This window comes from Ascaphus truei, chromosome 3 (genome assembly GCF_040206685.1).
Source record: "Ascaphus truei isolate aAscTru1 chromosome 3, aAscTru1.hap1, whole genome shotgun sequence".
Lineage (NCBI taxonomy): Eukaryota > Metazoa > Chordata > Amphibia > Anura > Ascaphidae > Ascaphus > Ascaphus truei.
Window position 1 is genome coordinate 221,620,699 of NC_134485.1, and position 55,575 is coordinate 221,676,273.

General features: G+C 42.8%; 2 protein-coding genes across 3 annotated transcripts; one reads left to right on the forward strand and one right to left on the reverse strand.

Moving 5' to 3' along the window:
• Positions 1-5,534: 5,534 nt before the first annotated feature.
• RPP21 (ribonuclease P subunit p21) lies at positions 5,535-32,278 on the reverse strand. 2 transcript variants are annotated; one of them, XM_075590117.1, is made up of 6 exons: positions 31,831-32,278; positions 25,327-25,403; positions 22,805-22,905; positions 18,697-18,779; positions 7,232-7,363; positions 5,535-6,658 (listed from the first exon to the last, which is right to left on the reverse strand). In XM_075590117.1, exons 2-6 carry the CDS (start codon positions 25,381-25,383, stop codon positions 6,579-6,581), a joined length of 453 nt encoding a protein of 150 aa, XP_075446232.1. In that variant the 5' UTR covers positions 25,384-25,403; positions 31,831-32,278; the 3' UTR covers positions 5,535-6,578. The 2 variants fall into 2 exon arrangements, with proteins under 2 accessions (XP_075446232.1, XP_075446231.1); XM_075590116.1 differs by having other exon boundaries at positions 31,696-32,277.
• Positions 31,862-55,212, forward strand: ZBTB11 (zinc finger and BTB domain containing 11). The gene is made up of 11 exons (XM_075590110.1): positions 31,862-32,395; positions 36,762-36,991; positions 38,265-38,496; positions 40,699-41,834; positions 44,158-44,331; positions 45,286-45,510; positions 45,983-46,127; positions 46,479-46,596; positions 47,034-47,192; positions 51,245-51,420; positions 52,959-55,212. Exons 1-11 carry the CDS (start codon positions 32,086-32,088, stop codon positions 53,471-53,473), a joined length of 3,420 nt encoding a protein of 1,139 aa, XP_075446225.1. The 5' UTR covers positions 31,862-32,085; the 3' UTR covers positions 53,474-55,212.
• The last annotated feature ends 363 nt before the right edge of the window (positions 55,213-55,575 follow it).

Sequence of the window (55,575 nt, forward strand, 5' to 3'; positions counted from 1 at the left end):
ACTGAGGGACGGCCCCTAGGTTAGGGACCCTGCCCTTAGGTGTGAGTGTGCAGTCTTGTCAGTGTCACGGCTGGCAGTGCTGTGAGCGCTGACAAGTAGGCACAGTGTGTGTGTGCAGTGCGGTTGCTGCAGGTACCAGGTTGGTTGCAGTGGGTTGCTGCAGGTACCGGTTGAGTGCAGTGCGGTTGCTGCAGGTTTAGGTTGAGTAGTCAGAGGGGATCTGGGAGGTGAAGGGAGAGGTAGTGTGGGTGCAGGGGGTCAGTGACCCACCTGCATAGGACAGGCTACCCCGTAGGCCCCTAGGAGTGTTCCCTGAAGACACCAAAGGTTCCTGTGCTGCAGGGACGGCCTGTAGTAGTAGCGAGCATCACCCTTACTGAGTACCAGCTAGGGACATTGAGACCCAGGAGGCAGACCGCTGATTCATCTGACCCTTTGCGAAGAAGTACCGGTCACCGCCGTGACCGGAAAGTACTATAACATCAAGTGCACCAACACCGGTCAACAGGCGCTGATCCCGCCTTAGGCTAAACTCTTTAGGAACACTGAGCGAGTGGTTAAAGAACTGAGCCTATACCATCACTTTAATATATATGGACACTGTGTGTGGGGCACGTGGTGAGGGGACGGAGACGTTGCTCCTGATGAGAGTGGCCAAGCCACTAAGGTTACACGTTAAGGTTATATTGCTATAATATAGAGTGATAAGGTTCCGTGCATTATCATATAGTAAAACTGGTTGCATATATATATGTGTGTTGTTGTATTTCTTGCCCAGGGGAATCTCACATCACGGGGATCCTGGGTAAGTGGAGGCGCTGCGCTAAGTAAGTGTATAAGTGTTACCCCAGGCTCCCAGCTAGCAGAGGCTCAGATCTCCTGGAGCCGCAGGTGGTGTACAGTGACCAGTAGTTCCTTTGGGAGGTTTCAGAAAAAGGGCTACACACCTACCAGAATTTTTTTTAAAAAGATTATGGGGCTTATTCTATACTCTCCGAAATGGCCAATCTGGCTGTTTTCGCCTTGAAATATCCCATCGACTTCAATGGGGAATTTTAGCCGAAAAATGTCCCTTTCGGCAATTATATAGTAAGCCCCTAAAGCTGACTTATTTAGTTTCTATAGCAATCTTCGAAGATTTATTTATTTTTAATCTAGTTTTAATAAGGATGTCAGCATTGCCAATGATTAAACAGATCTCCCAAATGTAGGAAAGATGAGAGCACTAGGGGACTTGGCGGAAAAATATTAAAATTAGATTTATTGGAACATAATCAACGTTTCAGTCAACAATTTAGACATTTGACAAGATGCTAAAAACATTGATTGTATGTAACTAAAATATCCTTGTGTAGGCGTGTTCACGTAAAACGAGAGTTACCTAAAACTTAACTTTTATAATATATACACAACTTAAAACAAGAGCAGCACAAAAATAGACGAACATAGGTACTCCAGGACCCATCCTGATAGTCATCAGATAAATTATACAAATGCCTATAAATTGTATCAGTGAATAGTTACAAAATCAAGTGAGTTAAAAAGTTGACATTTTATTAGCCAAGCAAAGTCCGGTAAGGTTACTGATCGGTTAATCAGAATTGGTAGTAGAATGATCTTGACTTGTTTAGAAGATTCTTAAAGCTGCAGTTTTTTTTTCCATTCAATATGTGCATCAATACAATCTGCACACTGACAAGTGATTAGCTAAGTTGCTGATCGATCCGTTCTCCTGTAATTGATTGCAGAATCGTAGGTTATTTCAGGGGAGCGCAAACTTTTTCAGCTGCGCCCCCTGCCTGCTCCCCCTTGCTCTCACGTCCCCCTCACCTTGCTTGGCGGCGGGAGATGGACGTGTGACATCACTCTGCATGGCACCGCATCCCTGCAGCTCTTCAGAATCCCGGTAAGTTCGTTGCAGAGGCCTCACGCGATCCCCCGGGATTTAAATGCCTGGGGGAAGAGCGTGGGACCTCTGTAACAGCCTGCGCCCCCCGCTCCCCAGTCATATCTCCCCCTCCCTGTGGGGCGCGCACCCCCAAGTTTGCGCACCGCTGGGTTATTTAATTCACCGTTTGGGCTGCACAAGACTACCCAGGATGCAAAGTTCCGTGTGGAAGATCATGTGACCAGGCAGTCACTATATACAATTGGTGCACTTCTAGAGAGAGGGCAGGGCTCAAAAAGGGTGTGCCAGTGCCTGTTTCAGAAGAGGAAGGGGTTGTGACTTTGTAAATGGTTTCTATAGAAACAAAAATGCTTTCTACATTAGAATACATTAAAAATGTTTTTTTTTTTTTTTTTTTTTAAATGCTACAAGTATTTTCTCATAGCACAAAACTGATTTATTAAAATAAACACACATGTAGGATATTGCTTGAACTGCAGCTATAAATAATAATTCTACTAGAAAATGCACTTAGTGGTACAATTAACTAGTTCCATTCTCTAAGAGTTTTGAGCAGATGGTGGTCATTGACCTGCCCCAGTATATATTAAAACAGGAGAATGCCAGCTCCTGTGACCATGAGGCAGAGGTATAACCCGATTTAGAGGTAGAAAATGACCCTTTCGTCCCTCCGTTGTTGAGAAGGATACCCCTACCAGATCATTCACGGGTGAGTTGGACTTCGTCGATCCTTTTGAATTGTGGCTACTCAGATAGGAGACATGCTTGGCTGCTGGATGAAATCATCGCTGGCAGCACTATAAAAAACAGCCTGGCTTAGCCAACATGAACAGTGAGTGCCCGCTGAGCTATTGCGAGTAATATTGGAACTACTAGCCAAGTTAGTCAGAATGATATATTTCACATATAAGCAGTTAATAATCATGGCAATGCTCTTTCATGGTTGCCATGACTACTAATAAACAAGGATATCGTCATGACGCTAAGGAGTCTGACATCATACATGGCAATGGCGGCCGCCAGCACGTGCAATACATCAGGAGAGGGGTAAAGCACCTGTATACGGTACACATTATCACTGGCTAGTTAGACTCTTGACCAAGGGCCATAGCCCGAAACTTTGAGTCTCTGCGGACAAGTGTGTCAGCTATGTAAGTTTTTTCTATTTTTTTCCAGTATTTTCATGTAATTAATTGCAATTGTCACTTTATGTGTATACGTACGCTGAAATACAAATACGTATTTGTTTGAGACTGGTGTCCTCCCTTTCTTAATAACATTAAGATTGAGTTTTGAAGTGAAATTTCTTTAGTGGCACCTATTCTGATTGGGTAAAACGGGAGAGTTGGGGGCGAATGTGAAACAGCAGTGACGTCACGGCTCCCCCCCCGCGTCTACTGTGACATGCGGCACCGCTCCTAACAGCCGCCGCTCCCCCCCACACACCCGCTGTGACATGCCGCCGCCGCCGCTCCTACCGGCCACCGTTACCCCCACACGTCCGCTGCCATGGGTATAGCAAGATGGGTGCCACAGAGCTTCCGGTGCTTGAGTGAAAGGTGTAGCAAGAAGGCAGGCGCAGGGATTGTAAATCAGTCTCGGGTGTGGGCCGAGTGGACTCAGTGAGCCGCTGCTCAGCCTCTCTCCTCCCTCGTCTCTACCTCCACTTCCCTGTGTCCCGCTGACTGAGCGCCGCCGGAGGAGGAGGAGAGGAGCCCAGGGATCATGGAGGGTAACCGGGAGGAAGCAGAGCGGTGTGTGCGGATCGGGCGGGCGGCGCCGGAGATTGGGAGAGAGAGCCCGGCGCTTCCTGAGCAAAGCGGATAAACTGTCACCGAGCAGAGCAGGAGGAGGCCGGCGTTCTGCTCTGCTGCCGTGATCTGAGGGGCAGGGGTGAGGGGAGGTGATGTTAGGTGAGGAGGTGCATGGGGGTGATGTGCAAGGGGGGTGATGTGCAGGGGGATATGTAGGGTGCAAGGGAGGTGATTTGCGGGGGATATGTAGTGTGCAAGGGGGGTATGTGATGTGCAGGGGGGTATGTGATGTGCAGGGGGGGGGTGATGTGCAGGGGGGTGATGTGCAGGGGGGGGTGATGTGCAGGGGGGGGGGTGATGTGCAGGGGGATATGTAAGGTGAAGGGGGGTGATGTGCAGGGGGATATGTAAGGTGAAGGGGGTGGATGTGCAGGGGGATATGTAAGGTGAAGGGGGTGATGTGCAGGGAGATATGCAGGGGGCGTGATGTGCAGGGGGGGTGATGTGCAGGGGGATATGTAAGGTGAAGGAGGGTGATGTGCAGGGGGGGTGATGTGCAGGGGGATATGTAAGGTGAAGGAGGGTGATGTGCAGGGTGGGTGATGTGCGGGGGATATGTAAGGTGCAGGGGGGGGTGATGTGCAGGGAGATATGTAAGGTGAAGGGGGTGATGTGCAAGGGGATATGTAAGGTGAAGGGGGCTGATGTGCAAGGGGATATGTAAGGTGAAGGGGGCTGATGTGCAGGGGGGCTGATGTGCAAGGGGATATGTAAGGTCACACTCAGTCACACGCACACTCGAGGAATTCACACTTAGTGCAAATAGCTAATACAGGGGATGTGTGCCGAGCACGCGCATTCCAAGTCAAATTTATTTACGTTTTGTCAATGAAATTTTATTTTGATTTTTAATTAAAACATCACCAACACAAATACAATTTCTGTGACAAAGTCAAAGAAGTGTCACTTACTATGCGCGTGCACAGCACACACAGCTTTTTTTCACCCTGCATCTTTATATATAGCTAGTCAGAATGAATGATAAATCAATTACAAACCTGTACTGGTGAAACACTTTCCGGATACTAGGGGGAGAATGCATCCTGCAGTTACTCTATGGCTTTGTCACCTGGTAATCGCGGACCCTGTAATTGTTTCAACGGTGACATCTTGACAAAACTGCTACCCTATGTATGGTTTCACCGTAATAACGGCTTATGGTTGTTCCAATAAATCTATTTTGAATATTTTTCCACCAAGTCTTCTAGAGTGCGGTCTTCCCTGCATTCGGAAGATCTGTTTATTGCTGGGCACGCTTGGTTATGACGAACGCACACTTGAGGCGGATCTTTAAGTCGTGAGTGCAGCTTTTCTTCTGTTTAGCATTGCTAAGGATTACATATATGATACCATTAGTCAAACGCAAAGTGACGTCACTAATTGAAATCTGATAGCACGTTTTTTTCTGAAATCTAATGTATATGTAATATAAATGAAATTATTGAGGTATTGTACAAAAGAGTAGAAAATTAAACTGTAATGGGAATCAACGGACACAATCTCTTTTGCTAAAACCTCCTCCCTTCCTGTTAATGTCTGTGTTACAGGGGACTGGTCCTGGGATCTGACAGACAGACAGACAGACAGACAGACACACACACACTCTCTCCAGGGGCCCCATGATGCTTTTGGTTTGTTTTCTAGGAGCGATTGCGTTCAGCACTTCCGTGGAGTCTCCTCCTCTTCCATTCGTGATGCCCTGATCATGTGATCGCCCCAAAGAGCGATTACATGATTGCCTTTTGCCTTTGAAATCCAAGTGGCCAGCTAGTCATGGTCAATCAATTGGCTGCTGAAGGATTAACATTGGAAAATCTAGATATTATGCTTTTATTTGTAGGGTGTTTGTTGTATGTTAACCCCTTTGGTGACTGAAGGCATTGCTTTACAATAAAATAAAAAAACCTGGCATAACTTAATTTTTTATTTTTTTAGGTTGTGCAATAAAAAGTTTTACAAAAGGACAAAAGGCTAAGAAACCAATTTCAAATAGAGCAGTATTTACTAAGCTCCCTGACTGCCAGAAGATCATTCAAATAAGTATAAGCCCCTTACTAAAAAAGTGGTTCAGAAATCATACAAGTTACAGATGGGGAATATTATAATGCATTTATCTTTTTGAACATCAGAATATACTGGTGAATAACAAAGTAGCTGCAATAACAGTACAATTACCATCACCAGATTTATCAAGGGAAACATTATTATTGGAAGCTATGAGATTTTTCCTCTCTGATTAAATAATGTGCTTTTTTAAAACTTTTCTTTTTGCTGCCAGAAGGCCTTTTATAGAGATTTCTCTTTTTGTTGCCCAAAAATTCTCTTACTGGTGTTCTTTTAAAATAAAATAAAATGTAGTTTTCAAAATTCTCTGGGTTTAGTATTTAAACTATTTCTAATGTACTCCAGGCAGTCAAGCATTAAAAAACCCACAAATATTAAGGTGTTGAAACAATTGCAAAATTGGACAATGTTGAAAGTGGCGTCGCCTCTTGGGGGGATTTTTTCTATTTATTTTTTACTAGGTTTGAAGCAGTTAAATTCAGCTCTGAGGACCCCCTGCTTCCTGAGATACATCCCTCTAAAGGCACTGTCAGTAGCAGCACCAACTGGCTAAGGAAAACATCTGCTTAAAAGGTCCCGATGAGGCCATTAGGAAGATGCAACGTCATCTCTTGCGGCTTCCTATCGGCATGCGTGATGCAGGACCTTAAAGCACATATGCAATACCGGCAGCCCATTTAGATGTATGTGTCTGAAGCAGGGAGTTTCCCATAGATGAAAGTAACGCGGTTCAGCTCCAGAGACCCCTTGCTTCCCATCTAAACTATATCTCCTTTAAGGATGCTTATTACTTATGAAGTAATCTTCTCTTCAGTTTTCTTTTCAGTCACTTTTTCTTTAGGTAGGTTCTGTTGAGATCCAGGATTTTTATCTGGTTAATACAAAACACAACTATTATTACATTTCTGTATATCTAATAAAATAAAAACAAGTGAACAATTATACAGAAGGGAGCTTTATATTTTCTAAAGATTTTTCAAATGTTTACATACTTTTTAATTTATAACATATGTATGGGGAAATGTTTGACTGTAATTGCGTGCCTATATGTTTCCTATTTGGGTTATACAATAATGTTATTGATTTTGCTAATTAACAATATTCCTAATTTGGCCTTCTTTTTTTACTATTGACTCCAAAGAGCACCATTCCACTGCTGCATTCAGGTATGTTTTAGCCCAGTTACAAAAGTGATGGTGCATTACATTTTAAAACATAATTTCTGCAAGAATGAATGAAACAAACTACCTTTATTTACAGTAGTGTCTTCCTCTTTTCACATTGTTCAGTCACTATTAGTTACAGAAGACTAGGGCTATTGAAACCGCAAACCCTGCTAAACACATTTAGCAGACAGCAACCCCCCCCCACCCCCACCCCACCAAACAAAAAGATCTGATAGATACAGAATGGAAGCATAAAGTACAGAAAGCTATTTACTTACCAGTTTTGGGTTGATTTTCTAACAGAGCCTCTGGCTGTTCACACCAGAGTTTATAATTTGGGTTACTGAGGAAACGTTTAGTTAGGCCACAACTCAGACATCTCACAACTGTTTGACGCTGTCCATAATGTTCTGAGGAGAATAGTATGTACTTTATGAGATTTCTGACTGCGATTTTGTTATGCCTCCTTTGGCTACGGATAGTGCTTTGTAATTGGAAAGTATTTAGCATTTTTTGTCTCTACCTTGGTGGTTTTCTATATTACTTGTTTGTCTCTCCTGGCACCAGTTACAACAGAACTTTACATTCTCACACTTTATCAAATACAAGCCAATATTTGGAGTCAGGAAAGAATAAATTTTTTCCCTTATGAGATATCATTAGATGATATTTCACTAGGGTTTTTGTGTGCCTTCCTTTGGATTAAAAATACTGTACATACAAATATAGGATAAGTATCTGTCGTCTAAATTTAGCATAGGTTGAACTTGATGGACGTATGTCTTTTTTTCAACCTCATCTACTATGTAAAAAGTGATAATTATGCCTTGCTCCCTTTGATCAGGGGGTGCGCAAGATTTTCTAGGGGGAGCGCGGCGGTTACAGAGGCCCCGCGCTCTTCCCCAAGGCATTTAAATTAAATGCCGGGGGAGGCGTTAAAGCTGCAGTTCAGTCTTTTTTTTTTTTTACATTTTTTTTTTACTGCAATAGTTTTATGTGTGCAATCTCTAATTAGCTAAAGAGCAGTATAGCTGCAGGTCAATTCGTTCTCCATGTATTGATAGGTCGAAATTTGGTGACATATTAAAAGCTGGCATTTGTTTATAATCTGCTTGTCTGTCAGTGGAAGCTCATGAATATTCATGAGCAATCCTGCACTGACACGTGCTAGAGGGAGGGCAGGGCTGACAAAGGGGTGTGACAGAGCTTGTGACAGGACATGAAGGGGCAGTGCTTAGCAAATGGCTGTTAAAATAGAATACAAGAAAATTGGTCTTTCAAAGTTGTTTTTTTAAAAACAGAAAATGCTAAAAGTATTTTTTCTTACTACAGAACTGATTTATTAAAAAAAACACACATGCAGGATATTGACTGAACTGCAGCTTTAAGCCCCTGTAACTTCTCTAACGTGTCACCATGGCAATGCGGCATAATTTGGGTCATGTGACGTGTCGCCAAGACGAGAGTCAAATGACGCTGCGGGGTGACGTGACATCACATGACCTGCGGCATCATTTGACGCCGGGTCCTAGGAAAAGGGGGGGCGCGAGCGCTGGGGCTGCTAGGCACCCCTTGTGACGGTGAAGGGGTACCCAGGCCAGTAAATAAAAGGTATTATGCCCGGCTGGGGGCCCCTGACCCATATTGGGGAATTGTGATCGTCAGCTCTTCAACCCAGTAATGGCAGTAACACTGTGCTTTTAATAAAAATGTCTGTGTGTCTCCCACCAGGTATAAGGTGGCGAGAATCATGTTATTTCTACTGTGAAAGGTATTTCAATAGCAGTGTTTTCCTGTAACCGCGCAAAGGAAAAATGGTTTTAAAACCTAGAAGCCCGCAGCACAGCGCATAGCGTTTAGCTAACGTCTGCTAGGAAGGTCCTAGCGCGCTGAGATTTGCTAAGAGAGTAAAATCATAAAAAAAAAAAAAAAAAAAAGATAATGCTATTTTTATACAGTTTCATAAAAATTGATGCATGACGGTCCCCCTATTTTAATGGTTCCAAAATAGGCATGGGGGGATTTTTCTTCAGAGGGCCGGAACAGAGGCAAACACAAGTTGTTATTGCGGTACTTTAGAAATGTTTGGCAGGAAATTCCTGAGAGGTGAGCCATGCATATGTAACTAGGACTTCTAAGCCACCCCGCTGGTTTGGTTCCCCAATGTCTGGAAAAGTCCATAGTTGAAAGCATTAGCCGACTAAAAGTGTGAAGTGGGGAGGGGTAATTCAAGTATCACCCATTTTAGCAAATTGCCCAGATGTCTGGCCAGCTCAGACAAAATGTCGCCAGCTTAATCTGGTATGCTAAGCGGCAAAGGTGTGAGGTTCGCACATGCCCTTAGCAAACTATGAAGCCCTCTGCCAGGTTATGCCAAGTAGGGGCAACCCTGGGATATGTAGGAATATTATTCCCACGAACGAGATTGGCTGCAGAGGTTACAGATAGGGATTTTTACTGCATAAAAATCCCTGCAGCCGATCAAGAGTCAGATTCATCTAAGATGGATTTTAAACTTTGCAACACCGCAAACCAAGTCAAGAGTTCGTAAGAACTAAGGAATCCAGAACCAATTCTACGGCAGCTGCGGAGGAGAATCAGGTTGCGAGAGGCACCCCTATCCAAATACTGTATTCGGCTTTATTTGCGCACATATCCCGCTCCTGGGAAATTGTGCCTAAAAAGACTCTGTTTCTAAATATTTCGTTTTGCCCTGTCCCAGTAAGTGTATTTCACGTGTTTTTTGCAAATGTAAGTAATGTACTTTGTAACCATGTAAATAGTTTTGGCGACGGCGACCGAAAACAAAAGCATTGCCGCCACGTGTGCGAAGTCACCGTCGCGAAAACTGGTAGCCGGCAAAATTAGATTTTTCAAGGGCGGTCGTGTCACGTGACGCCCCTTGAATCAATCAAATTGCCGGAATTATGCGCCTGCGCCGCCGGGCGAAATTTAACTTTCGCCGGTAGCAACGGGTGACGTCACCCGTCGTGTCGCATTCGACGGCACTATAGGCATGGCCTTAGGCTGCGTCCATAGTTTTGCAGTCAACGGTCCTCCGCGCTCACGCTGAGGCTCGTCTGCGCAATCAGGAGCGATTGCATGAACTAGCAGATGAGCCAGTGTGCGCGATCGGGAGGCGGGCCACCGACGTCACTGGGCCAATAGCCAGCGAAGCGCCAACGTCACGGCGCCATGACGTTAACGCTGCTTCGCTCTGATTGGAGGTTTTCAGCAGGCAGCGCGCTCAGAAACAAGTTCTGCTGTTGGTTGAAAATCCCTGCGCCTCAGCACACCTGCGGACGCTCGCGGGAGCCCCCTCTCAAGACATCCTCATTGAGGATGGCTGGGCTCATCGCAGAACGTCCGCACGGCTCAGCGCTGACTGTCCTTCTATGGACGCAGCCTTAGATAATGCTGACACTATATGCAGTACTGCATGTACTGTATACTCTTTCAGACACAATGAATCCCCATCCACAATCTAATTTTGTTTAGACAAGCAGATTAAAGCTGCAGTTCAGTCAATATCCTGCATGTGTGTTTTTTTTAATAAATCAGTTCTGTAGTAAGAAAAAATACTTTTAGCATTTTCTGTTTTAAAAAACAACAACTTTGAAAGACCAATTTTCTTGTATTCTATTCTAACAGCCATTTGCTAAGGCACTGCCGCTTCATGTCCTGTCACAAGCTCTGGCACACCCCTTTGTCAGCCCTGCCCTCCCTCTAGCACATGTGAGTGCAGGAGTGCTCATGAATATTCATGAGCTTCCACTGACAGACAAGCAGAATATAAACAGATCCCTTCACTAATTATGTCACCAAATTTCGACCTATCAATACATGGAGAACGAATTGACCTGCAGCTATACAGTTCTTTAGGTAATTGAGATTGCACACATGAAACTATTGAAGTAAAAAAATAAATTAAAAAAAAAAAAAAAAAGACTGAACTGCAGCTTTAAGTCACTTGTACAAGATCATATGTATTTGGCACTGAATTAGATTCTCCCATGTCATTTATACATCTAGACCAGTGGTTACCAACATTTTGTACATTGTGCACCCCCTACTAGAAGATATATTTTCCCTGCGAAGAATAAATCTTCTTGCCTACTCAGACTAGCACTTTCACGAGCAGGGTTTCTCCTAAGAAGCCGCACGAAGGCAATACCGACCCGCCAGCGCCTCCCTGCTGTAAAAAAAAAAAAGAATCGGCACTATAGACTCCAGGCAAGCCGAGCATAAGGGGTGTGTTGCAGAGCATATGCAACCACACGCGGGGTTTCTTGATAAGGCTTTTTTATTGAGCCTTATAGCAGTAATCTACTTCAGCGTTTCAGTCCTATCTCTTGACCAGCCAGCCCCCCATGTGTGTGCAGCCTGGGGGTTTTAAAACACCTTGATTATGCAGCTGGGATCACACTAATTGTCAGGAGCTTCCCAGCTGAAAGTTAACCCCGTCACTGCTGCACTGCATACCTACACATACGTCTGCCAGGCATAGAGCTGGTGACGTTCATTCACCCTGTCACATTCCTCCCCTGTTAGTGTGTGGCTGGGGCAACGCACGGCTGAAGCCCGACCATCCACCCCTTCTCTAGAAAAGAAATCAGCATTGACATTTTCTTTTCCAGGCCTGTGCTGAATCTCAAACAAGAAGGGTTGGAGGGCCATATACCACCTGGTCAACCTAGCATTGGAGTCTTTCATAGTATTTAACCATTTTAATGGAGCATGGTCTGTTACCAATGTAAAATGGACTCCTGCCAGGTACTGCCTCAAGGCCTCGATTGCCCACTTTACTGCGAGACACTCCTTCTCAATTACTGAGTTGTTTTTTTCCCTTGGGAACAATTTCCTACTCAGAAAAAGGATCGGATGTTCCACTCCCTCAAACTGTTGCAAGAGCACTGCCCCTAGCCCTATCTCAGAGGCATCAGTTTGTACAATAAAAGGCTTATCGAAGTCTGGGCTTTTAAGGACGGGACCCTCTGATAGATACCTTTTTACCTCCTCAAAGGCTCTCTGGCAATCCCTTGACCATACCACTTGTGTAGGGGCACACTTTTTTTGTGAGGTCTGTTAGTGGGGCTGCAACTTCCGAGTAGTTGGGGATGAACCTCCGATAGTACTCTGCTAAACGCAAGAGGGAGCGTACCTGCGTTTTTGATCGGGGAGTCAGAACTTCTTTCAGGGCAGCTACCTCATCGGCTAGTGGCCTTACTTTTCCACCACCGACTGCATACCCCAGGTACTTGGTTTCCGCCTTACCTAATGCACATTTTTTGGGGTTGGCTGTGAGTCCTGCCTCTCTTAGCGACTTGAGGACCACTTTCAGCTTATTTAGATGGGCCCGCCAATATTTACTATAAATGACGATGTCATCTAGGTAGGCCACGGCATAAGCCCTATGAGGTCTAAGTACTGTATCCATGAGCCTCTGAAATGTGGCTGGGGCTCCATGCAGTCCAAATGGCATTGTCACAAACTGGTATAAAGCCATTGGAGTGGCAAAGGCTGTTTTGCACTTGGACTTTTCCTCTAAAGGTATTTGCCAGTATCCTTTTGTTAAGTTCAGCGTGGATATATATTCCGTGTTACCAAGGGCGTCAATTAACTTGTCCACCCTTGGCATCGGATATGTGTCAAACTTGGATACCGCGTTGACCTTTCGGAGGTCCACACAAAATCTTACCTTCCCATCGGGTTTAGGGACCATAATTAGTGGACTACACCACTCACTGCATGATTCCTCAATCACGCCTAAATGTAACATTTATTGTACCTCCTTCTCTACCAGGGCCTTACGGCTTTCAGGCAACCTGTAAGGACGAGAACGTACTTTTACCCCAGGTGCTGTCTCTATCACATGGGAAACTAAATTAGTTTGCCCTGGTAAATCAGAAAAAACATCATTGAATTGTGTAATTATTTCTAACAAGTCCCCTTTTTGTTCAGAGGACAACTGTCTACCCATTGGAATTTTATCGTCACCCAAGATGTTCTCCCGTGGGGGCTGAGGACCCAGGTCCGTTTCCTCCTCCACCGGGTGGATGAATTGAGACCGCTGCACCTTCCAGGTTTTTAGCAAGTTCACATGGTAAATTTGTTTACCCTTCCTGGACCCTGGTTGAGCGATTTCGTAATCCACATCACCTGTGCGGCGGAGTACTTCAAATGGGCCCTGCCATTTGGCTAGGAATTTACTCTCACAACTGGGTAATAATAACATCACCTGGTCTCCCAGGTGAAACACTCTCATGCGAGCATTCTGATTGTAATGTCTCTCTTGACTGTCCTGGGCTGATCTAAGATTCTCCCTAGCAAAATGAACGACCACATCTAGGCGGGGATATTGCAGGGTATTCTTAGAAGGGGACCGCTGTTCCTCCCAGGACTCCTTTAGGAGGTCTAGGATTCCCCGGGGTTGGCGGCCATAGAATAATAAAAAGGGAGAGAACCCCGTGGAGGCCTGGGGAACTTCACGCACTGCGAACAGCAGAAAAGGGAGAAGTTCATCCCAGGCTCTTTTCTCTGAATCTACAAATTTTCTCAGCATCCCTTTTAGAGTTCGGTTAAATCTTTCCACCAATCCGTCAGTCTGTGGATGGTAGACCGATGTCCGAACAGACTTGACCTCTAGTAATTTTAAGACATCCTGCATCAGTTTAGCCATAAAATTTGTACCTTGGTCTGTCAACATAACCTGGGGAAGTCCAACCCGTGAGAACAGCTCCAACAATTTGTTGGCTACTTGCTTTGCCGTTGCTGTCCTCAGGGGGAACACCTCAGGATATCTTGTTGCATAGTCGACTATTACGAGAATAAACCTGTGTCCTTTCGCAGAAGGCTCCAGAGGTCCTACTAAGTCTACACCAAACCTCTCAAAGGGAACGGACACCAGGGGTACAGGAACCAAGGGGGATGGTTTTTGTCCCTTCGGACTACTTAGCTGGCACTCAGGGCATGCCGCACATAACTTAGCAATGTCACTATGCATCCCTGGCCAATAGAAGCAGAACAAAATACGGTCCAAGGTTTTATCTCTACCCAGGTGACCACCCCAAGGGACAGTATGGGCTAAGGTGAAGACAGTTTTAACAAACGCCTTGGGAATCAATATTTGTCTGGTGACCTCCCCTGTTTGTGTCTGCTTGTTCACCCTATACAGGATATCATTCGACAATTCAAAATGAGGGAACACCATTACCCCTTGTGCATTCAATATCTGGTCATCAATCTTTACAACTTTATCATATTGTTTGGCCAGGAATGGGTCTTCCCTCTGCCTCTGGCGAAAATCAGGGAGACATAGCTCTGGTAAATCCCCAGGGCCTATCTCTCCCTATTTCTGGCCATCCCCAGTCATGACTTGTGACATGCCTATTAGTACGGCCACCTTGAGTCCCAGATTTCTGCAACCAGTCCTGTTTGTCACAGCGTCTTTGCCTCTGAGTCTTTGGAACCCGGTGTCTACTGGGGAACAGGTCTGCCGAAAAGGGGAACAGTTTACCAGGTTTCTCCTGAGTCAGAGAATGAGGCTCCTCCTGAAAGACTGGAGCCATTAGTTTTGAAAAGAAAGGCCAGCCACGGCCGAGCAAAACGGGGGCAGGGAGCTAAGGAGCGACTCCTACTTCGATCCTGGCCTCCTGACCTTTCACCTGTAGCAGGATTTTGGCCGTCAGATACCATTTTACATCGCAGTGTATACACTCTATACTCCAGGGGGAGTCAAAGGAAAGCACGTCAGGCAGTAACAGTTCCCGGAAGACCAGCGTTTTTCCAGAGCCTGACAGTTTTACCACCAATCTGGACTGGAAGTAGCCAGGGCTTGCCACTTTCTCTGGGGAAGGCCGAGGCGACTGTCCTGCTGAAGGAGCAATCCATCTGTGCACAGTACACATGACGGTGGCCTTGTTCTCTGCAGGCCGAACATGGGCAGGGTTGCCTTGCCGGAGGGTGACGTGGATAACGCTCAGCGGGACTGGATACTGGAGACCAGGCCTCCGATGGGTCCTGTGTGCGACGTCCTCTGAAGTTCCTCTCATTTGGCGACGAGCCGACATCAGGAAGTAGATGAGGGTCTCGGCGGGGACCAGCATTTGAACCCCTCCCTTGCTGGAACGACTGCTCCTTCCGTGGGACTTGGCGGTTGCGTATGGATGGACCGTATGGTCCTCTTTGGTCTGACCTCCCTCTTTGGTCGTCCGCAAGTGCCGGTGGAGTCGGGTCCGTCGGGTCCAGGACACTCGTCTGCTCCTCGGCCCCAAGGAAGTTCTCAACGAGTCGGACCGCCAAAGCTAGGGTTTCAGCAGCATGGCGTTTTACCCAAGAGCGTGCGGAAGGGGGTATGACCTGTAGGAATTGTTCCAAAACAACTTACTCAAGAATCGCCTCCTTAGTGCGCTCCTCTGGTTGTATCCAGCGAGTACACAAGTCCAATAACCACTGAGCTAGGACCCAGGGTCTCATCTTAGCGGTGTACTTCAGGCTCCGGAACTGCTGCCGGTAGGTCTCTGGGGTCAGACCTAAGCGATCCAGTATGGCGGATTTTATTTGTTTGTAATCCATTGCCTGGTCCGCTGGGAGGCCCTGATATAAGGCCTGGGCTTCTCCTATGAGGAGCGGGGCCAAAGCGGTTGCCCAGCAATCTGCAGACCAGCCCTTGGCTTCGGCAACTCTTTCAAACGTCAGTAGAAAAGCCCCTGGATCCTCGTTCAGAGCCATTTTCCTCAGGAGGACCGGGGGGTTTGTTCGCAAGTTCTGGACTGGCAGACCCCTGGGATTGAGTCAGCAACCTGGCCATACGCACATCCTGTGCTTCCTGCTGCTGGATTAGGAGCTGGGTTTGCTGCTGCAATAGTCTTTCATCTCTCTCTGCCTGTAGTCGGGCCTGCTCGCACAGAAACGCTTTTAAAAGTTCTTCCATTTTTAATTTTTTATTTTTTTTGTGTGTGTGGCCCTTCAACTGCAGGGGCCTCTCAAAATCCCGGCACTTCTGACACCATATGTTGCAGGGTACATGCAACCACACGCGGGGTTTCTTGATAAGGCTTTTTTATTGAGCCTTATAGCAGTAATCTACTTCAGCGTTTCAGTCCTATCTCTTGACAAAACCAGCCCCCATGTGTGTGCAGCCTGGGGGTTTTAAAACACCTTGATTATGCAGCTGGGATCAGACTAATTGTCATGAGCTTCCCAGTTGAAAGTTAACCTCGTCACTGCTGCACTGCAGACCTACACATGCGTCTGCCCGGCATAGAGCTGGTGACGTTCATTCACCCTGTCACAGGGTGTTTTTTAAAACACCTGCATTACTGAGTAACTCTTGCTGTATACTTGCAATATCATTAATACATGACTACAATGTTGCAAATATCTGTATACTTATATCTATGGATACTTTGAAGAGGCTCTCAATAATGTTACTAACTATGATAGAATCATTACCACATGCAGCGATCTACCTACACTAAAGTGACATGTATAGTGTAGTAACTTGGCGCGGAGGGAAAATTTGCTTAATAAGGCCCCAAAATGCACCTCGGTGTGTACAGACAGCATGGGTGGTATAGCTCAGTTACTGCGAGAGCTTCCACAATGCCTTTCCGCTGTGGATTTCCGCTGTGGATTGAAAGCATTGTGGGGAACTTTGGAAGCTGCTGTTGTAATTAACAGCCATGATAAGGTGCAGTTTGAGGCCTTACAAAGTGTGTAATCTACACACAGGCTCAGGAACCCACTAAACTGCCTGGGAACCGCCAGTATATATTTTTTGGGGAGAACCCCATGGAGACAACTCACGAAGGGTACCTGAACCCCCTGTTGGGAATCACTGACCTGGACAACTAGGATTAGTTTAAAAAAACATAATCAGTGCATTCATTGTACACACAACACATCGAGGTTTGAATAATGTGTTTGAATGTCCATCAAGTTCAACCTATGCTAAATTTAGACGACAGATACTTATCCTATATTTGTACTTACAATATTTTGATCCAGGTGAAGGCAAACAAAAACCCCACTAAAATATCATCTAATGATATCTCATAAGGGAAAATGTAATTCCTTCCAGGCTCCAAATATTAGCATTTTGATTACTCATTGGATCATCTCTGTGTGCTTGAAAAAACTGGAGTGTAGAAAAGCCAAGAAGTTTATTATTTTTAGGAGTTAATAATTAAGACTCTGTAAAAAGATGATGAAATTACACGTAATTAGAGGTACAAACTACTTCTCCTTATTGTAGAAGGACTTAAATGTCTAAGTAATATTGATGTCGAGAAAAAAAGTCTACATAAAATCTTCCACATGCCACTAACCTGCTGCTCCGTTTTATCAAAACCCCAATTTCCTTTGATTTTGTTCAGAGTGGTCTTTCCAGCATTTCAGATATTTATATATGTATAGTTGTAGTTGCTCATTATGAAGCAGTCTCATAAATCATGCACTCATTTTTAAACTGCAGCTAATACAAAAACAACTATGTGATTCTCTTTGCTAAAATATATCTATGTTGTGTTGTAACCACTGCTTGGGCAAGTCATTTATCTCACAGACCATTAGGGGCTAATTCAATAAAGACCAAAGCAGCCATTTGGACCATTTTTGGACACTTTGGTCTTTATTGAATTGGCCCCCTAGTTTGTAGCTTGTACATTCAGTTATTAGATAAACAAGCAAGGTTGTATGGTGCTCTGGAACAAAAAAACAGCTTGAGAAAATAGCCAAAGTCTTAGGTGGAGTACCCCTCCAAACTGAACCATGAATAAGGCTAGGATATAACACTCCCACAAGCACTGATAGATGTGTAGCTAGAAGTAGAGTCCCACAAGCACCGAAGGACAATACACACCTGCCGGTGTCCAGCATCAAAACAGCATCATGGCAATAAAATGGGGTATATAAACAGTGATCCTTGTAGCCTTTTGGGGAAAAGGACAGTGGAGTGAACTAACATTGAATATAAAAACTCACATGGTTAAGGAGCCTCAGTATCCACTTGTCCAGGGGTATATCATGCCTCCGTTGATGTAGATTAACAAGGAGAAGGAGAGAAAAAACGAAGCACTGATTCCACTGCTAGCTTGAAAAAACAGAGGTGCGTTCCCATAATGAACACGTTTATTGGATCAAAATAAAACAAACAGAACACCTACGCGTTTCGGGCTTGTGGCCCTTTATCAAGGTGAATATATCAATATCAATATTCACCTTGATAAAGGGCCACAAGCCCGAAACGCGTAGGTATTCTGTTTGTTTTATTTTGATCCAATAAACTTGTTCATTATGGGAACGCACCTCTGTGTTTTTTCAAGCTAGCAGTGGAATCGGTGCTTCGTTTTTTCTCTCCTTCTCCTTGTACATTCAGTTAGGCTGGGGCCATGGTACAGCAGACTGCGCGGACGCGTCCACACGCTGAGCGAACAGACTGCCTTAAGGCACTGTTCGTGTCCATGCGGCGTGCGGGCACGTGCGGAAGCGGAAGGGGGCGCGCGTTGGGCAATAATTCAGTTCAAACTGATTTCTTGGCATGACAGGCCGGTCACGTGAGCGGTTCGCCCAATGAGGATGAACCAGCTCTGTGACGCCCCAGGCACGCCCCCCATGGCCCGTCCACCGTGGCCAGGTAAGCGTCCGCTCACTGACCAGCCTCCGCACGAGCAAAGGCACCATGGCCCCAGCCTAAGGTATTACTGAAAAGGAAACATTATCAGATAACATTACTTCGGCTTACTTTTTTGTCGTACAGTGGACGTGATTCCAGGAACAAGAAGGGAGCTGCATCTTTTACAAATGGTTCTTTTCACTGAAGGGTCCCTTGAGAAACAAAGAAAATGTAAACGCATTACACACATTTTATGTTTGTTAAGTACTTTCTGTCTAGGTTTTGTACAATTCTGTAAACATTGATGAATTTACTATGCAGCGTCGTACAATGTTTTTGTATTGTTCAGCACCATTCGTCATGTCACTCACCCTATGAAGGGTCCTGCGTTACCAGAAACTATACTATACTGCACCGTTCTCCTAAAAAATTACACAAATTGGTATACAGCCTGATACGTCTTGAAACGTAATGGGCAGTGGTTGACAAATCACCAAAAAATCTACTCGCCACCTAGTACCAAACGTGTGCTGCTTGGGCCAATATTTACTCGCCCGGGGGTTAAATCCACTCGCCCGGGGCGAGCAAATGTATAGGTTTGTCGAACACTGGTACTAATGGGAGTTAATGTTATTAACCCATGCACATCAGGGACGATCTGAACATGAATAATACATGTATCTGAATAACCACTGTAGTAGTTGATTATTGCTCACTGAGATTCAAAGTAGAAAAAAAAAAACACCTCTATAGTGCTATATTGACAGCCATTGTTTGAACTACATTAACCCTATAGATCAGTGAATTGTTACTTTCAGATAAATTCCGTGTAAATGTGCAATGCTCAGCTAAGCCAAACCATTGGATTTAGCTGTTGGCTTCCCCCCCATTTTTATCTTACATATAGTTATTGTGCTTATCTTACTATAAAACGGATTAAAAGTTATATTTTAAAGTCATAACTACTACGTTACATTAAGCCACTTTTATACCCTTAGGCCATGTCCATACTCCCTGCGACGGTGCGTGCAGTGTGAACAAAAACCATGTACTATTTGTCATTTTAACACTATGCCCAGGACATACCTGAAAACGAGAGGTAACTCAATGTATTACAGCAGGGGCCCCGGGTATACGGCGGTTTCCGTTCCAGAGGCCCGCCGTATAGTGAAAATCGCCGGAAAACGAATCCAGCGATTTTCAGTTCTGACGGAGAAACTTCTTTCATATTGCGTCTAATTAGCAGGGTTCCAAAGTTACTGGAGACCCCAAAAATGTACCCAGGATTCAGGTTAGATTCCCGGCTACATTGAAGCGCAGTGCTCCGGTCAAAACCCTACCATGAAAAGCGTTCTTTCGACTCACCAGTAGGCGGTCCTGCTTCAGCACCAACCAGAAAAGGTAAAAGGAGGACAGGGGGAAAAAGGGTAACTGAAACAGTCAAGGGGTCCCCCAGTTCCTACCCAGGTCACCCTAACTCAGATATAAGGAGTTAAGGGTTTACTCAAGCCCAAAAATAAAAAACCGAGAAGGTTTTGTTAAGATGAGGCTGAGCAGGTTTTTATTAAAATAAGATGTTTATTTATTGAATGTCGGAGATATGGCTAGTGGGAAAAAAAACACAGTTAGAGTGAAAACTGTATCTCCCACACCAAATAGACTTAGCACATTTTAATAAAGAAGAGTATAAAAGTATATTTTATTAAGCAGCAGCGTTTTAAAATATGTTTAAACTTGATACATTAAATCAGACAGGGCTTTTGTCCTGCAAGACTCAGAGGGGGGCTTATGGCTAATAAAGTGTGGAACCATCCAGTCTACACCTAGGTCCCTAGATCAAAAGGATACCAGATGCTAGGGGTGTGAAAGCCGTTTAAATAAGATGGGTGTTAAGTGCCATTGGCCTGATGAACTACAGGCCATCCTGGCCAGTTGTCACTTTTCCCCAGACTTAGGCTGCGGTCCCAGTAATGACTGTGACACGCGCCCCCGGCAGGGGGGGGGGGGACCCGTGCACAGCGCTAACCCCGATCTGCGGTCTGAGGGGAGACAGGGAGCTTGCGACGGGAGGGGACGTGGTCGGGGATTTGCGGGGGCGTGGCCATCACGTCACGCGACTGATTCGCCCTCATTGGGTGAACCGCCGGTGGGGGCGTGGCCACGCCTTTCTCGCTAGGAGTAAACTCAATTACCCCTGCCTCCCTGAAAAGCTGTCGTGCAGAGCAGGAGGAAATTGCGTGTCAGGGTAGCAACTGGGACCGGAGGTACTGGGGGGCGGAGTTTAATCGCACAGCGCACGCCGAGACGTGCGCTGTAGTAATTACTGGGACCGCAGCCTTAGGCTTTGCCTATAGTGCCGCCAACGGCGACACGATGGGTGACGTCACCCGTCCCATCGCCACCGGCGAAAGTTATGTTTCGCCGGTCGGCGGCATCACGGGATTCCTGCAATTTGATTTGTTAAAGGGCCGTCACCTTGAAAAATCAAAATTTTGCCGGCGGTGGGTTTTCGCTTGTCGCCGTCGCGTGCACTATAAGCGCACGCGGCGGCGGCAGCGGCAATGTTTTTGTGCGAATTTGCGTTGCCGTCACTATAAGCACGGCCTTAGAGGCACTGAGCCTGCAGGGGGCTTTGAATAGTAAATGAGCAAGATGGCGTTTTGTGCACCTTCTCTCACTGTTCTGAAGCCATAGGTGCCAGCTTTCACAAACCTGGCAAAGTGTGTGAGTGGTTAGAGATGAAATTCCCACGCCATGGGTTGGAGGACAAGCTGTGGGACTGCCTGTGCCAAAGTGTATAATAAGACAGCTAGTCGCCATCCCAAAACTCTCTCTGCTGCTGTTCTCTCTTTTGTGTTCTATGTGGTTCTGTGTGTTCCCAAGTGATTCCAGAAGTACAATTTGCCATAAGGGCAAGAACGGGTCGGAACGGGTCGGACCGGGCCCAGAGACGCCTTGCGGAGATTGCAAGGAAAAAAGTCCGCAGGAATTTTTAAACTGGAATATTTTCTAAGTCCCCATTTCAGCACTGGACTGTTTGAAAGACTTTATTTCAACTAGGAAAGTCAGTAAGTGTACCTTCTTCTGCGTATTGTAATTCAATGTATGTTTGCCTTTCTTTGGAATAAATTACAATTTATTTTACTTATTGGCTTTGCTCAGTGATATGATCCCGGTTTTAAATGTGTAAGTACCTGGTCTCCCGTGACATTATGTATCAAAGCCTTCGGGCTGCATTACTGGAGAAAAGTGCTCAATATTTATCAATGTAAACAACCCAAACACTTTGCATTCAATGGGACCTTATTCTTAGATTATTCTAGTACAATTTCCTTGCTCCAATTTTGCAGTTGGACGACTGACACATACCTTCCTTATGTGTGTTATATATTGGGAGTTCATTGGCCTTTTCTTTACAGCTTAGGGTGCACGGGGCCAACTTACTTTTAGGACAGACATATTTTGACCCATCACAAGTTTGTTTTTGTATTTATTAAGTCCAATGCCGCTCATGTAAAATGCAGTTTGTATAATGATTGTAACTTCACACCATAACCCATCTTAGAGAACAGTCTAATTTTCATCAACACAAATCTTAAATTCATCTGTTAAGTTCTTTACATGTGAATATAATGCAGTCACTAAAATAAAAAAAATAAGATACGTTTGTGAAATGTTGGAAGCGTATTGACAGTTTATGGTATGCAGATATTGTGTGTGGATATTCCAGTCAATACAGTTTTAATTGGCAACCAAAGTATATTTTGTATACTTCAATTGATCAAGAGGATTTGTTTTTTTGTGTGAAGCTCATGTGCACCATATACGGCTAATTTTATTTTGGTTGAGGAAAAGATATTATGGTGTCAATGAGTCATCCTAGAGCCAAATAATTCAATATGGTGATAAGCAGAGTAATGCATAGTTAATAATGAGGTCAATTGCTGCATTGTTAACTGTATGCTACTACGCTTCTTACCATACAAAATGGGGAAAGGATTATTCCTACAACAAGTGAGTCTTTAGCAAGATTTTCAGACTGGACACGAGCAGCTTGAATGTTGGAAAGGAAATTTTTATAGTGCTTAAAGATGTGTGGGTAAATGTGGGTGTGGCAGTGATGTCTTAACACAGGCATATAGGAGGAAGTGTAAATATTGGGATTGAAGCCGACATGAAAGGTAAATATGTAGCCAAGTACCAACATAATTATTAAGAGAGGGAAAACCAAACTCACTGTCTCAGCACCAATCGCTTGCCAATCATTCTTTGTGTGTGACAATAAAATCGAGACAGGGCCACGTTCTCAGGATTTTGAGCCAGAACACAATGTGCAGCCTTGGGAGGGAAAAAAGAGAAACCAGAAATACATTTTTTTCAAATAACACTTAGGACTATATCCACAAAGGGGTGCTACACTTTAGAACGTCTTTATCCCCATCCATACGAATGAGAGTAAAGGTGCGCTAACGCTTGGCACCCTTTTGTGGATGTGGCCCTTAGTTTTGTTTGCACAAAATACAAAAGAAACATTTTTAAGTGTGTGAAAGTTTGAAAATGAGGACCCATATCTACTAAGCAGTGCTCTACCATAAGACACCATCCATCTTATTGGCTTTGAGGTGTCTTCCAGCGCCGGATGGTGTCTTGTGGCAAAAGACAGCTTTTAGAAAGGAAATGTATACTGGGATATACCAAACAAGTAACATTGGAAGGATGTTGATACAGGGAGAAATCTGATTGCCATTATTTGGAGTCAGGAAGGAAATTATATTTTCCCTTATGAGACATTGAATAATGTTTCACTGTTTTTTTTTATTTGCCTTCCACTAGATCAAAATACAGTAAATACAAATATAGGATAAATTTATGTCATCTAAATTTAACATAGGTTGAACTTGATGGACATATGTCTTTTACAACCTCATCTACTATGTACCTACTGTATGTAAATACAGATCTTTATTATTGGAGAATAATTTTGTATCATGCCAACCAAAAGAAATACAATTTACAAAGAAAAAAAAAAAAGAAGCGCCCATGAAATTATATGTATTTGTATGAAGAAGTGATCTTGGTGTTCATGAGAACCTTTCCTCTTTAGGTGCACTCACCTATTCAGGTAACTATATTCATTATTCTGACACACTTGTCAGTCAGCAAAGAAGAACGCTGATAGCATGACACAGAGATAAGTGCAGGAAACTAAGGCTTGTCCTATAGTAGGTGCGGGCGCGCGCCCTGTGCAAACGAGCGTGCACGTGACGCACGCTTTTTGTGTGTATGCTGTGAGCGAAGGTACTGTGTGTGTATTGATTGTGAGTTAATGTATTAAATAATATTTTTAAAATAAAAAAAAACATGTTGCACAATAAAAATAATTTTTATTTATTCAACTTTGACACATACACACATTCATTTCAGAGGCGCAAAATCTTTCTTTTCCCCGTCTTCCCCCCTGTCGGCGGGCTCCACGCCGGAGCGCGCGCGCCCACTATATAACAGCCCTAAGAGATTGTGCAGATTGATTTCATAACAAAAGCTGCAGCCAACAACAGAGCTTACATTTTAAGATAAAATTATACATAATTATGTCACAATGCAAAAAATATTTGGACATTACTAACAATAGCAATTTTTCTCAGATGTGTCTTAAGGGTGAATTTCCCAAACATTTAGAAACATACAGGATTACAAATGTGTTAAGAAAGGATGCACTATCTTGACCTCTCCGTTTTCGGTAGGTCATCTGCCTCTGGCAACAGGTTTTGCCATCTTTCCCCTCCAAAAAATACAAAAATGTTTCTGTATTAGGCTATGTATATTGTCCCCTGTATGTACATTTTATATCTGCCTAATAAAAAAAGATTGAAAAAAAAAAAAAAAAAAAAAAAAAAAAAAGAAAGGATGCACTATTCAAAGATTAGACAATTAAAGTACTTTCTTTACCCAAACATATGTTTTTGCCTCTTGGCCATGTACTGTATGTGTTAAAGCAGCAGTTCAAGCTGCCATTTTTTTATTTTTTGTTTCTCTTTAATATGTACATCAAGACAATCCACACAATAAGTAATTAGCTAAGTTGCCGACCGATCCGTTCTCCTGTGATCGACTGGCAAAGATTTGGCTTGGGGGGGTCACTAAATGGCGGTCAGTGAAGCAGAAGAGGACCAAAGATGCAAAGTTATGTGTGGAAGATCATGTGACCAGACAGTCACCAGATAAAATTGGTGCACTGCTTGAGAGAGGGCAGGGCTCAAAAAGGGGTGTGCCAGAGCCTGTTTTAGAAGAGGAAGGGGATGTGACTTTGCAAATGGTTGCTATAGAAACAAAAAATGCTTGTTACATTATAATACATTAAAAATGTCTTTCAGAGTGTTTAAAAAAATGCTACAAGTGTTTTCTCATAATTCAGAACTGAGATATATATATATATATATATATATATATAGTACATACATACACACACACAAAACACGTACGATATTACTTGGTCTGCAGCTTTAAACCCTATCAAACGTTATCTTATCAACACATGCAACCCATGTATGGCGGGCCTTGCTGGGAGCCAAACCTCAGAATTCTGTTAGACATGCAGATGTAAAAGGCAGGAGGCTCGGAGGACGGAAAAAAAATCTTTAGGTTTTCAGAGTTCATTGAAAACTATATAAAAACTAAACATGAATAAATGTGTCTTCTGAGGGGGAAGTGTAGATATAAGTTACAATAAAACCCACATTCATAAGCAATTACCATTACCTGGTACAAAAAGTTGAGTCTCTGAAAAGCTTCTTTATCCTTAATTTGAGCAGACATCTTTTTGCAGCGGTATCAAACTACAAAAAAATAAAAATATTGGTTAATTTTGCAGAAACGTTTCCTATTCTGTAATTGAATGGTGTGGATTTAACAAAGTAGTGTAGAGGCATTGTGTCTCGTATACAGTGGAAATATTTGAGCTTCAAGTGGCATTACCTCATTTTAAATAGGTGTGAAGCCCGAGGTCTCCGGAGCTGTACCACATTAATGTCGCCCCTGTTTGCCAAGATACTTGCCTATTAAGGGGCTGCCGGCAGCAGCCCCGACTGCGCATGGAAAATGTTTGTCTAAAAAGGTCCAAGATATAGGGTGAAAAAACTGAGCGCTATCCAATGCATGACATCACAAGGTGACCCCAGCATAAAAAGATTTATTAGAGTCTAATGGACATGAACAAAAAAAAATGCGCATCTATACTAATCTGGATGTTTGTTGCATAACCTAGAGCATTGGTGTAGGAGATGGTCCTCCGTTTTTGTTCATATTAAGTGTAAAGATCCAGAACACCTCTCTTTGGTTGAGGATGCCCTGTCTATTACCTTTCCTAATCTTTATGATGTTGAATTGTGAAATCTATATCTGAAAAACAGGTGTTTATATTACCGTATGTGATCAATATATTGTTTGAGGCACCACTTAAGACGTGCTCTTTTGTATATCTTTATACTCGTATATATTTCACTCTTTTAGTTTGAAAATATATACTGTTTTCTGATGGTGTAGGGATACAATTCCTCTCTATTCATCAAACCACCATGTTCAGATGATCAAAAAAAATCAATTTTCATTTAGGTAATATACATATAATATACTTGGGTTTTAATCAATGTTGAACCCATAAATTACCTAAATGATTAATATTTATAATATATTACCTATTGTCAAGTTTTGTTTGAATAACAAAGTACTTATCTAACAGGAATATGTATTTATTTTTAATATGTCTTTTGATTAAATTGTTTTTAATAAATACATATTTTCTTTAGACATCAGGTAATCTAGTAGATTAAATTTTTAAAACACTTGTTGTTTCATATAAATAACTTTTGGCTTTACCCGATAGCCTATAGGAAATGTTTATGTTTTTGTTATTCTTTTGTTATGGGAGAATTCTCATCTCTATATTGATTGCATTCATGTGTATTTTAGTGGTGCCTAGACATCATTGGCTGACCACCACCGGGGAAGCTGCCACTCAAATCACCATGCCTCACCATTGGTATTTATACTACGGGGGAGGAATTTTGGGGTGTACGGGGGGCGGGCCTTCCGATTGACGGCTCCTACAAATGTCAGCATTTTGAGGAGAACATTACTCTTTGACAAAGTGCACGGATTGCACGAAACGCGTCAGAGGTTCTTCTCATGACTCGCCAATATGTTGCTATTTATTCATTACATAGCTATTAAACAGCCATCCAGCATCCATCTTCATTTCCTCCACTTGGTTTTTGTTCACAATCCAGCCATGTTGTAGAAAGGAAAGTATTACCTCTCTGTCTTCTAACAGTCGTTCTCTGTTCTGCCATTTCACCAGTAGATAGTATAGATAAGGGTAGATTTATATGCCCATCTTCCTTAATTCTGCCATTAGAGGTGCTAGCATCTTTGTTAATGTTCTTGGCGAAGATGCTAAACCAAAATAGAAGAAACGTGTACTGGTAATGCTTGTGATTTACTGAGAACCTGAAAAACTTCTGATGTTTTCTTGCTATTGAAATGTGCAAGTAGGCGTCCTTGAGGTCTGGTGATAACATCCAGTCGCAGGGTTTTACTTCTTGGATCATTGTGTGAGACCATTTTGAACTTTCTTGCTTGCAGGTAGGTATTTAGTTCCCTTAGGTCTAGAACTGCTCCGAGCACCTCTGATGCTTTTCTTATCAGAAATATCTCAGAATAAATTCCTGTTTTCATTTTTTCTTGAGGTACTCTTCTTATCACCTTTTCCAACAGTAGGTCTCTTAATATGATACTCATTTCCTTGGTTTCTTCTATTGTGAGGATGTGTTTATATTATACATATGTCCTTTCTTGGGAACCTTTTGAATTCCAGGCAAAATTATTTGAATGATGCACGTCTTCGATGGATTTAGTCCAAGCAGCCTTGAATTGTATTAATCTTCCTCCAACTGGAGACCACTGGACTCCTTGATCTTAATGCAAATTTCTCTCTGGCAAATGCAGCTGCCCTATACAAAAAAACACTAGATGGCGCTCATACACTCTAAAAAACACACAACTTAAACCATGCAGTGATATATAGTGACTAGTGATATCAAAAATAAATCAAAAATAAAGTGCATGAAGTGATAAATAGATACTCAAACCCTTAAGGACTGTTTCACGGTCCGCAAAGTAACAGGAAAAGGAATCAGGGGAGCGTCAGTGCCTAAGGAAAAAATGTGATACTCGCATAGTGCAATATGTTAACAATACACATACACAGGCAGAGCTCTCATAAGAGCACAGTGAGGCTAGATATTAATGATCACTAAGTATCAGAAATATTAGCTGTGTATGGGCATCTCTAATGACCCATACACACAGGAACATAAATAGGAGGTAGGAATCCAAAAGAGAGACACCAATCCAATACTTAAAAAATGTAGATATTTATCCAGCATTGATAAAAATTGGAGGCTTACAGGATTCCGGAAAGGTAACAGCAAGTTTGTACACATGAAGGTTCACTCGAGTCGCGTTCTCGGGATCTCTGCACGATGCTGCTTCCTCATCCGGTCTCCGACCTGCGCTGCTTCAGGGGGCCGATACGTCACTTCCGGGTTCTTCAACTCGTATTGCGGACGCCACCGGAACTCCACAGCAGGCTCTCTCCCTCTGGATCTCACACGAGGGGTTACGCTCTACTAGTTTCGCCGTACGTATTCATCAGGAGTGATGTTACCCCATAAAGAGATGCTATTTGTACCCTTTACTTAATGCTGACCTTTCCTCCTATTGGACAGCAAGTAAATTGGTGATTGACTACATATGTCCTCCCAATCTTCACAACACTGTTATACAATTAACCTTTAAAATACACAACAATGTTTATACACTTCAAAGTAAAATACATCTTTATTAATAAAAAACCCATTCTAAAAATTCACGAAGTGGCCTAATATACAACTGTGCTATTTTTGGAATTGTATATAAATATATAAAAGACATAAAATCTAAATTTATATACAATTCCAAAAATAGCACAGTTGTATATTAGGCCACTTCGTGAATTTTTAGAATGGGTTTTTACTTAATAAAGATGTATTTTACTTTGAAGTGTATAAACATTGTTGTGTATTTTAAAGGTTAATTGTATAACAGTGTTGTGAAGATTGGGAGGACATATGTAGTCAATCACCAATTTACTTGCTGTCCAATAGGAGGAAAGGTCAGCATTAAGTAAAGGGTACAAATAGCATCTCTTTATGGGGTAACATCACTCCTGATGAATACGTACGGCGAAACTAGTAGAGCGTAACCCCTCGTGTGAGATCCAGAGGGAGAGAGCCTGCTGTGGAGTTCCGGTGGCATCCGCAATACGAGTTGAAGAACCCGGAAGTGACGTATCGGCCCCCTGAAGCAGCGCAGGTCGGAGACCGGATGAGGAAGCAGCATCGTGCAGAGATCCCGAGAACGCGACTCGAGTGAACCTTCATGTGTACAAACTTGCTGTTACCTTTCCGGAATCCTGTAAGCCTCCAATTTTTATCAATGCTGGATAAATATCTACATTTTTTAAGTATTGGATTGGTGTCTCTCTTTTGGATTCCTACCTCCTATTTATGTTCCTGTGTGTATGGGTCATTAGAGATGCCCATACACAGCTAATATTTCTGATACTTAGTGATCATTAATATCTAGCCTCACTGTGCTCTTATGAGAGCTCTGCCTGTGTATGTGTATTGTTAACATATTGCACTATGCGAGTATCACATTTTTTCCTTAGGCACTGGCAAATGCAGCTGCCCTGCTAGGGCCGCAAAAGTGACTGCTTTGTCCGCCTCTCTGACCACGTGAGATACCAGTAGAGGCAATATCCATGTTTCAGCTCTGTTGCTGCTTGCTTCTGAGACGCATCTTCAGCCTGTCCGATTGTACAGGCCTGCGACAGCTGCCAGCCAGAGTTGAACGTTGGAGCTGCAGGCGAGAATTTGAGAACCCCCTGGATTAACTGCAATGGTTGCAGTCTGGCGAGTCCTCTAACAAAATAACAAACTCTACTTCTAGCTGTAGGACGGGAAAAAGACTACTTGCAGGTAGTAGAGGGGGCCTTTTATGGTACAACCTGCAGAATTAAATTTCCTGTCCTACTGAAGCCAAGGATAGATTTAACCCTACAGTGCCCACTGCCATGGGGAACAGGAAAATAGCTTTTGTAGCCTAGGAGAGAGTAGAGCGGAAACAAGATAGGAGGAATGTGTAATGGAGGAAGTCAGCACGAGTATGAGATTTCCAGAAACATTCCTAGAAACGAAAGCAGGGGCGGAGAAGGCGTTTTAGCAAAAGTCTGATGTTAGAGCACCGACTAGAAGAGGGGCATGTAGATCAAGAGAAGAGGCGAGGGCATCGTTGTTTTTTTACAAGGTTGTCTGGGTCAGTAGAGAAGAGAGAACACAAAGAGGAGTGCAAGGTGAAGTCTAGAGCCGGTGGGTTAATGGAACGCAGGTCTCTGCTGACGTGAGGGGTAGATGGACGCAAAGAAAGTGAGAGGTGAGAGAAAATGAGATGGGGCGATGGTCAGAGAGAAGAAAGGGGGACATACAGAAAATAAGTCAGAGAACAGTTTTTAGTGAAAACCAGGTCCAGATAATGGCCTATGTTGGAAGACCAAAGGAAGAGGTCAGGCAGGGAACGTGTTAGCATTCCAGTAAAGAGAGGGGTCATCAACACGGCCATCGAAGTCCCTGCGAAGGGGGGAGAAAGGAAATAAGCCAGGATTCAAAGTCAGTGAGAAAAGCAAAAGGGGGATAAGTAGAGGTAGGTGTCCAATAGAGGGCAGCCACCTGGAGCGAAACTAGATATGAGCGGGACAGTATGCGCCTCAGAAGGAAGGAGAGAGGGGCACAGGAAGAGGCCAGAAGTATTCTGAAATGTCCCAACAACTTTTATCAGCTCTTTGTGGTTCTTGCTGGGACGAGTATCTACGGCACAAGGAGATCCATTTTAAAGCGATGTACGGAGTGCTTATTAATTGGCATGTACCTGATGAGGAACCCACCAAGGTAATAAAAGTTTTAACAGATCAACTATTTGTTGGTCCAAAAAAGGTATCACACTACCTACTCCTTCTGCCTCCTTTGTTATTTTACCAGATGGAAGAAAGGAAAACACTGCTAGCCCATCTTTGACTGCAGTGGAAGCATGATATGCTGTATGATTACATGATATGCTGTATGATTACATGATATGCTGTATGATTACATGATATGCTGCATGATTACATGATATGCTGCATGATTACATGATATGTTGCATGATATGCTGCATGATTACATGATATGCTGCATGATTACATGATATGCAGCATGATATGCTGCATGATTACATGATATGCTGCATGATTACATGATATGCTGCATGATATGCTGCATGATTACATGATATGCTACATGATTACATGATATGCTGCATGATTACATGATATGCTGCATGATATGCTGCATGATTACATGATATGCTGCATGATATGCTGCATGATTACATGATATGCGGTACGATTACATGATATGCGGTATGATTACATTATATGCTGCATGATATGCTGCATGATTACATGATATGCTGCATGATTACATGATATGCTGCATGATTACATGATATGCTGCATGATTACATGATATGCTGCATGATTACATGATATGCTGCATGATTACATGATATGCTGCATGATTACATGATATGCTGCATGATTACATGATATGCTGCATGATTACATGATATGCTGCATGATTACATGATATGCGGTACGATTACATGATATGCGGTATGATTACATTATATGCTGTATGATTATATGATAATGCGGCATGATTACAGGGTCAGGCAGGTTTGGGGACTTGAGACGTGTGAATGTCAGAAGTGTTTATTATCGTTGTGCTTGTACCACATTACACGCCAATGCGGCAATATGTAACAAAATGCACGTTGTGTGCAGTGGGTTGCAAGTCTAAGAAGTACGTTTGGAGCTGGAATAACGTGGTGGCATTTAGTTTTGAAGAGTGTTGAACTTTAAACGGATACCTGAGACCGGATACTCTATTATAATAACCCACACGTGTATATACCAAGAGCCAAACTTATCCTTACCTGCTCCTACAACATCAACCGGCTCCTGTGCGCCCCCTGCACGTTGCAGCTCCGCTCACACTTCACACATCCCGCCCCGGCCACTTTCACTGACAGAAATCATTCAAACCCAGCTGCGCCATCACAAGCCCCCACCTCTGGCTATGCGCGTGGCGTCACTTCCGCTGGTGCAGCAGCCATTTTGTCTTTCCGTGAGGGACTTCGCCACCACCTCCCGTTCCGACACCTGCAGTTCCTCGCGCCGCTGTCACCCTCACACACGCGGACAGGGGACGTACACAAACAGACGGGGACTCGGGGCGGGTGTCCCCGCCGCGCGGTAGCAGCGGGTGACGTCGGCAGGGCACGCGCGGCCGTTGGCGGGTGACCGTTACTCGCGGTCAGCCGGTGATGTCGAGCGAGGAGAGTTACGTGGCCATCCTGCGCTACCTGACCAACGAGCGCGAGCCGTACGCACCGGGCACCGAGGGTAACGCCAAGCGCAAGATCCGCAAGGCGGCCGCGTGCTACGTGGTGAGGGCGGGCACCCTGTATTACCAGCGGCGGCAGCGGGACAGGGAGCGCTTCTCCGAGCTGGAGGTGGTGCTGCAGCCCGAGCGCAGGAAGGGGCTGATACAGGCGGCGCACATCGCAGCGGGAGGGGAGCACCTGCCCCGGCAACAGACATGGCAGCTCCTGTCACACAGCTACTGGTGGAGAGGTGAGGCACCAGTGTCACGATATATACACACTGCTCGTGTCTCGATATATACACACTGCTCTGGGGGGACACTAGTGTCACGATATATACACTGCACACTGGGGGACACTAGTGTCACGATATATACACACTGCTCTGGGGGGACACCAGTGTCACGATATATACACACTGCTCGTGTCTCGATATATACACACTGCTTGTGTCTCGATATATACACACTGCTCTGGGGGGACACTAGTGTCACGATATATACACTGCACACTGGGGGACACTAGTGTCACGATATATACACACTGCTCTGGGGGGACACCAGTGTCACGATATATACACACTGCTCGTGTCTCGATATATACACACTGCTCGTGTCTCGATATATACACACTGCTCTGGGGGGACACCAGTGTCACGATATATACACTGCACACTGGGGGACACTAGTGTCACGATATATACACACTGCTCGTGTCTCGATATATACACACTGCTCTGGGGGGACACCAGTGTCACGATATATACACTGCACACTGGGGGACACTAGTGTCACGATATATACACACTGCTCGTGTCTCGATATATACACACTGCTCTGGGGGGACACCAGTGTCACGATATATACACTGCACACTGGGGGACACTAGTGTCATGATATATACACACTGCTCTGGGGGGACACCAGTGTCACGATATATACACACTGCTCTGGGGGGGCATTAGTGTCACGATATATACACACTGCTCTGGGGGGACACCAGTGTCACGATATATACACACTGCTCTGGGGGGGCATTAGTGTCACGATATATACACACTGCTCTGGGGGGGCATTAGTGTCACGATATATACACACTGCTCTGGGGGGGCATTAGTGTCACGATATATACACACTGCTCTGGGGGGACACCAGTGTCACGATATATACACACTGCTCTTGGGGGGCATTAGTGTCACGATATATACACACTGCTCTGGGGGGGCATTAGTGTCACGATATATACACACTGCTCTGGGGGGACACTAGTGTCACGATATATACACACTGCACTGGGGGGGACACTAGTGTCACGGTATATACACACTGCACTGGGGGGGACACTAGTGTCACAGTATATACACACTGCTCTGGGGGGACACTAGTGTCACGATATATACACACTGCTCTGGGGGGAAATTAGTGTCACAATATATACACACTTCTCTGGGGGGACACTAGTGTCACGATATATACACACTGCTCTGGGGGGACACTAGTGTCACGATATATGCACACTGCTCTGGAGGTACACCAGTGTCACGATATATACAGTACACACTGTGCTGGGGGACATTAGTGTCACGATATACACACTGCACTGGGGAACGCTAGAATATATACACTGCGCGGGGGTGGACATTAGTGTCACAATATATATACACTGCACGGGGATGGACATTAGTGTCACGATATATACACACTGCTCTGGGGGGACACTAGTTTCATGATATATACACACTGCACTGGGGGTGACACTAGTGTCACGGTATATACACACTGCTCTGGGGGGACACCAGTGTCATGATATATACACACTGCTCTGTGGGGACATTAGTGTCACGATATATACACACTGCTCTGGGGGGACACTAGTGTCACGATATATGCACATTGCTCTGGAGGTACACCAGTGTCACGATATATACAGTACACACTGTGCTGGGGGACATTAGTGTCACGATATACACACTGCACTGGGGAACGCTAGAATATATACACTGCGCGGGGGTGGACATTAGTGTCACAATATATATATACACTGCACGGGGGTGGACATTAGTGTCACGATATATATACACTCTGCTCTGGGGGACGCCAGTGTCACGATATATACACACTACTCGGGTACAATAGTGGCTTAACACTGTAGAGTGTACACCACTTCACTGCAGTAATACACGTGACATAATAATATAACACATAACGGGAATAAGTGCTTCAGACATAATATTAACAATAGGGGGAAAAGTCCCTAACCTGAAGGGCTTACAATCTAAGTGGTAAGTATGAAGAACTTTGAGACAGTAGGGGGGTGGTCTGGTAATTGCGTCCGCAAGGAGTTACGGTCGGTGCATCTGAGATGTAAATTATCAGCCAACGGAGCTACCCATATACTTCATTAAGAGGATTTTTTGTTAGTAAGGTCCTAAAGGTGGCAAGAGAGAGAGTTTGTCAGCGCAATCTGATTGGTTTAGAGACAGTCACATGTGACGACTGTCTCTAAAAAATCAAATTTACCCGGCTTCGAAATTTTTGGTTGCTCGCCACTCCGCCACTGTCGCGCTTACTATAAGCGCTTGCGACGGAGTCAATGTATTTTTTTTTCGGAGCGACATCGCCGTCGCAAGGCACTATAAGCGCAGCCTTACGAGGAAAGAACAGCAGCTTTTCTAAACATTGTGAGAGGAGAATGAGACACCTATGCAGCGTGCTTGTGATACTGGGTGTATGATAGTGCTGCCACCAGTAATGTAGAAGGGGGCAATAAGGCCAGGCTTGGGAGGAAGTATGAGGCGCACCGTCTTTGACGTTCAGTTTGGGTTGGCGGGCATTTGTCATCAGCACAACAGTGATATTTGAACCCAAGAGATGTGATAAGGTCACATAGAGAGACTGTGTAAAGAGAGATGAAGAGTTCCCAGGACAGACCTCTAGGGTAAACCCACAAAGAGATCGCCAGAGGAGGGAGTGTTGGCAAACGGGACACACAGTACAATGGGAGAGGTAAGAGGAAATCCAGGATAAAGCTCTGTTACGCGTATCAAGAGGGTGGTCTAAAGAATGAAAAGCTGCAGAGAGGTCAAGTAATATAAGCAGGGTGTAATGACCTTGGTCTGTGGCAGCATGGAGGACATTAGTTATTTTGGTGATGTCTGTTTCGGTGGAGTGCGGAAACCAGATTGTAGTGGGTCAAGGGGAGAATAGGAGGTCAGAAAATTGAGCGAGCAAGTGAGCGCATACAAGGCGTTCAAGGAGACCGGACAATAGTCAAGCTTGCTGTTTTTGAGCAAAGTTAGAATTGTTGTCTTTTTTTAGAAGGTGGGAAAGGTAACAGCTGAGGGAGGAGCTTAAAATGTGTTGGTGTAGGGATTAGAGTGGGAGCGAGACGCTTGAGGGAATGGGGGGAATGGGGGAAAGTGATAGAGAGAGAACAGCAGCAACACTTCCTCATCTGTGACAAAAGAAAGGTAGGCTTGTGACCTACAAGGAAGGTAGGAGGAGATGGCGGATACAGAGAGGATGTCTTGACGAATGGAATTCACCTTTACTTGCTTGTAAAATGTCTAGACATTTCTCCATAAGATAATATGAAGGAAACGTGAATAGATCAAACTTCCTTTTGGCAATAGTTTTATCACAATTGTGGCCTCTGATATGCTAGATTCCAGATCAGGTGCAAATGATGCAACACATAATGCAAATTAGTTTCTAATTTAATACTCTTCTGCTTGTGGTGGCCCTATTGCGTAGGAACCGCGCTCCACATAACTTTCAGACTTGCACCTGTGCAATCTCTATTGGGAACGTATTTTTGGTTATGCTTCTAAATATGTTGGCACGTTTTTCTTTTCGTAAATTCATTTGCATTTCTCAGAGGACGATGCTTGTAATACAGTGACAATCACTTGACTACAATAGGCAAAGGTTACTTTAAAAAAATCTCAATACATTTAAAATGTAAATTGCTGCTTTATGGATTTTGCAAAATTTGTAACGAAGCTCATCCAACCCTTCAGAAACTGAAGAAGAGAAATATGCTTATTGTAAAACCAATGGAGTTACTGACAGAAAATAATAAGATCTGTTACACTATTCAGCATCTTGAATCATCAAAAAGTTGTACAACTTGTAGATGGATGAATGCTGGACTCTGCTATTATTAATGTGTCCATGTGTCGATTGTCTATAACGCAATAAAATATATGTTCTGTTTCTAGTAATTGAATTCAATAAAAATAAAGTCAAAAAGAAAAACTATTACTAGCCCATTAAAATACAGACACTAAGGGAAAAGTTATAGAAGCAACAAAGTTATATTAAATAGCCTTAAATATTTGAAGTTTACCTAAACAACTTCTTTACAGATAATTACTGTTATAAGCTTTGATTGTGAAGACAAATTTCTACCAAAGTTGACATACAGTTGTTGGGTTAAAAGTTGAATGTGGTCCCATAAGTTTGAATTACAAGACATGCACAGGGAGGGAAGCTGTAACCTGAAAAATAAAATGTCATTGGGTGCCTGGCTGTTTTGGGTAATGTCTCAGTATTTCTTCTACTCAAATGAGGCAACGAGCTGAATATTATTTATTTTATTTTTTTCACTTTTATCAGGTGTCTTAAAGCAAGTAAAAGATTACATCAAGGAGTGCAGCAAATGCCGGGAGAGGCTGGACCGTTCTCGTTCTGTGACCGATCCCACGGAAATGCTAGAGGAACTTGGGATAGAAATCCAGTCAGACGGCAACGAGACAGATGATGAATCCAGCAATTTAGCACCCAGAGCCAAACCAGCGCCAAAATCTGTTAAAAAGAAACCTGTGGCAAAACACGAGCTGGTGTTTGTACGTTTTCTTATTCTTGTTACGTTGAGGCTACCCTACTTACATTGGTGTAACTCCTGTCTCCTAACTAAGCCTCTGATTTAGAGTTTGTTAGCTAAAATTTTAACACCACAGTTTTCTATGGGTTTTTTTTATTTTATTTTTTATAAAGATGCATCACCACTTATTCTTTACATTTTAGAAATTCTAAAGATGGATGTATATACCTATAAATCGAATACATTTACACGCACACAAGTACTTTTTCATTTTAAGACTTAGCAATGTACATAATATCTTGTCTTTTACTACTTTTAGGCTTAAAGTAGCAAAACGTGAAATCTTATGGGTTTTTTTTTTTTTAATAACTCAGTTCTCTAGTATTAGATGAGTGAGTTTTTGAATTCAACTCTGAATGTAATTTTTAATGAGTTTTAATATACTTTGCATCCTTTGATTTTTAAAGCAGGTTTTAGCTCACATCCCCAGCAGTTCAAGATCTTTGTAACACTTTCCTGTTTGTGATAATTTGTTGCTAATATTCCCAGCAGTTTGAGCGGTAAACTGTAACAATGGTCAATGTTACCTTTATAACTCAGCAGCTAGAATATATCCTGATATTACTCTGACTGAAGGATTGATTGAAACTGAAAGGCAGCCATTATTATGCACACAATCAGGATTTTTACAGATTTATAACAATTAGGTAAGAATGTAGAATAATACATTGTCACATTCTTTACATTTAAAAAATAAGAGGGAACCATAGTATTGCAGCTTTAAATTTGTAAGGGTATAGGTATGTCTTTTTTAATTGTAAAACAAACCATAAATGTGGGAGTGTGTTACATGAGAGTGATTGCAACCTGTTGCAACTGTAGTATATTTTATCAAGATGATTTGCACCTAATCTCGTCTGGCAATATTGGTACTGAGTAGTGCTATATATTTTTTGAGCTAATTTAAGAATCGCTTATGTTTTGTGAACAGTGTTTGTGTGCACATAATTTAAAAGCAGTTTTTGTCACAACATTTAGAAGACATGTTTTTGACCTTCTGCTCTTCCACTCAGTCTTTGACAGTAGGAGCAGGACATTTTCATGAAGGGTCGGGTGAGCAAGTAGTCCTCTCTTGACTGTTGTAATGGAAACATTGGTGGCTCAGGATCTCTATAAAATAAGCGGAAGTAAAGCATAGCTTTTACTTCTGTGCTGGGTGGGTTTGCATTTGGAACCTGTTGGGCACAAAAATAGAGATGTCTAATATTGTGTAACAAGCTCTTTAATTCTTCCAGGTTGATAGCAACGGCATTGTAAAGCAGTCCTCCTCTAAACATGGCCAGGCAGTCTTGGTCCAGCTGAATCAACAGCGGCTCTGTAATCAGTTCTGTGATGTTACCCTCATCATCGAAGGAGAGGAATATAAAGCCCACAAGTCCGTCCTCGCTGCCAACAGCGAGTATTTCAGGGAACTGTTCATTGAAAAGGGAGCTGTTTCAAGCCATGAAGCTGTTGTGGATCTTTCAGGTATGTACTAACTTTAAAGGCAAAAAAGGAGTGCGCTCAGGACCGTGACAAAGTGATAGGTTATACATATAACACTAAGGTGAAGTCCATACTGTGATATAACTGAAAACAATAAATTAAAGTGCTGTGTTTAACCAAAATATTTAAAACCTGTTGCTAGGTTAAGGATGGAGGTATGCTGCTGTAATTCGTGGACTGTCTCCACAAACCACACGTGCTAGATAGAAACAAAAGAAAAGACAGCGTAAAACCTCATGGTGTTGTATTAAAAATATTATATATAATGTTTGACAGCAGGTGAGTATCTCATGTACATCAATTCAGATTTTAGAAAGCATGGCATGTTATGGACATGTTACCAGTCTGCTACCGCAACAGCACACGACAATCCGATCGATCGAGGGAGTGGATCCTTCTCTCTCACACAATATCGTCTCAGCCAGTGTGTAGGTCGCAGGTTGCAGGTAAGGTGTTGGCTTCAATCTCGAAGCGTTCTCTTCCTCGTTGGATGTGTGTATCCGGTATGCAGCAGACTACTGATGACGTCACCAGAGTTCCGTCGCATGTATAACCGGGAGGGACTGGATAGAAAAAGTCAGTGAGGAATCTAGCCCCTAGACATAGACTTCAATGTCCATAGAGATTACAATCAAAGTAACACTGGAACGCGCCTTCCAACGCACTTCGTCAGGGAATCTTCGAGATTGAAGCCAACACCTTACCTGCAACCTGCGAGCTACACACTGGCTGAGACGATATCGTGTGAGAGAGAAGGATCCACTCGATCGATCGGATTGTCGTGTGCTGTTGCTGTAGCAGACTGGTAACATGTCCATAACATGCCATGCTTTCTGAAATCTGAATTGATGTATGTGAGATACTCACCTGCTGTCAAACATTATATATAATATTTTTAATACTACACCATGAAGTACTAACTTTGCCTGAGAAATTTCTCAATAATTGGTGTTGCTGGAGTCCTCAGCTGGTTCTGACAATATGTGTTTGAACTGGGAGATCCTTTGCATTACCAAGTGAGGCTTGTGTTTTTTTTTTTTTTACATGGTTCAAATGTTTTTGTGAAGTGTAACCTTGTACATAGTGCAAGCATTTATTTATTTTGTACATTTTTATTGAATGTTGAGATATGAGAACAGCAAAAGGAGTAATGGGGTGAGGGATACAGAGAAAGGGGTCGGTAATATGGGAAAGATTGCAGCATTTGAAGGCTAAAAGTTTTTGGAAGAGGCATCTAGAATTACAGTATATAGGACCAATACATCTGGCGACTTCATACAATAAAGAGCCACAAGGCTGTGTGAGCGTTCCTTTCATTCTTTAGGACAGGGGTGTGCAAACTGGGGGGCGCTAGATTTTTGGGGGGAAGCGTGGCAGTTAGAGGTCCTGCGCTCGCCTCCCAGGCATTTAAATGTCGGAGGACTGCGCGAGGCCTCTGTGACTCCCTTCCAGTGACGCGTTCTCATGGTAGCCCGACGTCAAATGACGCCGCAGGGTCACGTGATGTCACATGACCCCGCGCATCATTCAACGCCGTGGGGAGGCGCAGAGGAGAGCACGCAGGGGTGCGCACGGGGAAAAGTTTGCGCACCCCTGCTTTAGGACTTTTTATTTTGGATGTGAAACAAAATTCATACAGCAAGAACTGCACAGATTCATATAGTACTCTTTCAAATAACACAGCCGGGATCTACTGAAGTCATAATGGCACATTGGCCGGAATTCATTACGCCACAATGCAGGGCCTATTGATACGGCGTTAACGGCCATTGATTTAAATGGCAGTTAACACTGAGTCAGAGTGCGATACCACACATTGCTGCTTGGTGAATACCGCGCATCGAGAGAGGGCTACTTGAGTAGTGAATCCTAAATGCATTCTTCCCACTTATTTCTGTTAGGCACATCATGAAGTTGGAGTCAACGTATAGCAATCATTAGGTTATTCATGTCTGAATGCTCCCTTGTTTACTGCAGGAGGCTGCAGAAAAGAAAGTGACATTGTTATCTCGGTTGGTGGCCTTTCTTAGGAGATCCTTCTCTACAACTATTAAAGAATCTTCTTTGTTTAACACCAAACAAAAGATTGACGAATGTAGGCAAGATACTTTAGAGCGCTATGTTTGGCTTCAAGAAATGGCATGCATACACAGACATTACATGTTCTTCTGCTATGTTTTACAGGATTCGTCAAGTCCAGCTTCCTCCCACTTCTTGAGTTTGCCTACACATCTGTCCTGAGCTTTGACTTCTCTAGCATGGCCGAAGTTGCTATGCTGGCTCGACATCTCTACATGTCTGAGGTCCTGGAAATCTGTGAGTCTGTCCACAAACAGATGGAAGCAAAGCAGCTCACCCTCTACCAAAAAGGTGATGTGCAGACTGTGACATCCTCAAGGAGTTTAGTGGATGGCCCTGTGGAGGAGCCTCAGGACATAGTCTATCACAGACGAGCTCTAGTGGTTGAGATCGTAAACGACCATCGGGTAGATTATGTGAATGCAGAGAATATGGAATATGGGGAAGCAGAAGCAACAAGGACAATAACTGAGTTAGTTACAGACACAACTCCAGATCTAGCTGTTAGCCTATCTCCATTCTCCGTGGAATCTACAGTACAACTAGTCAGTGGCAGTGACGTTCCCATGAGCTCTTTGACTGACACCGCAGCAATATTCATTTCAAATGCGCATCCAGACCACCAGCCCGCAGTGATCATTCCTGCAGTAATTGTTTCCAATGTCCAGTCAGAGCCACAGCAATCCTTGTGCAGTACTCCAGAGGTCAGTGCATCCGTTGAATGCATAGATCCCCAGCCAGCTTTTTGTGGAAGTGAAGAAGTGAATGTATCCGGTGAAGTTACAGAGCCAGAGACCATCACATGCAATGACAATGAAGTGATGTCACTGGGAGAGCTTTCACAGCCAGAAGGGACTAATTTGAATGGCATTTGTTCGTTAAGTGTCAATTCAGATCAACAGTCTACAGTGACCAACACTGTAGAGATATCCACCTTTGCCATTGCACTAGAGGAGCCTCATGCGGAGGATATGGATATTGACAATGAAACAAGGGAGAGGACAGAAAGCAAAGAGATTCCGGCCCCCAAGAGGAAGCGTGGAAGGCCTCCCAAGTCACAATCAACAGAGCTGAGCAATAACAAATCTGCTCCAGAGACGCTGGAATCTCTAGATGAGAGTCCTTATAAAAGCAGACTGCGGGAGCGCTCCGTTGGGGAAGGTGGATACATCCAGATGCACAGAGGTCTAGAAAAAAAGCTGTCGAATAGAAAGACCAACATGAAATCTGCGGTACAGCAGGTATGTTGTTATAGTGTACTCTAGCGCTTTTGTCTTGGTTAAAAACAATGTTTTATGATCAGCAAATTTATGGTGATTTCCTGTTAGTTATGATTTGCCTACTTTGTGGAATATATCAGTTGTGAGTTGTCACTTGAGTTGTGTGTGTGTGTGTGTGTGTGTGTGTGTGTGTGTGTGTGTGTGTGTGTGTGTGTGTGTGTGTGTGTGTGTACACACACACAGACATGTCTCTTTACCGCTCTATTTGGCTTGCATCAAATATTTACCCATATAGATGGATGTAAATGTCTGTGTAAACACTTAAAACATTATTACTATTTCTTATCAAAGTATCTTGGGTTTTCATTTCAATATTAAGAACTGATTCATGTAACAACTACATGCTATTAACCATTTGTTTCATAAAGGAGCACTCCTGACAAAATAAATTGTTTTATAGAATTGGAGCCGGGGGTCTCCGGAGCTCAATTGCATTGATTTCTGCTCCGGAGACCCCCTGCTTCCCCGGAGGTCCCCAGAGCTGAAATTAATGTGGTTTCGCTCTGGAGACCCTCTGCTTCAATCCAGACACACACTGTGTGTGTGTGTGTGTGTGTGTTGCCAGGAGTGGTCCTTTAACTCAAATATGGTTACTGATACAGGTTTTAGATGGAACTCTCGTGGTATAATGATCCTATTAAGGTAGAAATATTAGTAAGTAATGTATACTCCGCAGTAGTGTGGCTGGTGCTCGGACAGCCAGAGACCGGAAGCTGCATAAGTTCTTAAAGCAGCAATCCCCTCTAGAAGTCTATCTTCGTTTCAAATAAAATGCTTGTATCTTGCCCTATTGCATGACTTCTAAAACAAAATGAATCAAAGACATTTAGGTAATCCAAAAACATGTTTTTATGGGCATATTCTCAATCTGCCGACGAGGCTGATCAGGCCATTCTTGGCCAAAATTACCCATGGGCCAGTGGAGAAGTTTGCTCAAACGGCCCCTTTGCAGATATAGAATAAACCTCTTGGGCTGCGTCCAGGGTTGCAGCAGCCGTACGGAGGCGCGCTGAGGGAAAGCGGGTGCTTTCCCTGGCCTTGGTTAGCGCGCCGTCCGTGGGCGTGTCGGGGGGGCGGGCCAGTGACGTCACGGAGCTGGTTCGCCCTCATTGGGCGAAACGCTCACGTGACCGGCCCTGCGCTCCCTTGAGCGCTTGAATCTAAAATTCTCCTAAGGCCTTGGCCATGTTTGGCGCTTGCTGGCGGAAGCGTGCTGACGCGCGCTCCTGCTCAGCACTGAGCCCCTACAGCCGCAATTAGAGCGGCTTTAGTAGGGGCTCACCTGCGCTTCCGCGCGCTTGCGGAAGCGCAGGTCTTAGGGGAATTTAAAATTCCCCCGCTTGCCGGCGAGACAGGCCGGTCACGTGAGCGGTTCGCCCAATGAGGGCGAACCAGCTCCGTGACGTCACTGGTCCGTCCCCTGACGGTCTGTCCCCCTTCTGCCCGATCCCTGTCCCCCTTCTGCCCCGATCCCTGTCCCCCTTCTGCCCCGATCCCTGTCCCCCTTCTGCCCCGATCCCTGTCCCCCTTCTGCCCCGATCCCTGTCCCCCTTCTGCCCCGATCCATGTCTCCTGTTTGTGTGTGTGTGTGTGTGTGTGTATGTGTGTGTGTGTGTGTGTATGCATGCGTGTGTGTGTATGCATGCGTGTGTGTGTATGCATGTGTGTATGCATGAACGCGTGCGTGTGTGTGCGTGCGTGAATATATTTATCAAAGTTGCACAATGTTAATAAATAATTTATTCTCACATGTCTTTTTTTTTTAATTTTTAAAATATTATATAATACACACACACACACACGTACGTACGTGCTTACTATGTCCCAGGCCTTAGACCCACGCTTCCGCACGTTTGCGGAAGCGTGCGCGAGCCCCTACTAAAGCCGCTCTCATTGCAGCTGCAGGGGCTCACTGGTAAGCACCAGCGCGCCTCAGCACGGGTCAGCGCCTAAGCGCTGACCATGCCCGAGGCCGTAGTCTCTCGCTTCTGAGGATACTATGGTAAACATTTTTTAAACCGCACAGCTCCATTTTACTGTCCTTAGCAGTTAATATTTCAAACACTTATCTCCTGAACAGAGCATCATATTTTCAAAATAAACCGTGTTGGAAAGTTAAATAAAGTGCGAAAAAATGCTGAATAGGATGGACTGGTGTTTTAAAGCCTTTGCTGCCAATGGGCACTTTCGGCCTCCCCTTTCAATTCACAGCTACTTAGCGCGGTGACTCTTTAGAACTGCTTATAAAGGTCGGTTGTTTTTCTTTTCCCCACCTGAAATGAAGGCTGCCATGAAATTAGTGCAGAGAGGTAAACGAAGAAAAGCACCGCTCAAACGAGAAAACACGGAGGTCGAAGCGGAGCATAAGTGTAACGACTGTGGAATGGTGTTTCAGCGCCGTTACGCACTGATCATGCACAGCATGAAGCATGAAAGGACAAAAGAATTCAAGTGTCCGGTAAGTGAAGTCAAATATTGCACAACAAACGGTCTATTTACAGATGTGGAATTTAATACATTCACGACTTCTTTGCCCGAACAGTCGGAAAGAGATTCGTGATTGATTCTACATGTGTTCTTCAGCAGTAATCGAAGAACCTCAAGCTGTTTTTCCCCAAATAAACAACTTTATATCCCAATGCTTCATTTTCATTCAAGTCCTTAAAAATGAATTGCCTAAAGGTTTCATACATTTTTTTTTTTCTTTTTTATGTATTGAGGTTCCTTGGGTTGCTACAGCATCCATTTAGAGAGCTCAGCATTTCCTCTTTTGATATCGGTAGCCATATAGTATGCCCTGGGAAGCAGGATCTTCATTGAGCGATCGGCAGCTTGGATAATTTCATTACCTTAAATGTGCTGCATTACCTGAAGTGCTGCATTTATTAAAAGAAAACAAAAAAAAAAAACACGAAGGGGAAATGCTGCTTTAACTGATGACTTAATTGAGTTCTAAAAGGTTTTTATTGCAGTAACAACGAGTTTAGTCATTTTCTTCGGGCACGCTTCATAGTTTTAATCTTGAATGAAGTGGCAACAGTGATGACGTTTAAATATGCCTGGGTTTCATTATATAATATCAGTGCTATTTTATGGTATGGGCTGCTTAGCTAAAAAAAAAAAAAAAAAATTAAGTTTGCAGTGGACTATAATTCAAGTAAAAAGAATAATTATACCAAGCTAATGTGTATCTAATCTTGTGTTTTTAGCTTCTTCTGTTATTTCTTTATAATTACCTTAACTCTAAACGTATATTAGATAGTGTAGGATTCGATTGAAGAGTCATTTGTAATAGTAGTATGTTTAAAGTAGAGAGAAGAAAATTAAAAGCTGCAAATTATCAGATAACGATGCAGTGAGTATCGACCCCATTTGCAGTGTAAGAAATTGATATATGTTTATTCTGTTACAGCTGTGTAAGAAAGAGTTCCAGTACAATGCTTCTTTGCGTGCCCATCTTGTCCGACACACTCGCAAAACAGAAGTCCATGTTTCCGTTAAAACGGAAACCGATGTAACAAAAGGAAGGACGAAAAGGCAGTTTATTTGTGATATTTGTGGAAGGACGCTCCCCAGGCTATATTCTTTAAGAATACACATGCTCAAACATACAGGAGTGAAGCCACATGCATGCAAGGTAACAAAGGCATTGTTTAACGGCATCATTTAATTATGATCACTTATGTGTATAAAATAGTTATCTATTAAGACATTTTGTCTTGGTTATCTGTCCGTGTCTGCTAAAAAAATAAATTGCAGGGTTTGCAGATGCATCGTGTGACAGACAGCACTGGCTGTGAAGAGGTTACAAGTATTACTTATTTTTAAAGCATCTTTGTAAATACAGTAGAATGAAACATTGGTGGCTAGTTGATTGTAGTGTCACTGTTGAACAATGCTTTGTTCAATGGGTGTGCTTAAGCTTCTTGAAAATGTTGTACAACTGTAAAAATGATCATTTTAAAGTTATAAAACCAAATGAATTTGGTTTTCTGCTTTAGCAATATCCAAGACAAAATAAGCATAGAAAGTATGAATGAGCTAGATTTGGGCATTCAGCTTCATATGCAAAATAGTTCCCACATCCCTGATTGTTACTTTACTTCTAGTTCTGTGAAAAGACCTTTACTCACAAGCATGGTTTAAAGATGCATCAGGCTATGCATGAAACTCCGAAGCAGTTCAGATGTGACATGTGCGTGAAGTCTTTTGTGACAAAACGGAGTCTCCAAGAACATATGAGCACTCACACAGGTAACGTAACATTGGCATCAATAATATGTCTCCCCTCGGAACAGCTGTACATAACACTAAATCAGTGCTTAAGATTGCTGATCTGCTTACTTGCAGAGAAGTAAAGGAAGTACATGGCCTTTCTAAATGTGTTTCATGCCCTTATGCTTTTCCTACTTGGTAGGTACGGTATATGCATGACAAGTACAAATAGACCATTGTCATGATTCTATAGATTATAAATTATCTAATAGATTCTCTAAATTTACATTCAGTTTTAGTATCTGGCAGTTTTCAGTATGCCGCATTGTATACATTGCACACAACCTCTGGTAAAATATTCTGCCAAACAGATTATTTTTGTTTTTAAAGGGGAAACCAAGTATCTTTGCTCTGTGTGTGGAAAGGCATTTCATAGAGCCTCAGGACTCAGCAAGCACATAAAGAAGCACAAGCCAAGAATTGAAACACGTAGATTTCATTGTACACAGTAAGTGCACAGGGTTAAATGCTGAAAAGTATTTTGCATCCAAAGCTATTTCAATTCCGTGTTTAATAGGGGAGGATAAAAGTGCTCCATAATCACGGGGAATACAATTTATAGTCATTTAGCAGGGTTGCAGACCTATCTGAGACATGTGAATGTGCTCACAAGAGATATTTATAATTGTTACCCAATTTGTTTGATCTATTTTTGTTTGCAATCCTATTTTCCCTTTTTTTATGTACCATAAGACTAAATGAGTGTGAAGAAGCATGCAGTGGGAAAAGTAAACCTAATAATAAAGCAGGTTATAGTCTTCCATAACCTTATTTTAGCATATTGTTGCTAACGTGCGCATATTCAATAGTCTGTTTTTAATAATTGAACCATGTATACTGTGAGCAATTTAACACATGTATATAATTCATGTTGGCGTCTTATAGGTGTGACAGAAGTTTCTTTGAATCACGGGATCTGCAGCAGCATATGAACAAGCACCTTGGTGTGAAGCCATTTGAGTGTGAGTTCTGTGGGAAGTGCTACAGCTGGAAAAAAGATTGGTATTCACATGTAAAGTCCCATTCTGTAACCGAGCCCTACAGGTGAGTGCATTTATTCATGGGCACTTTTTTTTCCTTTGTGTTTGTGTGTGTGCAACAAAAAACAAAGAAGCCCAAAGCTACATCCAATATGACAAAAATACACTGTGAAATACCTATGTATTCTCTTGTAATAGGATAATTTAGTTTAACCCTTTGTCCAAAGTGTTTTAATCCTGCTGACACATCAAGACATGACCGTTGGCAGCTCCTAACACTACAAGAGTTACAATTCTTATTTACCTCTATGAATAGAGGAAGAATGATCAACATTCGATCTGTCACAACCCAGCCAAAAAATAAATAAAAAAATTGCTGGGTTGTGACAGATCGAATGGTAATTTAACTCTTGTAGTGTTAGAACCTGCTAATGGTCATGCCTTGATGTGTCAGCAAGCTTAAAACACTTTGGCCAAAGGGTTAAACTAAATTACCCTTTTACAAGAGAATATATAGGTATTTCACTGTGTATTTTTGTCATATCGGATGTAGCTTTGGGCTTCTTTGTTTTTTGTTGTATACATTTAGCCACGCCCAGAAGCACTCCTTTTGACACTTATATACATTTATATTATGTGGTAATTGTTGGGGGTTTTCAGAGTTTGCTGGGTATCTGTGTTTGTGTGTGCTACTGATAAGATAAGGTAAAAAAAAGACACGGATTGCTCGCTTCATAACAAGTCATAATTTCTCATGTGGAGTACATAACACAATTTTTTTTGATGTGCATCAGTTGATATAAAATGGGTGAGTTGCACCATAGCATACCATTCATTCATGAAGGAAATTCGTTTGACACTAAGACGTTTCTCAAAGTAGATTTTGTTTTATTTAAGCACAGAACGCAATTAGGATAAATAGTACAATATTGCCTCAATGGGACGAGGATAAACACCCTGGTCCTGACAAGGAATCTCTTCCAAGACACAAGTACTGTATATGTACACGTTATCCACACGTCATGCGCATGTCTCTGTCCTGGCTTTATATTCTGTGATCAATTTCCCAAACATTCTTTCTTCTGCATTCCTTAGGGATAACGTGTATAAGAGAGATGTCTTTCTTTTGTATCTAGTGCCTACAGCTGGTACCTAAAACTACTGCTCCTGTTTCTTATTTGTAGTGTTACTATACACACTACCCATTGATACACATTGTATCACTTTGTGGATGTTGCAATTTCATGTGCTAATAGTACTTTGAGCAATTTCGGGTTATAATACCACACACTTGAATTGTTACATTATGTCAGTACCCCCACTTGTCTGTAAGGATTTTACTTGATATTTTGTTAGTGTAATAAAGGTAACCAGCGTTTATACAGCTTACCATTAGGAGCCCCAAACCGGGAACATTAGCGTATTTCTGTGGATATATTTCATGGTTGATACAGGCATACCCCGCATTAACGTACGCAATGGGACCGGAGCATGTATGTAAAGCGAAAATGTACTTAAAGTGAAGCACTACCTTTTCCCACTTATGGATGCATGTACTGTACTGCAATCGTCATATACGTGCATAACTGATGTAAATAACGCATTTGTAACAGGCTCTATAGTTTCCCCGCTTGCACACAGCTTCGGTACAGGTAGGGAGCTGGTATTGCTGTTCAGGACGTGCTGACCGGCACATGCGTGAGCTGCTGTTTGCCTATTGGGCGATATGTACTTACTCGTGAGTGTACTTAAAGTGAGTGTCCTTAAACCGGGGTATGCCTGTACTATAGACATAGTTTGAGACATATTCTCCTTCATATGAGATGTTCCACGGTGGGCTGCGGAGGAGCCATTATCCTCTATTCTGTGGCACCATCACCTAAGTTTTAATCCACCTGTGTTTATACCCTACACTCCCTGCTTTTGTCCCTTAGTATGTATTAATAAAGCTTTTTTGTTTTGGGTCGTTTGGCACAATAGGCTACAAGCCTGGGACTATTTTTCTGTCCCACCTATTGTTTGTACTCATAGAGTGCAATTGTGGGTTTCTTGTCCTACCAGGGTTTTCCTCCCTGTTTGGATTTCTATATCTTTATATTCTGTGATCAATTTCCCATGCATTCTTTATCTTCTGCATTCCTTAGGGATAACGTGTATAAGAGAGATGTCTTTCTTTTGTATCTAGTGCCTACAGCTGGTACCTAAATCATGTATTTGGCTAATAAGGAGGGGCAGTTGACACATTTTGCTTCTCTGGAGATTTAGTTCCATTCAGTCTTTTTCCTCCAGCCTTCTTGACCTCTGTCTGCTACCCTCATATGGAACATTAACCCCTTTTGTGCAGAAATGCAACACACCAGGTCATACTCTCTCTCTTGTGGGGGTTCCACAGTGCAAAAAATCATAAAACACCCATAGAAATGAAGCAATTTGAATACATTTGTAGTGTTCAATAAAAATCACTGCAGTATTTATACCATGTTGGCTTTCAACGTAGAACAAGAACTTTTAAATAAAACTGGATTGGTAGCCGACAGTGATGTATGATTTCTTCAGTGACACTACAACACTGCAAATTTAACTAAAATATTCTGGTACCATCGAGTTTGACTTAGATCCTGCAGCAGAATGAAGGGGGAAAAAAGCTAGAAATCCCATCCTCATCCCACAATTATGAATGTTGGAAATTTGAATCACGAATACTAGCATATTTTACTGCTTAGTGTGTTAGATAAACTGACATTCTAGTAATTACATGTGTATTGTACTATTCCACATTAATCAGTAAAAAATGTGTTTTGTTACGTATCAAAATCTTCTGTTAACCCATATTGTATATACAGGCATACCCCGCATTAACGTACACAATGGGACCGGAGCATGTATGTAAAGTGAAAAAGTACTTAAAGTGAAGCACTACCTTTTGCCACTTATCGATGCATGTACTGTACTGCAATCGTCATATATGTGCCTAACTGATGTAAATAACACATGTGTAACAGGCTCTATTGTCTCCCCGCTTGCGCACAGCTTTGGTACAGGTAGGGAGCCGGTATTGCTGTTCAGAACATGCTGACAGGCGCATGCGTGAACTGCTGTTTGCCTATTGAGAGATATGTACTTACTCGCGAGTGTACTTAAAGTGAGTGTCCTTAAACCGGGGTATGCCTGTACACATACAAAGATTTTTCATCTAAGCAGGCACACTTTGTATTTCCTTCACTCATAGGCTACTCAGTACAGTATATGTTGAACACTAGTTATCTGACACCTACAGTATATTATCGGTACTTTTGACTATATATACATCAATACGCATTTCTTTATCACAGATTTATGCCTACTGTAAGGTATGTTTATCTGCTCACTGATCAATTTACTAGGTAATATACGTGGGTAGGACCACTGCACCTACCTTGTATTTAATTCTATATACATGACTCCGTTTCGTCACTGGGGATTTTAACATTCACTGTATATTCTTATCACGTCTTTCGTCGGGTTTTATTATTCATTAAAAATGATGTTCACCATTATCAGTATTATATAAATTAGAGGTTCTGGACTTTCAGCTCATTCACTATTGCTCCACATATGTGATTACCTATACATTACTTTGAGTGCAAATACTAGGGGCTACAGTGACCCCTTGTGGCCACTTTTTCTAGTGTTTATCATGTTAACCCATACTGCTCTGTATTCTACTCTATATTGTACATGTATTTGTTTTTGTGTGAAATGGCATGTATTTCTCTTTTATGTACACATTTTGTGTTGTCTACCATAATCCCATCCCTCATCAGCCATCTAAATACAACCCCCACTCTCAAAGCTCCTCCTAATTCTTTTTGCAGAGCACGGCCGCTTGTGGGGGGTGGGCTTGTGTATCCATGTGAAATGTTGAAGCATCCCAACTTTACAGACCTAATATTCTGGTTATATTTCATAACATTACATTACATTTCAGGTACTGTAATTTATGAACTCCTTTGCTGCCATGAGCCAGCAATGCATTCCCTGGCAGTGAAGGGTTCAATAATCAGTAGTTCTAGCAATGCATTATTATTATCATCGGTTTTGTGCCCAATTCAATAAGTGTTTTTTTTATTATTTCAGGTGTAATGTTTGTGGAAAGGAGTTCTATGAGAAGTCCCTTTTTAGAAGACATGTGAATAAAGCCACCCATGGCAAGAAAGGAAGAGCAAAACAAAATGTCGAACATGTTTGTGACCACTGTGGGAAAACCTTTACCCAGTTAAGAGAATACAGGAGACACGTGAACAATCATGAAGGTTTGTTATCTCAACAGACAAGTGCAATAAACGTGCTGAAATATTTGTTCCCAGTGCTTGAGCTGATAAGGAAGCTACAGATGCATTGATAGATAGGGTTATTGGTCCAGAATACGGTTGGGCAATATACCGGTACCATCGTAATACCGTGGTGATAACATTTTTACGGTAAGCCAATATGTGAGTATTTATTACCGCGGTATTACATGTTGCAGTTGAAGCTGCTGCGCTGTAAAGTGTCTCACTGCCAGAGTCCTCCCTCTCTTCCTGCTTCTGAATGCACTCAGAGGGAGGAACATCCGGGAGTAGAGAGGTAGCACTGAAAATTAGCTCTCCTCCTCATCTGTTTCCTTCAGTTAAACCTTTCCACACCCTTCCCCTGGGACTCAACCCCACCCCCCCCCCCCCCCCTTCCGTATCTGCATTTCCAACTTTCTCACCTACACTGCTTCCATCCCCGTCATCCCTTGGGTACTGCCTTCATTTTAAAAAAAATTAAATTCATTTATGAAATGTAAAAATAATTAAAACAGATTTTTTTTTGACAATTCTTAAGAAAATGTGTTTTCTTTTGACAAAAAAGAAGCAGGCACACGGTCTTACTCAAAAGGAGGTTTAATATGCCATAAAGTCCAACGTTTTGGCAGTCTAATACTGCCTTTCTCAAGGTGACAACACATTTTCTTAAGAATTGTCAAAAAAAAAAATCTGTTTTATATATTAACATTTTACAAATGAAATCTTTTTTTTTTTTTTTTTAAATGGAGGGAATATCAAAGGGTGAGAGTGCTGGGATGGGGGGGATGTTAGGGTGATTGAAGTAGTGCAGGTGAGAAGGTGAATTGCAGACTTGGAAATGAAGGTCCCTGAATTCTAATCTAAAGGAAGTGTATTTTTTTTTAGAACACCTTTTTTAGATTTACGAGAGAACTATCGGACCTTTAAAAAAAAATAAAAAATTATATATCAAACATTTATTGCGATATCGATATCGTTATGAGGTTTTTTTTGGTCTATTGCCCAACCCTAGTCCAAAGTGCTTGCAGTCTAAGAAGAAACGATAACACATTTGTTTATCAGCACATTAAAGGAGCATTCCATCCTGGGGCCCAATTTTTGTGATTATGAAGCAGAAGGTCCCGCAGAGCTACACCGCGTTAATTTCAGCTCCTGCTTTCTGAGATGCTTGCGTAGGCGCTGCCAGTTACTTCCTGGTTCTTAAATATCCTGCAGCACTCAGGAAGTTTCCTATTGGCCTTCATGCCGCTGGAGATTTAAACATACATTTTTCCTCTCCTCGCCAACAGGAGATGATTCCGGGGGTACCTTCGGAGTCAAATACCTCAGGAACTAGGGGTACCAGGAGCCAAAATTAATGTGGTTCAGCTCCAGAGACTCCCTGCTTCCCACCTATCTTTAAAAACATCTAGAGGCTAGTAAACCTCTTAACCTTGAATTGATTAACTGCTTATTTTGTTTGACCAAGGCTATAACTTATGCCAGTTCATTGATTTCTGTTTCTCTTGTTCTTTTAATAGGGGTGAAGCCATTTGAATGCCTGACATGTGGAGTTGCTTGGGCAGATGCCCGCTCCTTGAAACGCCATGTACGAACGCACACAGGAGAACGACCGTATGTCTGCCCTGTATGCAACGAAGCGTACATAGATGCCCGGACTTTGCGCAAACACATGACCAAGTACCATGGGGACTATGTGCCTTGCAAAATTATGTTGGAGAAAGATACTCTTCAGTTCCATAACCAAGGAACCCAGGTGGAGCATGCCGTCAGCATCTCTGCTGAAATGCAAGAGCCACATGCAGAGATTGTTACCGAAGAGATTGAAACGGTGTTGGTTTCAGGAGATACGATTGAAGCAATCGAATTGGCGAACACCCAAGATGGCTCTGCTGTGTCCACACTTTCAAACCAAAGCATCATGCAAGTGGTAAATTACGTACTGGCCCAACAACAAGGACAGAAAATCATTGAAGTGACTGAGCACATAGAGACAGTAGAAGTGGAGGTTGGCCATATTTCAGAGGCAGTATGACCACAAATGCCTGTTGCAAAGCAGGGAATGCCTATATTACAGCACTTAGGACAGGATTCACTAACTCAGTTATTTGAGCTCCACTCCGTGTGAACGGTTATTGACTTGAATGGCAGTTTAATGCAGGATCGAGCTCCGAAACTACTTATTGGAGCTGAGAACATCTCCCCCATAAAGTGCTACCAATAATTACAATAATATGCTTGAAATAGCCTGAACGTTTTATAGTTTGTTTCCAGATATCCACATGTACAGTATTCTATATCAGTATCCTAATAATGATGATGGTAAAATTCATCACAAGTTTTAGTGTTCCTTTAAATCTGTTGTTTTGGACCTGTGTGTTTATAGGTTAAGGTCTGCTCCTATGGCATCCACTTAGCTTTTTGTTAGAGAATTAAAATAAATACAAATTATTTTCCAGTGCAACGGAAGAAAATCTGTTTATTATTTATTTTTATGCCAAATTTTATTATAAATATACAGAATTTTCTCTTGATTTTTGTTTATTTTTTTGGGCACGGCTCCTGTTTCACCCATATGTTTTGAACTTTTAGATTAATTCAGAGTGGCTAAACCCCTTGCTATTCAAAAAAAGATGTAAAACAAAAGCGTGAGGTCAACGTTAATTTGTTGGAGTTTTGTATGAACCATATAATGGCTAGTGGAGAATTGAGGTGTTATCTTTTTAAATATATAGTGTACAGGGGAGCTCAGATTAATGTGGAAAGAACTGCCCTATTTAATATCTTGTGTTTTAACAAGGAGTAAGGCTGCGGCCAGGGTGGAGCGAACAGCGCACACTCTGCGCGATCAGAGTGATAACTCTGGATTGTCCAGGGTAAGAGTGAGTGCCTATGCGCTTGCTGCTTGGCGAGACAACCAAATTTGATTTGGTTGCTCGCTGATGCGTCACATGAGCAGTTCGCCCAATGAGGGCGAACTAGCTCTGTGACGTCATGGCAACGCCCCCCTGCGTGCGCAACTAACTGGCCAGAAATCGCCTGACCAAGCAGAGCACATGACGTCACAGCACTCAAACACCAGCGCACCCGCTCCCAGCCTGGCTGCAGCCTAAGAGAGACTGGAATTAAATCAACAGATCTGTGTATTTGGATTGTAACCACTACACAAAGTGTGTTCCTTGCATACAAACAAACACCTTTTTTGGTTAGATTTTATTTTGGCGAAGCATTTATGGAAATTACCTTTCCAGGAAAACTGAACATTTATTTAAACAGTTGTGTGGGTAATCTGAGAGGATTTCGAAGATCCTATGGGAAGTGTCTTATAACATGCTGTAGGAGCAAGATCTTGCCATTTTGATAAGGAGAAAAACATGTATGCATTCTCCAAGCTATTTATTATGAATAATCGTGAACACAGGACAATAAAGCCTTGCATGACATGTAATGTTATAGTTCTGAAATTGCTCTCATTGTGAGATTTACCGTTTATTAAAATGACAAGCGACCAAGCCTACGATATTTTAAGCTTACCTCCAGTATAAACAAACTTTTTTTTTTCTCCCCCCTTCCTTCCAAGTTTGGGATGTGACAAATGTAATAATTAATTTTTTGTGCAAAACGATCAATTTTCTTAGTGGTTTTTTTTTTCCCACCATGTTTTGTGTGCCTTAAATGTATGTACATAAATCAGATTCCCACTTACTGCATCATAAAATGTCATTCCTTAGTAATCCAATAAAAGTTGGTTAGCCATGCAGTGCAATACATAAACTGCTACTTTTGTGAGCGTGCGTGTGTGTTTTGCAGTGTATTACAGGTCCCCTTTTGCCAGGGAAGGGATTACACAAAATAAGTGATCTAGACCAGATAAAAACATTTGTAGTCTAAAATGTTGGTAATAAAATAACTGATTATATTGTTATTACGTCAGGGTTTAAGGGTCTGGCTGTACGTAATCATCCCTTGGAACCATTATGCTTAATGAAAGAAAAGTGAGCATGCAAAAGAGAGCGTTGCCTGAAGTGAATTTTGAGGTTTTCAAGGACAACAGAACTGCGGCAAAGAACTAGGTTGAAAACACAAAGTGACTACTTTACAAGAACAAAACATCTCCAAAGTATGGTGTTAAAGATT

What these genes read in the sequence shown, in the direction of transcription:
- RPP21 (XM_075590117.1), bottom strand. Translation starts at nt 25,383, where the DNA reads ATGTCTGCTCAAATTAAGGATAAAGAAGCTTTTCAGAGACTCAACTTT. An exon ending in GACTCAACTTTTTGTACCAG is followed by an intron (nt 22,906 to 25,326) that starts GTAATGGTAATT and finishes TTCCCTCCCAAG; the next exon opens with GCTGCACATTGTGTTCTGGC. An exon ending in AAGCGATTGGTGCTGAGACA is followed by an intron (nt 18,780 to 22,804) that starts GTGAGTTTGGTT and finishes TTGTTTCTCAAG; the next exon opens with GGACCCTTCAGTGAAAAGAA.
- ZBTB11 (XM_075590110.1), top strand. Translation starts at nt 32,086, where the DNA reads ATGTCGAGCGAGGAGAGTTACGTGGCCATCCTGCGCTACCTGACCAAC. An exon ending in CAAAAGAATTCAAGTGTCCG is followed by an intron (nt 44,332 to 45,285) that starts GTAAGTGAAGTC and finishes ATTCTGTTACAG; the next exon opens with CTGTGTAAGAAAGAGTTCCA. An exon ending in TGAAGCCACATGCATGCAAG is followed by an intron (nt 45,511 to 45,982) that starts GTAACAAAGGCA and finishes CTTTACTTCTAG; the next exon opens with TTCTGTGAAAAGACCTTTAC.